The following is a 72,089-nucleotide window of genomic DNA, read 5'->3' on the forward strand; positions in this document are numbered from 1 at the left end:
GCTCTTGTCATAGGTCCAATCCTAACTTCATTGGACTTGAGCTTCACAGCAGCATCGTCTTCATCTTGCAATGACGGAGGTAGTAGTGTAGCAGGAATGTCCTCATCATCCCCCCACTTCAAAAGGCGTCGACCTCGACGCTCAAAGGTCTTCTCCGTCATATGGTGTGAAATCAGCCACATTGAAAGAATTGCTGACACCAAACTCATCAATTGGAAGATCTATAGAGTATGCATTATCATTGATCTTGGCAAGCACTTTGTAAGGACCAGCGCCACGAGGAAGCAACTTGGACTTCCGTAGCTTCGGGAACCTATCCTGGCGAAAATGTACCCAGACCATATCACCAGGTTTGAACAACATCTCCTTGCGCTTCTTGTTGACCCTTGCAGCATTGCTCTTGCCATTCTTCTCTATCAACTCTTTAGTCTTCACATGAATCTTTCGCACAAAATCTGCCCTTTTTGATGCCTCCATATTGACTCTCTCATGTATGGGTAGAGGCAACAAGTCAAGTGGAGTAATGGGTTTAAAACCATACACCACCTCAAAGGGACATAGCTCTGTGGAAGAATGTACCGCCCTGTTGTAAGCAAACTCCACATGCGGCAAACAATCTTCCCACTCCTTCAGGTTCCTCTTGATCATGGATCTCAACAGTTGTGACAATATTCTATTCACCACCTCAGTTTGACCATCAGTTTGAGGATGACAAGTAGTACTGAAAAGTAGCTTTGTCCCCAGCTTTCCCCAAAGTGTCTTCCAGAAGTAGCTTATAAACTTCACGTCACGATCAGAAACAATAGTCTTCGGGACTCCATGTAGACGTACAATCTCCCTGAAAAACAGGTTAGCAATATGCGATGCATCATCGCTCTTGTGGCAGGTAATAAAGTGTGACATCTTAGAGAATCTATCCACTACCACAAATATAGAACCATGGCCTCTTTTAGTACGCGGCAAACCCAACACAAAATCCATACTAATGTCTTCCCATGGTGTAGTAGGTGCCGGTAAAGGAGTATACAAACCGTGAGGCTTCTTGTTGCAAGTAATGCATCTCTTCACATACATGTCCACATCCCGCCTCATCTTTGGCCAATAAAATTGGTCATCTAGCAAGAGTAGCGTCTTCTCACGCCCAAAGTGACCCATCAAACCTCCAGCATGTGATTCCTGCAATAAGAGCAAACGCACAGACGATTCTGGAACACATAGTTTGTTAGCTCGAAACAAGAACCCATCATGTATGTGATATTTTTCCCATGCTTTACCAATAGCACACAAGCGATATGGTTCAGCAAAATCATGATGAGTAGCATACAAATCACATAGTACTTCTAATCCAGGAATTTTAACATCAAGTTGAGTTAATAGAATATTCTTCCTAGATAGAGCATCAGCAACAATATTATCTTTTCCCTTCTTATGCTTAATACTGTATGGAAAAGATTCAATGAACTCAACCCACTTAGCAAGACGCTTATGCAAAGTAGACTGAGCTTTCAGGTATTTTAAAGCTTCATGATCAGGATGTATGATAAATTCTTTTGGCCACAAGTAATGTTGCCAAACCTCAAGAACTCTAATTAAAGCATACAATTCTTTATCATATATAGGATAGTTCAACTTAGCACCAGACAGTTTCTCAGAAAAATATGCAATTGGACGACCCTCTTGCATCAACACACCACCAATTCCAATACCACTAGCATCACATTCAATCTCAAATTGCTTATTGAAATCAGGAAGTGCAAGCAACGGTGCAGAAGTTAACAATCTCTTAAGTTCATCAAAAGCATGATCTTGGGCTGCGCCCCACTCAAAAACAACACCTTTTTTAGTCAATTCATTCAAAGGTGCAGCAATAGTACTAAAGTTGGGCACAAATCTTCTATAAAACCCAGCTAGACCATGAAAACTTCTAACTTGACTCACATTCATGGGAGTAGGCCAATTTTGAATTGCTTCAATTTTAGACACATCTACTTCTCCTCCATGCTTAGAGAAAACATAACCCAGAAATATGACCTTATCTTTGCAAAATGTGCACTTCTCAAGTTTACCATAGAGTTTATTATCACGCAACACTTGCAAAACATGTCGAATATGTATAGTATGATCAGATTCATTGCGGCTGTAGATTAATATACCATCAAAGTACACAACCACAAACTTGCCAATAAATTCACGCAAAACATGGTTCATCAGTCTCATGAAAGTGCTAGGTGCATTAGTCAAACCAAAAGGCATTACTAACCACTCATATAAACCAAATTTTGTTTTAAAGGCTATTTTCCATTCATCCCCTTCTTTCATCCTAATTTGATGATAACCACTGCGCAAATCAATTTTAGAGAAAACAGCAGCACCACTCAATTCATCTAGCATATCCTCTAAACGGGGAATAGGATGACGATATCGAATAGTAATGTTGTTTATCGCTCTACAATCTACGCACATACGCCATGTACCATCTTTCTTAGGAACTAGAATCATAGGAACAGCACAAGGACTAAGGCTTATGCGGATATAACCTTTGTCGAGTAGCGCTTGTACTTGCTTCTGTATCTCCTTTTTTTCTTCGGGGTTCGTTCTATATGGTGCCCTATTGGGCATCGAAGCTCCGGGAATCAAGTCGATTTGATGCTCAATACCTCGCAATGGTGGTAGTCCTGCGGGTACCTCCTCCGGAAACACGTCGCCGAATTCCTACAAAACATTAGAAACACCAGGAGGAAGAGGGGTCATGTCGTTAGAAACCAAAACCGTACCCCTGTACAAGAGCACAAGAGGCATGGATGTAGGATCCTCACTAAATTTTCTCATGTCCTCTTTGGTGGCTAATGAGACTAAGGAATGCACTCTCTCACTTTTCGTTATATCACTCAAGACATTACAATTCTCTCGCCTATCTAAAGGAGCATCTTCCAAGTTTACTTCAACTTTCTGACGAGATTCATTGATAATTTGTTGTGGTGACATAGGCTATAAGTTGATTTTCTTGCCCTTGAACTCCAAGTGATATGTATTGGCACGGCCATTGTGTTGCACAGAACGTTCAAAGAGCCAAGGCCGACCCAATAGTAGGTCACACACCGTCATAGGAACCACATCGAAATCAATGGAATCCTTATACAGTCCAATCGCAAATTCAACACGCACCATGTGGTTTACCTTCATCTCACCATTGTCGCTCAACCACTGAATATAGTATGGATGCGGGTGCGGTAGATACTCTAACTTCAGCTTGGTACACAACTCCTTGCTTGCTAAATTGCAGTAACTTCCGCCATCAATAATGACCTTGCAAGCCTTGTCAGGACCAACTAAAGCCTTTGTTTGGAACAAATTGCAGCGCTGAGTAGATGCACTAGGCAACACATTAAGAGCACGCTGAGACACAACAATAGTGCGAGCTTCAGACGAGTAAGCATCTACACCATCACTGTCATAGCCATCATCTTTTGGAGCATTAGGATCAACATCATCTCCAGTCTCATACTCATTGTCCTCATTAATAATCATGACCTTGCGGTTAGGACAATCCCTCTTGAAGTGACCCTTGCCACCACATGTATGGCAATTCATATCACGGTTGCGCGCAGTAGACATGCTAGAACCACTCGTACTTGCAGCAGATTCAGACTTCTTTGTGTTAGACACATTGGAGACTGGCTTGCTAGGCGGAGTAGAATAAGGTGCGGAGCGCGTCGATGGCGTCGGCGCCGTTGATGGGGGCGCCCGAGGCGTGAAGCGCCCAGCTCCCGTAGCACGACCTTTGACCTTTGCTTCGTCAGCCAACTGTGATTCAGCTTCTCTTGCATGATGTAGCAACTCATTCATATTGGTGTAACTGTAATGACGAACAATGTCTTTGATATCATACTTCAAACCATTGAGAAAACGATTCATTGTCATCTCAAGTGACTCACGGACACGACCACGCTGCATGAGCATCTCCATCTTCATGTAGTATTCATCAACAGTCTTCACACCTTGTCTCAATAGGGTCAACTTATCAAATATATTGCGCAAATAATTAGTGGGCACAAAACGATCGTTCATCGCCGCCTTCATAGCACGCCATGTTATAATAGGTGGGTTCACCATCTTCTTCGCGAGCACGAACCAAACCATCCCCCCAACGCAATGCATAGCCATCAAATTCGGAAGAAGCAAGCTTGATCTTCCTATCTTCGGTGTAATTATGTAGGCGCCATAACTTCTCAATCTTCCGCTCCCAAGTGAGGTATTCTTCAACATCAACACCTCCTTCAAACTTGGGTATGGAGAACTTAGCCTTACCCAATCCATCTTCTTCCTCAAACCCACAACCTGGACGTCGGAGTTCAGCAAACCCACGACCGCGGTTACCACGTCCAGCACCCCGATTAGCATTAGGTGCTTCATCTTCTGCCTTGTCTTCTTCTTCTTGCTGCTGTTGTTGAGTGAGATTACCAACAGCGAGTTGCAAATCTTGAAGACTGCGCTGGATATCCGTCATTTGATCTCTCATTGTGGTGACGGTCGCAGAAGTAGCATCCAGTTTCCGGGAGATCCGTTGGACCGTTCCCCTAAGCTCATCATCTGAGTGTGGAATTCACGTTGCATCTCATTACGAAGAGCCTCATACTCCCTCCATGTCATCAAATCCGCGGAGTTCTTGTTCTCCTGGTTAACAATTTTTTCATCACTAGCAGACATGGTTAGTAGGTTAGTGCACTAAATCAAAAATATATGGTGGTACTCTCACAACTCACTCAAAACTGATAAGAAAAGGAAATCTTACCGCTCCAAAGTGAATTAGTATTGCTTACCACTTGTAGTAACAACTAGTGCACGGGATGTAGCGAAGCGAATATCAAGGGTATAAGAACAAATCACACGACAAAGTAGGATATATGTAGGGCTATAGGTGGGCTGCCTATTCGCACCAATAACAAGCTCTAGCGCTGACCGTAGACAACCAATGATACTCACACAAGGCGATAAATGTGGCAATGCAACTATATGTAGGAAAGGTTGCAATGCACTAGAGAGACGCTAACAAAGCTCAACGAGACAGGCACAAGATTGCTCAACTACGGGTGCAGTAAAGTAAACTTAGACCTTCACTTGATTCTTCTAGCACTTCACTTTTCTTTTTGGATTTTCTTTTTCTATAACACGCATCTATGTAGCTCTTTTTGCTTCTTTTCTACTTTTTTTTATATTTGACACAACTCCTTGATAACACGGCCAACAGAAATTGCAAAGCACCGATAACCTAACGAGCAGCCTGTCGAGCGGTAAAACTAGTCTCTTTTGGGAAAGTTCCTAGTCACTTATATCGAAAGGCTGTGTCTATGGTTGGGAACAAGCACACTGTACGCTATGTGGACTCGGAGTAACAAAAACTGAAACTAGATGATAATAGAGACTCAAACCCTAACAATACTAGATGCAAGAAAAAGATACGCAAAAACAACTACGAAAAGCAACTAAAACTTGAAATTAGTGCAATCTAAGACTATGGCAAACCCTAACCCTAATTTTTTTTTGGATTTTTCTGGATAGGAAACACTCACAACTCAACTATGGGGTGGATTGTGGATGGCTTACCGAGGAAACCCGAGAATCTGATACCAAGATGATAAGGGGAGGCCCGATCTTCTCAGTAAGCAATGGTGGTGATGATGATCACGGGGTGATTGCAGCGAAGGTAACTTGATGAAGTGGATGATAACTTGTATGACGCAACGAGATCTCTCGATTGGTCCATGTCGCCAATGCAACAACTCTCAACCCTGCAAGATATTCGCAACTCCACACACTTGCGCACGTAGCCGCCGACCACGAAGCGGTAAGTTGCAACCTTCTAATTCCCAATGGAACAGCAGATTACACAAGACTTTCAGATCCACACCAAATCAATCAATATGGTGTAGGGGATTCAATAGTTTTGTAGAGCAAACAACTAAGAACTGGAATTTATCTTAAACATGGTCTAAAGCAATTTTGGGGGCGTCCTGGGCACTTATATAGGGGTTCAGGACGACCTCAGGTCGAAAAAGTACGAAAATAACCGACTCAGAACAGATCTGGTCGAGACAGACTCGGACACGGCCGGTCTGGGGGCCGGTCGACTGGGCCTGGGACCGGGCTGGCCGGTTCAAACCGGGCCAGAGACCGGGTGCTGACCGGGAGCGGGATGTGTCGCGCAGTAACCCGCCCTATTGGCATCAGCTGGGCGCCCGGTTGGCGTCGGGGTGGATCCGGCGGACCGCCCGGTTGGACCGGGCCAGGGACCGGGCGCGCCGGTGTGGTGGTCGGTCTGACCGGGTGCTGGGCCGGCCTGGACTTTGGCTTCTCCTCTCGCGCATGCCTCCCGCTCCTCCCTCGCGCGTCCATGAGATATCTTCATGTCCAGCTCCATGTCCAGCTCCACGTCCATCTTCACGTCCAGCTGCTCCTCTCCTCCTCGTGCGATGCTTGTCTCCTCTTCATACCTGATGATACATAAGTAACAGGACTTAGACAGTATAAAGTTCTCACCAATCAAAGTATCGTTTAGGAACAAGTTCACCTGTTATTTAAGTAGCTTCGCACGAGCCCTTGTAATAAGTCCAATCCAAACTTCATTGGACTTGAGCTTCACAGCAGCTTCATCTTCATTTGGCAGCAGCTTCATCTTCATTTGGTAATGACGGAGGTAGTAGTGTGATAGGAATGTCCTCATTAGGCCTGGTCAATTTAGGCGCCCGTTTTGCATTGGCCCGCCGGTTACACCAGATAAATTGCGAAGAAAAAAAAGGAAATGAAAACTTACGACTGCACATCTACAGTATCAGAGACAGACGTCTCAACCGCCGGGCAAAGAAAAATTTCACGTCTACAGTGCTCAAACGTTTAAGATTGCGCTAAATGGTAGTATAACTTTTATATACTGTAGTATATATATAATTAGTTTTTTTTTGCTTTCTCGCTTACCACACTATTTGACCAACACCTACAATAACGTGGCAAGAAACTATGTCTTTCTGAGACTAATCAGGCAATGGCATGTCTAAAGATAAATCTTAGAGAAAAGACTGACAAAAAATACCAGAAAAGAGTGTGCAAAATGTCAATGCACTAGAGAAATAGAACAGTATTAATGGTTACTCGCAGTTTGCACAACCCAACAATCCCAAGTGATGTCAACAGATACCGGACACACTCACCCACACACCAAACTGCATCATCGGTAGAACGCACGGAATATTTTACCTAATACAGAATCCGCTAAGGTCAGTACCATAAAGAAGTATGGGACACTGATGATAAACACAACATTTAAGATCTGTCAATTTTCAGAACTACCAAACCATGCGATCCAATAGCTTGTCAGTAAGCTCCTTATATTCCCCAATTGTTATGTGACTACCTGCTTTGAACTCTTCCAACAAACTGGCAACACCCTGCAACATTAGTAAATCAAATTACCATCTAACTTAAGTGTTCTGAACTGCATCTGTAAAAATGCAAAATAATTACATAATGTGTGCCAGAATGAATTGGAACCGAAATTTTTGGTCCGCACCTCCTTAAGATCCTCAAAGTCTGGCCCCATTACTTCCTTGACGGAAACAAGGGACGAGCAGACAGTTCGCCTAAACTGCAACACCTCAGGTTGCTGTTTTGTAACACAAATATCAAGTCAAATTCTTCTCTCAATACATAAAATCACAAGTAATAAACAAACAAACCTGATTAAGATGTTTCAATACTTCAAAGACTGTGTAGAAAATTATCTTCAATACATCATGATCACAATCAGTTGATTTTACTCTATAGAATTGCAAAAAAAACATATGTCAGGAAAAAAACACTGGACATAGCAACTTTATTTTTAAACTATATATCATTTACCTTGAACAGATTGCAGACATGTAACCAATGCCAGCAGGGAAAAGGCCTTCCAAACCTAGCAGTATCTTGCAGCTGCAAAAAGGCAAACAAAACATGTTAGGGTGAACACCATCAAGTTTGGGTACTTAAAAGTACAAATGTCACAGAAGGAAGCAATGAGTAGTTTGCAACCTCCGACTTTAGATTCATAAGTTTCGAATGAAGAATGAAGAGTGGGCATTAAGCAATGATTTTAGAGGGGCAGAACAGAGGGGCACGCGAGAGGGAGGAGCAGAGGGGCGCCCCTCTGCTTCGCCCCTCTGTTCTGTGACACACCTCAGCCCCTTCTGCTCTGCTTGCTGTGTTATGATGTTGTTTGCTGATTGCTCTGTTTGCTGGTGTGTCTTATGCCCTCTGCTTGCTTGCTCCGTTTATCATTTGACAGATCAGGATGGTTTTGGACCCCGAGGGTTTATAATCCAAAGAAGGATCCAAAGAGGATGGCCAAGTCAAAGGATCTGGATGGAAATACACGTACTAGACAACTGAAGACAAAGGTATGTCGAGTGGATCCCATCTTGCAGCGACGGGAGCTCCAATCAGCGGTAGGAGGTCAATGGCCAGTACAGCGGAACGAGCGGAGCTGATGTGGACTGTAGAAGTAAATCAAAGCCCCTAGGCTTAAATCTGCCGTTGGTCATACCCACGGGTTGGGTATGGACATCAGTTTTTTTACCCAAAACAAGCGGGTAGGGTACCAGGGAATATCCATAAGCTGGGAGGGTAAGATGGGGAATACCCATGTCATCCATTCCCCTGCCCCTCTATCCCCAAAATCGACAGCGATGAGGGCTTCCTTGGCTCGTAGTGGCGACCAGACAGCAGGAGCGACGGCGCGAAGGTGACAGTCCACGGATTCTTCTTCCTCCAGCTCCGCTGCCTACCTCGAGTCTTCCTCTGGTGGCGATGCCTCCCTCAAGCCTTCCTCTGGTGGCGCCTCCCTATGCCTTCCTTCGGGGCGCCCTTCACCTGCCAGCTCCACCTTCTGCCTCACGCCGCCTTGTTAGAGCTTAATTGCTCCAATGCAGCAGCTAATGTTTAATGGATTCACATATATTCAGTACTGTAGTCATCGTCTGACTGAGGTATAATTGCTTCAAAGGTGCGTGTATATTTTCTTTGCAAACTGTGTTAATATTTTGCCAATTTATATGGTACAGGCAAATGCAAGTTGATGATTCAATGAATGAATAATGTACAAGTTGTTGTCCTCATTCTAGTATTGCTAATGATATACAATGTTTTTCATAGCAGATATGCATAGAAAGGCAAAATGACCCAATTGATGTTGAGAAAGAACACTATCATGCACTACTGGCTGTTATCATTATTAAAATTTAGTTAAGAGACCCAATTGATGTTGAGTAAGAACACTCCATATTATTGAACATTGATCTGTATTACTTCATAATGTTATTTTTATTCCATGCTAATTTACGTTTTTTCACCTTGATAGTGCTACAGAATCAACTGATTTAGAAGATGACGTTAGTTCAGAAAGTCTCCTTGGTATTAGGAATCATAGATCGAAAGTTTGGAAGGATTTTACTGTAATGCCACATATTCAATTAATCTGTGGTTTGCAGGATTTCTGTGGTGCATTCCCCTGAATAGTCATTGATTCAGGCAGATAAGCAGCCCTCGTCATTAGCAGCTCTAGTGGTTGATTAGTTTTTGTTGCTGCTACTCCATCTCGTTTTAAATTTGGGATAGCCCTCTAGTTTAAGTACTGTGGGTATGGATGAATCCCACTGGATTGAGGTTGAGTTCATTAGAGTCTGATACATAAATTTAAGTACTGTGGGTATGGATGAATCCCACTGGATTGAGGTTGAGTTCATTAGAGTCTGATACATAAATTTCAGAATGCTCAGGTTGGCTCGAGGAAATTTTCTAACCACCAGGACTAGGGGAGCCTGATACAATTTAAGTACTGTGATGGACATAATTTTCTAACCACCATGACTAGCTTGGCTCACAGGAATGCTCAGTTTTAGTTGAACTAGTTTGGCTTTACTTCTCACTGAAGCCTGATACATAAATTTCAGAATTGTTGTTTGATGACAATATTTTAAATAATGATCTTATTCACTCCATTCATTTACTTGGGAGATGGGATAGTTGAGTCTAAAAAGACAAGAGATGGACTATATAATGAAGCGTCCTCACCAACTGTAAATCAAGAAGAGTTATCTATGCACTCTCAGTAGGTGCAATCAAATTTGTTCTAATGCTAGACTAATTTGTTAAATGGATTTGTTTAGTAGTATTTAGTCTTTCATTTGTTCAATTCTGTAGGTTAATGGCTGCACTGTTAAAACAGGGGCATCTGTTGCCGAAGCAGCTACTTCTAGGGGCCTTCACCTAGTTCCTCTTTCATTCAGTAGTAGAGAGAACCTTGATCAAATAGATAAATCGGTGGTACAGACATTGAAATATATGGTCCTTCTGCAAGAGAAGATGTTATTTCATGTGTGATTGATGAATTCCCAGATGTCGTGGTGGTGGACTACACGGCTCCCAATTCTGTGAACTGTAAAAATTTCAACTTTTTATTGTTATTTATTTATTTTGCTTTATGACGCTATATAACTTGCTTATGATGATTTATCATTACATTAGCTTCTGCAATCGTGAAATTACTGTTTTAATAATTCCTTTTCCAAGTTGTTATGCAAGTTCGTACAAAACATGCTTCTGAATATCTGCAGAAATTGCAGCTGCTTGGTTCTCTTAAAAATTATTTGCAAGAGAATTATTTCTAACTGAATTTGTATGGAAGAGAATTCTGAAACCATGGTCATGCGATTTTTCCCGAGGATCGATCAATCCAAATGGGGCAGGGCAGAAGGGGTAGCACGACGAAACGCATGTGATGCGATTTTAAATGGGCAAACGATAAAGCGGAGGGTAAAAATGGGTGGGATGCCTCATGGGCATGGGAATGGATGTGGGCAACATACTGGTATATCCATCCCTCCCCAAGGGAAGGTTTACCTAGGCTTCGGGAGCACCGAGCAGGGGTGGGGGCGAGATGGAATTTACCGCGCTTCGGGAGCACCCACTTTGGACCTGGCGTTGCTCTCCGAAACGTAATAGTTGTGAGCGTTATATGGAATTCTCCTTTCTAACTATATAACTACTTCCTTCAGTCCAACTCATGTCAATTCATGTGGCTATGATACATTTGAGTTAAGACAGGTTGGTTGTTCTTCCTTGCACTGTTCATATCATTAGAAAAATCCGATTCTTTTTTATCTCTGTGTGTGGTACTTGTGTTGCGAAAATATAAGAACGAAAATATATTGGATAGGTTCATCTAAATTAATTTCTTGTGCCGTGAAAATATAAGAACGAAAATATATTAGATAGCTGCTTCTAAATTAATGTTAAGATGCTGCAAAAAAGAATTTACAGTTTTCTCCATTCACAATTTTCAGTTGGTGACTAGTGACAAATAGTTTTGGGGAGTTTCAGATGGCACACCATCATGCCTTTAGTAATGTCTAACAACCACTGTGCAGAACCAACTATTATTATGAAATATGGACACATATTTCTAAAAGTCTACCAAAAATCAGCCAAGCTTTGGAGAGCGATTATTCATGGTGTGGGCTGGGTGGTAAGGGATGATACTCGTTTGCCTTTCAGTTAACCTAAATGATACCAATTATTCATCCACTGACAGGGTTTGCATCTGGAGAGTTCCTCCTGGCAATGGCTAATGCTAAATTGCTTTAAATAGATTTATGAAGCTTGCAGGAGAATGACTTGGAAGAGTAATTCCAATCTGTTCATGCAAGAGGCTATCAAGGTATATGATCTTCTATTTAGTATTTACTAGCACAAAGCCCGTGTGCTGCTACGGCGTCACATTAGAAAAACAAGAACCTCATATTCTATTTTTATCCCATAGCATACATGCCCATGCATTGCTACGGTTTAATTTTTACTAAATTGATTTTTCTGAATTTGTTTATGCCACAGAGAATTTTAGTGAAGTTTTCGCTGATGGATCAGAGTTATTGAGCTATAACCACAAAATCTAACATAGTTACTCCATTTGATTTGGAATCTTGTATATGCCATCAATACAACCACCGGTGCAACCAGTGCATAACAATAGTCAATGCATCATTATCATTAAGAAAAAAAATCATAATATGAAGTAATAAATATCTAATGCATAGCATATTATGTCGGTTTTGCCCAAGTAGAAGAGATACATTGGATTATGTGATATGTTCAGATCAGTTCAGTTCCACCACCAACATTGCTTCTTGCTTTTCAGTTGTATCTTCCGAGTTCAGACACCAACCAAATGAACTGATATATAGCTACCTATGTTGCCGTGGCTTCACCTACTACTTCATTCAAGTAGCTCTATGCAAGAATCAAGATAGATGTGTAGTGTTTTCCCTCTCATGTGATGATGCTCTAAGGCCTGGTGTGCCTATGAATATATAGTATTATACTATACAATCTTTCATTTAAGAATATGTTGATACCATCAAATCATTAATCACTTGGCAATGGATTTAACTGAATAAAAATGGTCCTTTTACTTCTGAAAATGAAACTATATACCACGTCTCTGCATAGTTGTTATCAACAATATCAAATATCCAGGTCGTTGATCCCTTCGTGCGATATGTATATCCAGCCTTTTTAACAAAATCTGGGAACCAAAATAAGAGATGGACGCTGCTCGTGCTCTGCTACACCCAACTCCACCTCCTCCTGCTCTATACTCTCCCAAGACCAAGGAAGCAAAAGAGCCCAGAAGAAGCACTACCACGAGAACGGAATAGATATTAGACGCGCATGCGAGAAAAGAAAAAAAAAAAGCTGCGGCTCTCCGCGGACACAGCTCTGGAGTAAGCACCACCGCGATGAGCAGCGTCCTGCATCCCCATCCCCATCCCCATCCTGCCAATCCAGCACGGGCAAGCGAAGGAAACAGCAACACGGGACCGGCGCATCCCGTCGCGGGATTCAGATAGCACAAAGTGGCTGAACCGAGGCACGAAAGGCATCCGCGCATACCATGAGCCGGTCAGCGCGCACCGCGCGGTGGAAGCCGCCGAGGCCCCAAGGCTAGGTCGGGGTAGTCCCCGTCCTGGGGGGGATGGGATTTAGGTGGCCGTCCTCCCGCATGGTTCAAGCCGGCCTGACTCCTCGGAGCGCTGCCCGTCCACTCGCTCACGCCCGCAACAGCCGCTCCATGCTCGTAGCGTCGTTCCTGTCCCCCCGTCCCAGCAAGCCTCCAGCCATCTCGCCACCATCCCCATCCATACCTTGCGGATCTCCGCGTCATCCCCCACCGTCCAATGCGCGGCTCCCGCATGAGGTGCTTCTATCGCTGAACAGACCTCCGTCGACCCAGGCGAATTTTACCGGCAATCCATCTCCCCCTCGCCAGATCCGGCCGTGAGAACTTCTGCTGGGGGATCCTTCTCCCCCGCTGCTGGAGCCAGTTACCTGAACCCGCCTGTAGGTGCAGCGCTCCTATTAGGGCGGCAGCTAAGAAACAAACCAAATGGTATTTAACTTACCAGTGGCAATGAGCGTAATTTTCATCAACTTTTGGGGCATTAAGAAACAAACCAAACGAACAAGAAGTCTTTTATTATTATTATTATTATTATTAGCTATAGATTATATATATTGCGCACTACAACCACCATCCTAATGATATCCTAGATTTGGGTGCTCTATGTAAAACCTGAAGGGTGGCCAAGGGGTTTAAATTATGGTGTTCCACCTATGGTCATTGTGGAAATAACGATATATTCCTTACCCAACAAGATCCCTTCAGGTGCTCTTGCGAGGCTCTTCACCCGATTCCTTGGGGACCAGGTCACTACAGCATTGGACAATAGGTAAGGCACTTTATTTCGTTTGGAAGGCTTTCACTGATAAACATGCATGATTAGATATCTGTTGATCCAACTGTTATGTGGGGCTGCCCAAGGGGAAGGCCACGCCTGCTGCTGCCCAAGGCTGAGATACGGCTTATCTCTAGATTAGTTGTTTCCATTTAAATAGATATCAGTTTCAAAGTTAGTTTTAACCAGGAAGGCAAGATTAGATTGGTTTGTAATCTAAGGCTATTTAATGCCTTGCCATCGTATGGAATAAAGCAAGAAGGAATAAACCTAATTACCTAAATAATCTAAGTCCCTGTCTCCCTGCTGTCCTCTTCCTTCCATTGCTCTGGGGCAAACTCCCATCTAGCACCCCTACAATCTTAGATCAGGGGCTACCCTATCCCCAAGTTCTACCAGTTCAGCATCAGATTCGGCGATCTCCGCTGTTCCGCTCACCATGAATCCTGACGGTAAGCTTGGCGACGCCACGGTGGCTGAGGTGCAAGAACTCATCCGAGAGCAGGTTGGCTAGCAGATCAACACGGAAGTCAAGGCTTCATTCGATAATCTCATGAAACATCCTACGCCTGGAGAAACAGGTCAGGGGAGATGGGGACCTGGACGATCAGACAGGTCTTATGTCCCGTCCTCCAGCTCCATCTTTTTCCAAGCTGAGCGATACTTTCTTGCCATCGGCATCCATGGCGGTCGGCAACACGGCCAGGGCGGGCTCCTACCCTCAGGAGAACAACGCCAAGGACTGAGAAAACAATGGTGGACACTTCCGATTCCCCAAAATTGACCTCTCTACCTATGATGGAAAGGAGGACCGCTGCCCTGGCTGACTGGCTGCGAGGAGTACTTCTCTGGCCGTGCAACTCCAGAAGTGGACAGGGCATGGATGGCAGCATTTCACTTTACAGGGGTGGCTAGCCTGTGGTATCGCCGTCTGACGAACAAGCATGGACGACCCTCATGGCCTGCTTTTGGTTCTGGCATCAATGCCCGTTTTGGTCCTCCATCAAGAAGCAACCAGTTTGGCGAGCTCATCTCGCTCTGCCGCACAAGCACAGTGGAGGACTACCAAGAGAAATTCCTCACCGTCCTGTCACGCTGCGGGACACTACCAGATGCACAGGAATGTGACGTCTTCACCACCGGCCTCCTCGACCCACTGAAGACTCAGGTGGAGCTCTCCAAACCAGCAACACTAGATGAGGCCATGGACCTAGCCCGCTCCTACGAGCACCTGGCTACAGCTTCAGTCCCAGGGCATCCAGCACGTTCCAGGAAAACAACTGGTACAGTACCAGCAGCACCAGCAGAGAACTTGGCATCAGCAGCGTCCATAGGGTCAAAGCCATTCAAACGGCTGACTACAACAGAGATGAGAATGCGCCGAAGCCAAGGTCTTTGTTTCAACTGTGGTGAGAAGTTCTCTTCGGGGCATCGCTGCAAGCAGCTCTTTGCTCTCTACATCGCTCCTGACTCTGACTATGAACAGGTTGACAAGCCAGACTAGGCTTTGTCACAGCTACCCTGTGTTCCAGCTTGGGGACAAGCTGTTTGATGAGGGGGGGAGAGATGTTATGTGGGGCCACCCAAGGGGAAGGCCAGGCCTGCTGCTGCACAAGGCTGAGATACGGCTTATCTCTAGATTAGTTTTTCCATTTAAATAGATATCAGTTTCCAAGTTAGTTTTAACCAGGAAGGCAAGATTAGATTGGTTTGTAATCGCAGGCTATTTAATGCCTTGCCATCGTATGGAATAAAGCAAGAAGGAATAAACCTAAATAATCTAAGTCCCCGGCTCCCTTATGTCCTCTTCCTTCCGTCGCTCTGGGGGCACCCCTACAACCTTAGATCAGGATCAGGGGCTACCCTTTCCCCAAGTTCTACCATCCAACATAAATCATTTTGCCTATTGTGCTGCCGCAATCGTTGCTAACTTGCTATGACCTAGTATTTCTTTAATTACAGCTTCAATAATTTAATTTAAAGAACCCATTAGCCTTCCACTATGACATTTTTCCCTGAGCATTACACTATGATTGTATTGATGTGTCACTTGTTGCATGTTTCGGTAGACAAAGGATGTAAATCCTTTGAGAATTTTGAAGATTGTATCTGTAGATTCCAACTACAGAGGGATTAGAAAAATGTAACAAGTTATGGAATATGTGGTTGTTAAGTAACTATCTGGGAATTGGGAAAAGGGATCATTACTACAAGTTTCACGTTCATCTGATGTTATAGAAAAGCAATATAGAAAAATTCAGTGGATCCTAGACAGTCCGTAGAACTTATTTTCTGGTCCAACGATATTACCATGAGGGTACATATTTCTCTCTTTTCATTATGATGACAAACTGGGTGTGTTTGGATTGCTACCAAAGTATACTCAACCAATTTTTTGGTCATGGCCAAAAGATTGGATCTTGTTTGGATAGTTGCCGACTTTTTGGCTTGCCAATGTTCCACTACCAACTCTAGTTCATTTTTTTTAGCCAATGTTGGCCAACTTGTGGGCAAGAAATGGCTCAACCAAAATATTGGCTAGCCAAAATTTTGGTGGGGCAATCTTGGACACAAACCAAACACACCCAGAGCTTCAACGTGCCAGGCATATAATTCCAATTAGCTTAGAATAGTTACGTTAGTGCGCTCAGAATATAATAGCTAACACTTGTGTCCACTTTTGTGCATCTCACTTAATGTATCATGTATCATTATTGATAATCCATAAAAAAAATATTTGATATATCTTGTTCTCGAATCCTGGCCGTTTCTTTGACATAATTGAAAAGGATAGTGAGAACTAACGACGACAAACCTTATGATCAAATCCATCCCACCAACACCTTTCACAAGGTTCTTCACTTCACCCCACTGAGCATATGCTGATACCGTATTTGCAGCAAACAGTACCAAATCATAATGCGGCTGGAATTCTGCCACTTGGGATGGATTATATTTTCCAAGATGTTTCAGGATCAGCTACAAAAGATAGAGTACAGCAGTGTTAGCATATATTGCCTAATTAGTGACCCACCTTTTATTTGACAAAATCAAAGCAAACTTACAGAAAACATAGCTTCTGAAAGACTGTCCCAGTTTTCAATCTTCAAGTCTTTTAACCTCTTATCTGTTGTGTGTAATGATCAATGCAATTCATTAGTTCAGTGATAAACAGTTAAGGTACTTCACACGAACAGTTAGACCGACCTTTGGACTCGTCATTGGGAATGGTAATGCCTTCCGAAATGCATGTTATGATTGTCCTCTCGGCCTAAAAGTTACAGGAAGTTGTTTAGACATTTTCATTTTGCAGAAGTAAAGAGTTATAGATACTTCCATTTTTGTGAAATTAAATATTTATTATACCATAATCTCATCACATGATAGCGCGTCAACTAGCTTTGCCCAATTCCCGGCAACATCTTGTCCAATTAGTTGTGATACTATAATAGCCATTGTATTCTTAATAGACCATGCACTCGCCATACCAGCAAAAGCTATAAGCTTAGGTACGGCTGAAAAAACAGACTGCTTTTGCTCATCAGATAAATCTGACCACCTCTTCCTCACTAAGAACTGTGAAATCAAAATCAAATATATTAAAGTCCTCATTAGATAGACTAACTTCACATAGCGTTGAAAATGAAAAAAAAAAAATTACCAAGAGCAGATTGAATCCACACTCTTGCAAAGTGGGATTGCTGTTATTTAGGAGTTGCTCACACCTTTCCAACACCACCTCAGGAGCTCGTGCGGTAGCAAACTACAAACAAAAAGTTAATCATGCTATCCGTGTGGATTCAGCCAAATGCCATCTAATGTGGCATACCTTATGGATTCCGCCAATGGCCTCCGCCAGTTCGGCAGGAGAGGGGGAGGACGCCCAACCCATTGCGGTCACATTATATTGATCTTCAATGGGGCTTGAAGTTACCATGGGGCTTGAAGTTGCCATGGGGCTTGAAAGTACATGAAAGAGCAGTGTGTTAACATTTTTATTTTTATTTTGGAAATCGAACTCGCCCTAGGTCTGGTTCTCCGACGGTTGGGTGCGGGCAGCTAGCCGGCCGGCGCGCCACGCGTCCACGCCCGGGAGCAAGAATAGATTCCACCGGAGAGCAGAGATAGAGAGAGAAAATGGGAGAGCGCGGCGGGGCGGGAGGGCATCGGCGACGTACCTGCTCCGGCGGCTCAGTGGAAGCAGCCTCTCTCCTGCTACTCTCGGCCGCGCGTGCTGCAGGGAGAGACACAGTGAGAGTGAGAGGCGGCGTGAGCCAGAGGAAGAGGAGGGCGGGAGAGGGGCCGACCTGCTCGCCCGCCGCCCGGTAGAGGTAGCCTGAGCCCTGAGGGGAACCGGGGAGGGACGACCTCAGATGTCGAGCCGGGAGAGGTGAGGGATTCGGTTCGGGAGGAACGCAGAACCGGCCCTTTCCCCTTTCTCGCTCGATCTGTGGACTGTGTGTGGTCTATGGATTGATTACCTTGACGGAAAACGCTCCATCTGTGGTCTATGGATTACCTTGACGGAAAATAAATCAGATACTCCGTTCTATCAATATGAATTTTCACGCCAAAAGAAAAATACGAATTTTACACGCAAATGAGATGATTATAATGAGTAAAATACAACAGTCCTCGTCTCAAAACGGTCATTGTACTTCCTCCGTCCCTTAATTTTGTTAAAATTTAGATGTATATCTACCTACTACTACTAGATAGTGTCTAGATACATCTAAGTTTTGATAAATTTGTAACACTTTCGGTGAAATACAAATTTGTCTGAGTTGCTATAGATTAGAGCTAATCTCTTGCTCTCCATATAAAGGTCATAAGTAACCACTTCGATTAAGATCATGCACGTATCAATTAAGTGCATCATATTTTTAGAATCATTGTATTATACTTTTTTATTTGGGGAGTAGGCAAGTGAATAAAACATCTACCTACTTATGCTTAGAGCATTTTTAGTGGAAGGTGTATATTTGGAGGTCTATATCTCCATAAATAGAATCAACTTGTGGTTGGATGGTTGGGAGGGTATCACGCTAGCCTATCAGAGTTTCAATCACAAATTTAATACTTTGGTGTCTCATTAAAAAGATGGAATATTCCTTAGTGAGAGGAGATGTTTCCGTGAGGCGTTCGTGGTGACTTCGTCAATTTCAAGACCTGCCGAATCAATTTCTTAGACCCGGTCTCTCAAAGATGCTCATAGGGGTAGGGTCTGCGTGTGTGATGCATGTAAAATGCATACATTAACTTTTCTATTGCAACATATTACCACATATTTGCATGTTATATAGTGTTATTCCCATGTTTTATGATGTTTTAGGGGCTTTCTAAACAATCTCCTCTCCTCCGGTTCTAATTCTGTTCGGCAGAAAACGGATCTTGTTAGTGTTTTTTACATTACAAGAGGTACGTGACTCCAAAAAGGGCAAGGTCATGGGGCACGCTTCGGAAATTTTGAGACGAATAAAATGAGTTAAAATGAGTCACCAAAAGGTCAACAGGCTAGGAAAGAGGGCCAGTAGCGTGCGCACCCCCTTTAGGCGCGCCACCAGGCCTCTTTCTCGCCTTGAGCATCTGTTTGGATTCAATCCAATGTCAACCGACTTGTTTTTACCTAAAAAATCACTATATATACGACCCCTAGGGGTTTCGTCGAGGCTACGGTGACGAAGATCAAAAACACATAAACAGAGAGTCACTAGGCCGCCGCCGGTGAAGATCGGAGGGGGAAACGCTGCCATAATCGATTCCCGGTTGACATGGGTATACCCTTCGGATACCCATTATTAGTATACCTGGCTCGGCTCGGCCCAATATGGAGAAGACCCAACAAGGCAACCCGAAGAAGTAGTCGACTAGGACTCTTGTAAAACCCTAGACTGGTTGTATATATAAAGCCAGCCAGGGCACCCAATAGGAGGGGTACAATAGATAGACAACATAGCTCCGCTACTGTCGTTGCCTATTCGACAATACCTCGGAGGAGGGATCCTCACGAGGGGGAGAAGAAGTAGGGGCCATAGGGCGGAGAGCACTCGGGACGGTGGTACGCGATTTACCCAGCTTCGGAACACCTGCACGAGGACAGGGTCTACTGCTGCTTGTCTGGAATTATCTGGGCGCTTTCGCGTTGTTACAATGAGTTGTGGTTGTGCCTCTAGGGCTCCCGGGATCCGGCTTATAAAGACGCCCGGATCTAGGGTTTACACGGAGAGTCCTAGCCGAAATACAAGTTGCCTAACTACGGTACAATATCTTGCCGTGTATGTCAAGGATCCGCCTTCCTCTAAGTACGTGTTGGATCCGGATACTTCATGGGCCTTCACGGATCCGGCCTCCTCTGTAGGTCGGTTGGGATCCGGCTTCCTGCTCCTGGGCTGGACTTCATCCTTCAGGATCTACAGCAACTGGGCCGCCCGATGGGACACATGCCTCATCATCAACTTTTTCAGTCTCTATAACATCTGATACCTGGAGTGGTAGGGCTAAGCAAGATTATATTTTTGTGGTTGCGCATTATGTTAACCGTAATTGGGAACTGCAAAAAAGAGTTATAGGATATGAATTAATTGACATAGCACATACTGGTGAGAACATTGCTGAAGCTATATGTAAAGTTGTTGATCAATTTGATCTTACGGAAAAGATATTTGAGGTAACTTTGGATGATGCTTCATGAAATACTAGTGCAATGCAAATTCTCACTCCTTTATTTGAGGTGTATGCATCAAATTTTTTACTCCACCAGCGTTGTGCTTGTCATATAATTAATCTTATTGCTAAAACTGCTTTGAAGAATCTAGAACCACACATTGATAAATTGCGCACAACAATGGGATGGTTGAATGCTTCTAATCCACGTCTTGCTAATTACGGTAGGTATTGCGCGCTTATAAATGAACCTTGCCATAGTTTTCATCAAGATATGCCTGTTAGATGGAACTCAACATATTTGATGCTTAACTCACTAATCAGGGACAAAGTTCCATTCGCTGCATTTATTAATCAACACTGCCCATACAAAGACCAGTCCGGTGGGGATTATCTCTCTGCCGATACATGGCACATTGCTGAATCAATGGTTCAATTTTTAGAGACTTTTTATGATTCAACTGTTGCTTTGTCCGGGGTTTATTATCCCACATCTCTTATGATTGTGCACAATATTCTTGAAATTGCCCAACACCTCAAAGAATATGAAAATGATCCTGTTTTACTTGAAGCTGTTGGAAAAATCAAACTTAAATATTTGAAATATTGAAGAAATATTCCCTTCTTGTATGCATTTGCATTTATATTGGATCACTTTAGCTACTGTTCTCTCCCAATTAAGTTATGATGTTAATGTGTCATATGATCAATATTTCCTTGAAGTAAAAGATAAATTTGTTGAGGTTTATGGTAAGTATGAGCAAAAGTATGGCAACCTACCGCAGCACCAACGGCCTCCCCCAGTACCAACTACAGGCAGAAGGATTAAGAAAGTGTGGGAAAAGTTATTTGTTGATCCGCCCGCCTCGAGCTCCGATGGATCATTTTTATGTACCGGGGAGTTAGCAAGGTACATCAACAGCGAATTAGTCACGCACTCTGATGAAGAGGAGCTTAACATACTACACTGGTGGTATGCGAAAAGGAAAAATTATCCGGTGCTATCCATATTAGCACGGGATGTGCTATCAGTGCCCGTCTCAACTGTGTCATCCGAGTCTGCTTTCAGTATGTGTGGAAGAATAATTGATGATAGAAGACAGAGTCTCACCCCGGATATGGTGAAATCTCTAATGACCGTGAAAGATGCTCAACTAGACAAACGGAGAGCCCAACACTCTACCAACAATGATGAACTGATAGCCGCGTTCGAATCTGTGAGCTGGAGCGAAGAACCAGAAGATTAGTTGTAGTGGTGTATTTTATTTTTCTTTTGTAATTTTCTTCTATCCCTTTGTAATTTTCTTTTTTAGTTTTAGCGCCAGCTGTACTCTTTTACTTCCCAGGGATGGAAGGTTTTGATGAGGTAGCTAGTAATAAAGGCCATTTTTTATCCCATACAAACTTTGTCCCCATATTACCCCTGAGCTCTATTATTGTCCTATAAATAGGGCATCCCACTCTTCTTATTTCTCACACTCAACTCAAGCCACTCCACTCCTCTCACTCCTCACCTTTGCTCCTCACACACAAACTGAAACATGTTCGGATTTAGGAGAAGAATTATTGTTTCCACTCAGGAACACTTCACGTATGAAGAGCAGAAGGTGGATGGTGTTACAAGGCGTGTAGCGGTGTGCAAACGATGCCATGCCATCTTGCCTTATGGAGATAGTGGCGGCCACTTGGTGAGGCACCATGCTCGCCATATCCAGAGGGATGACGAAGCTGCTTAAAGAGAAGCTAAAGAAGCTCAAGTTATGGGAAGAAGAAGAGTATCCCGCGTATGGGAGTTCTTCACCAAACATGATTATGTGGAGGATGGTGTAAACAAAAGTAGAGTTGTGTGTAATACATGCAACCAACATTTCAGTGTGCTTAGATGCCGATGGGATTGGCCACTTGATCAGGCACCTGAACAAGCATGAACGGTAAGCGCCAATGTAGTTAGATTTTTAGAGCGGCAGTACTCTTTTTCCGAGGATGTAAGGTTTTTTAACGAGGCAACATATAGTAAAGCTTTTTTTATCCAATATGAAATATTATCATATATTACTTTTTTCTGAATTTTTTCGATTTTTTCGGACAGTTTCACGTTAGAATCAGGCAAACAGCAAAACAGGAGAAAAAACAGAAAAACGGGCTGTTTTTCGGTCCCGCGAGCCAAACGGGCCAACGTGCCGGGGCCGGGGGTCGGGGCACGTGGGCCGGCACGGCACGGCCCGCCATCTTACGGGCCACAGGCGTGCCGGGCCATGCCTGGCACGTGAAACGGGGGCCGGGCTGGTGCCGTGCCGTGCGGGCCCGTTGGCCAGGTATGCCTATCAAACGCGACCAACCAGTCACGCCCTTGGTCGTCGCTGGCTCCTTTTGTTCACAGGAAGATTGGGGAAAGATAAGGGTGAGTGAGAGTGCGGTGCGATAGCTGCCCTAAATCGAAATCTTGAGAGAGGGAGAGTGCGGGATCCGACAATGGAAATCGATTCTCCCTCGATGACTGATGAAGAAAGGGAAAGGCGATACATTAGGTTTTTCGGCGAGGGGATGGCAAAGCTGTGGGCTATCCTGGACTCGCCAGGGGGGGCGCAGTTCTGGGGCAAACGCCTAGAGGGATACGGCCTCGGCGTATTACAACAAGCCATGGAGGAAGCCAGCCGCCGGAAGGGAAAGGAACCGACCAAGGAGCCGCCGCCGCCGCGGGAGACGGAGAGGCACAAGATCCAGCGGGAGGAGGAGCAGGGGAATTCGCAGCCACCGCCGGAGCCGGAGCCGGGAAAGATGGAGGAGGAAGCCAGCCGCCGGAAGGACCGGCGGGAGGAGGAGGAGCCGGAGCAGGTGCCGCCCAAGTGGGACATGATGGAGGATGAGCCAGGGAGTTCGCTGCCGCATCCACCGCCGGAGTGGGAGAAGATACAGGGGGAGGAGGATCAAGGGAATTCGCAGCCCCCGCTGCTCCCGGATCCGGAGCCGATCCAGGGGGAGCAGGAGCCAGGGAGTTTGTCGCCGCATCGACCGCCGGAGTGGGAGATGATCCAGTGGCAGCAGCAGGAGCCGATCCGCTGGTTCGAGGAGGAGCCAAATCAAGAGGATTTGGATTTGTACATGCGGGTTATGGAGGAGGACAACCCTGCGACCTCGATCTACGGCACGTGGATGCCTCGCCCTGCCTCCCCTTCCGTGACTCGCTCTACCTTCGATCTCCCGCCGTACTACCAGGATCCAGATCCCGAGGCGCCGCACTACTTCGACGACATGGCCGAGTTCTACCTGGAGGCGGCCCGCCGCCTCCCCATCGCCCAGATGCCGAAGCTCGCCCGCTACCTCTCCTTGGGCGGCCTCCTCCTCGGCTTGAACGATCCGGTCACCAACATCATCGTCAACGCCATCTACCTCATGGGAAGTTCCAGAGCCTCTGACGTCCTGCCGGCCGGCGTAGACCCGGTGCGGCACGCCGCGGACAGGGCCTCGTATGTCGACATCGCGCGCAAGTCCCGCGCCGCACTCGTCACCTTCATGACCTTCTACTTCCGCCACCTCACCCAGGACCAGGCCAAGCGCTATCTAAGCGCTGCCAACCACGACCTCGTTCTTGCTATCAGCCTCGTCGAGCAGCACCGCAAAGGCTCCTTAAGTATTCAGTTTGAGGTACGGGAGGCGTGGCCGCACTGCAGCAGGACCAAGATCGCTCTCAGGTATGCCGCCCGTGCAGCCATGCTGCTGCACGACCCCGATGATCTCGTGCGGGTTCTCACGTCCAGTTTCCCCTATCACCTGCTCAACCCTGTCCTGAACAACCTCCGCCGAGAGGAAAAGGAACAGCTAAGCGTCGGATGGGTCAACGACACCCTCAACTTGCTTCAACACCCATGGTCACCACCGCAACCACCGCCGGCCCCTACTCCTGGCACCTTCCGAGACGCCGACGGGAATGTGACCATAATCGTCAACATCGGACAGGACCTCTTCTCCACGACCACCATTACCAGAGACCATGTCGCAACTCTCAATAACGAAGGGAATGGAAACGGCAACCTTGTCACCACATCCACCATCTCGAGGCATCCAAGCAGCCATGGCGACCATGATGATGATCACAATGATTTGGCGGGCTACATCCATCTGTTCACTGGATCTATAGAACCAGAGTTCGACTGCTTACTGTGCACCACCGATGAGCAATTGAGATCAGATATGAACTTGGTCATGATGTGCCTCCTCGACGACATACATTCCTTCTACATCGAGGCTCTCTCCATGCTGCCGAGTGACCATCGGCCCCGCCTCCTACACGCTCTCCTGGCAGCCGGGTACTGCTACGGCGTCATGGACAACCCTGTGCACAACATCATCATCAACTCCATCTGGTACAGCTTACACTATCCACTCCCAAAGGATGAAACCGTCCAGATCCAGTACACTTCCTCCATGAGCCGTATCGCGTCATGTTCCTTACACGCCCTTATTGCAATCATCCAAGATGACGCTGCAACCATCTCCAAGAAGAACGATGCAGTGTCAGTGCTCGCACGTGGGGGTTGCTGTGTCGATATAAAAGGATCCCGCCAAATAGTTAATGCTGCCCATGCAACCAGGCACCCCCAGCCTTCTGTCCTCGTGGAATTCATGGAGTTGCTACTCCCTCTCAGAGGTCGTCTTTCAAGCTTGCTGACTCATGAATATGGTGTCTCCAATGCTGATTTTGAAACGATATGCAACTTGATTGAGACCTGCAAAGCACCAGTGCCAACGATTTCGAATCTGTGCCAACCATCCTCGATGGATCCTGACTGCTGGGTGCAGGCTTATGTTCATAAAAAGCTGGAAGAACTGCTGCTCAACCATGGCCGCAAATATCCGTTGGTAAAAATAATAATTCTCTTGACCTCTGAATCACTATCTTGAATTGGCTTTTGCAGACTGTTACTGCTTAACTTCCCATTACTGCTTAACTTTCCACCTTCCTGTTTGTTTCAGGAACCACAGTACAAGCTTGGTATCATCTGTGGAGTGGCGTCAAAAATATGCTCCTCGTACCACAGAGGCACAACATGCTACCATGCAAACTTTTTTGCAAGCACTGGTGATGCCCCTGCATCGTCACCTGGTTGGAGCTTCTTCTTTGCCGAGTTCTGGAACAAAGTAGATGATGATTTTGAACAATCAACAATGCCGCCGGTCTGCTGTCCAGTGCCACATCTGGCTCGAGAAATTACGTACTGTAAGCCCTCGCCACTACCAGGCATAAACTTCTTTCCACAACAACAATAATTACTTGATTAGGAATAAATTATATTGGCTACATGAAATATTTTCTTGTGATAAACGAGATTTTCCCTCCGATTTCATAACCAAGTTACTACATCCGTTCTGGAAACTGAAAGAAAACTGTAGTCGGACCAAAAGGGGAAGATGCATCTTCTATCCTCGAAAACCTAGCTACCCATGCCTCAGAAAACAAGTCTCAGGGTTTTGCCACCACTAGACGACAGATTACCAAAAAGATGAAGTACATAAAGCACACATATTCCCTTCAGTGAAATCTTTATCTTCAGGCTGTCAGCCTCCGGCAAGTGGAGGCCCTTCCTTCACGTGACTAAACAGGCTAGTGGCCACCACCTTTAGTCTTGGATCCTAGCAGTAGTTTCTCTCGCACATCTGCTTTGTGCAAATTTGCCCAGGTCTTAATCCGCTGACAAATATAGAAGAGGACATTCATCAGATTGTCATGTGTTCTGTTTCTGAAGCACACACCATGGTTTGCAACCCTAGCTGAGGGAACTGTATCCTAGAAGCTGGATTACAACTAGATGATTGTGCTATTTGGTTCATTGGTTGACATAAACAACAACCTTTTTTTTTATCCTGTAACAACTACCTATTCACACCTTAGTAAAGCAGAACTTTCGTTTTTTATGGCATGACAGCACACCAAAGAGAGCAATAACCAATATAAGAGATAAGGGACAAATGACGAATTTCCAAAAACACCTGATGCTTGGTTCTATCAAAAGCAACTTGTGTTGAAAAAATCCATCGTCTCTCTGATCAATTCCTTACAGTTTGCAATAGCATCCATCTCTTTGTTGGTTCTGTAATTTAGTTGTCATGGTGTGAAGGTTAAGCTCAGATTAGGACATGCTTCTTGATAGTCCAAGATGTTGGATGAAAGACATGTTCTTAAAAAAAAGTACTGCTCCATAGTGTGATTGTTTTTTAGGTCTTTCAAGTATAATTGGACAAAAAGCATACCTCAGTATATGCATAGAACAGGATCCCTATATCGAGAATTGGAAAAAACCAATGAGACTTTTAAAAGATAACAAAGTTGATCAGTATTAAGTTTAAAAGGTATACATACATGGACTTAAAGTCAACAATGCGAACAAGAAGCAAGTATGTGAACACCATTCAATAAACTGGAAGTTATTGTCGAGTGAGAGAAAGCACATCTTTGAGAAAAGCTTAGGCGTGAGCTGTGAAGCCAGGAAAATTAGTTAGTAGGGATCAATCTCTTAGTTATTATATATAGAGTTTCACAATAACAAAGATGTAATGTAATTACAGCCTGGTCTTTTTTTACATGTACACTTGTTTGATTTTGCAAACAGGTCGCTGCTTCATTTGCGAGAGTGCTGCTGTTAGGATTGTGCATCCGTTTGATGTCAACTATTTCATGGGCCATGAAGTCTCCACTGATTCACTCTGTGCTATTGCGGAGCATGAGGCTGCTCTTGATGGATTCAAAATGGAATTTGTCACTAATCCTTCTGCATGAGGAGATCTGGGTAAGTAGTTTTATTGAATTGTACCAAACCTTCTATATTAATTTGGTCTTCCTCGCCTCTTTTTGTTGATGCTAGAGTAATGACTGTTGTGGTGTAAGACATCTGAAAAAATGTCATGTGGAATAGTGCTAAGTTACAACATCATGTTTGTACTTGAACTAGCAAGTAGCCCGTGCCTTTGCTACGGAGCTACACATAGATTAGTTGAGATACAACTTGAGAATTTTTTTTTTCAAGTACCATGCAAATTCACACACGTAATGAATCTTACATGTACACCCACCAAACAGAACCTAAGAAAATAAACATGGAAGGTGAGTTCTTATATTCAGTTAAGCTGATGTGTAATGTGTACAAACTATTCTCAAGAAAATGGAAGTCAGAAGATGTGTATAGGAGACAACCCATTTTGCTGTCTTGAGAATCCAAACTTTTCATTTTCTAGATTACATTAAGCATTACTTACGCTCTCAGGTTCAACATAGTCCAATCTCATACAATTTGTTCACTTAAGAAAGTGGAAGTTAGCAGATGTTCTTCGAGTGCCTAGGACACAACCCCATTAGCTGTCTTGAGCGCTTCCTTTGAATTTTGAATCTAGTTAAAATACACTACCAACTAAAATTTTTAGAAGTAGGAAAGATTGTTGAATGGTGGCTTATAACAGCCAATGATTCAGGAATAGTGAGAAATGAAGTATTCGTGTTGAGCATCAGTATAAGAGTGCAAAATAGATCATATGCTGCCTCGTAAAGTACTGTTGTGACTGTATGCTGATGTCCCTGTGCTGCATGTCTTCTCATACTTCATTTTGTTCTTTATAGTGCAGACGGATCTATACATTGGCATTGAGTGTGTGACCTGAAGTTTGAAGCCAAGGATTGTGATGCTGTTCCTGCTTTGTTTCTTGACATGCTATGGTGTAAGTGGCGGATTGTGTTAGTGTTATTTATCTGCGAAATGTATGGACACTGTCTTACGTGGTCACGTTTAGTGTTAACTATTGTATTATTGCCGTGGACTTGTGGTATGTACTCAGTGTATCATGTATGAGAGGCCGCAGTCAGTCATATCAACATTTCTTACGTAATGGCTGAGCTCATGTTATATACTAGTTGATACCCCGCGCGTTGCTGTGGACATAAGAGATGATTGTCGTGTATACAAAAAATAGCAAGAACAATATATCAAAATGCGGAGAAAAAAATTGCAGGGAGTGAAAGTGTAGAATACTGAAAATTTAATATCAAGTGTAACATATTGTGTTTTTTAGATGGAACGACCCAATCTCCTTTCCATTATGGCAGACTTCCCAGCATAATCCGTGTCAACAATTACATTTTTTTTGTGGGATCTGGCTTAGCCAAGCCAATGTTCAATGCTATCTCTGCTGAAAGATCAGCACGATATACATGTCCTCGGGGAACAATTACAGAAAAAGAACAAAAAGAAGCTTGTGGCTGTGTGGTTCAAAACCTGGCTGTCAGTCTCGAGTATGAGTTTTCAGCAACCTAATCAGGTCGCCCTGTCAAGTGTGTGTGGAAAAGAATGGGGGCCTCAACTTTAAGCGTTTCATTTGTTGGTTTTATTTTTCTGCAGCTCCCAGACAGCCGTTTTTGTTCCTGGTCATGTAGGTCGATCTTCAGAAAACCAATAGGAGGTGGAGAAGACCTCTGATCTTGCAGGCTGGCTTCTCCCATTTTCTTATTTCTCAGACTTTCAATATAATCTTGGCTGTCGATTTTCACAAATTTTTCTACTGCTCCAGTGCTCCTAATCTTATCCCTGGTATGTGCTTTGATCGACCATGTGACTATTGTGCGGATGGTTGAATCTGCAATCTGAACGCAAAAGTTTTGGGGAATAAAAGGCATCATCATGTAATCCGACTGTACTATAGCGTGGGTGGTAAATTACCGACAAAATAAGTAATATAATGCGACAGGCTCCATCATTATATTATAGCAATGTGGCAGCGTACTATTTGTTGGAAAAATACATAAAACAGAAACTCCAGCAAAATAAACTCAAACAATACAAACAGAGCTTGACAGAGTACATGATAAACTGAAAGAGATGAAGTCCTTCTTGTACCCTGACGATGAACGTTGAATATAAGCCAATAAGCACTTATAACCTGGAAAGCTCTGGAAACAAAGTGCAATTTAATTGATAGATAAGCCCTCACCTAGAGTCCTGTAAACGTAGAGCCGATAATGAAATCAAAAGGACGGCTAAAGAGTAAAGACAGAGATGAAGACCTATGAAGATTCAAGATGTGAGACGGATGTGAACATTTTATCACATCCGACATCATTGGGAGGCAGGCAACAACAATTCTAGGCTGTCTATTCAGGGAAAAGAGGTTACCCAGGGGGCTAAAACACATAGAGAACTGTAACTGGCATCCGAGGAAGCTATTAAAATCATTAGAGCTCTCTCTGGGAGAATGCTGCAAGGGAAATTCAGATAAACATTAGATATAGAGCTTCACGAAATACATATAGCACATAACGAAATCAACGGCAAGATAGCCAGCACATATGAGATGAAAAACTTGGGGAGCTGCACGAATTTGTAGATCGAGTGTGCTCTCGTCCAAAACACCAGCAGACGCACGCAACAGACACAGCGTGTAGGTGCATTTGAGGGGCTTAAATAGGAGGCAACCTTGAGGATTAAATACACGATCAATCTCAGCAGTCAGCGAATGGAAACCATTAAATCGATAGAACTGAACAGATTGTGGCCTCGTGGAAGATACAAGAACAGGGAGCATTACCATCCAATAGCGGAAGGAGTGAATACAAAAGATAAATGGAAAATCGGGAGGTATCCAGCAGTTTTCGGTGGGAGGCATCCAACAGTTTCCAGTGGGAGATCAGCCGAAACGGCCGGCCATTGATGCGACGACATGGAGCATGTCCTGCTGTAGTTGGAGAAGAAGAACCGAAGGTGGGCTAGCTATTAATTAAACCGGACGCGGGCTGGCTAGAGAGAAGACATATATTTTAGTGTGGGTTGGGCCGGTCCAGCGTAATGAGCAGTTAGGCTCTAACTGGGTAGAGGGATGATGTGGGAACAAATGATATTGGTACTTGGATAGTATAATCAGGACCGCACTTGTGAAATCCAACGGACAAGGTTAATTGGGTGACGTGGCTGCACCTGCTTTGAGCTTGCAAACATTAATTGCATCTTAGTGGGGATGAACTTTATAGATACTAGATGATTCCCCGCGCGTTGCTGCGGGAGTTGTTTTTAAGATATGTGGATGATATTTGGTTTTAAAATTAACCTTGGAATTCCGTATACAAATGAATAAAGAGATGCCAAAAAGGATATACTTGGTGTTCATTTTACTTTTTAATTATATCTTCACGATTTTTTGATTGAATATAAATAGTATGATACGCAGTAAACTTTATTTAGATTCGCGCTAAAGTATTTAGTGAAGTTGTAAACATGGTTTATGCGTGTATGATTCATTCTTTAAAAATAACAATGGGAATAATAAGGAGGACACTTCAGCATCGCGAAGACATGCTTGTCTGGTTGTAAGACATATGAAATCATAAGAACAAAAATGTAAGCCACATCAATATGTACATAATTGACCAGCGGAAACTTGAAAGTGTTGAAAGCAAAACTAAAAGCTGGGTTCGTTAATAATATCCATGCAGGTACGATAGACGGAGTTGAGGATATAGATATAGTTTACAAAACTTTTCTTCAGATGAGGATGTTTCTCAGTCACATTTCTCTGTCACAACATAAGCTGATCACTGCGGGTATTGGTATTATCAACCCAGGAAATATTATGTCGTCATAGGATGGAAATCTTCTTATTTGTTGGTCACATACTTGTATATGTTCTGCATGAATTGTAAGTATCATGGTAAGAAACGTAATTAACACAAGTAAGAAACCATTGACAAACCACAGAATCTTGGAGTGAAATATTAAATATGTGAAAAGTTCACAAACAGCACCTATGATATGCCTTATGCAGATTGGCTTTACTCTTACTGCTCGGAGTTGTTTGCCGCATCATTATTGTCAGCATTGCTTCTTAAGAGAAGATGTAGAACTATAAATATTTGAGAGAGAAGCATATAACTGATGATAATATGTAATATAGTTTGTGTGAAATGATACATACTCTTCCTTCTGCCTTTTCATAGTAGTAGTATTTTCTTCAGAGAGCCGATACGGTGGCAGGGCTGGCCAGTAATTTTGAAAACATATGGGCATCCACCAACATTTATGGACTCATTACCTTTAGCTCCCATTGAAGTCATAACATGGTATTGTATTGGCGAATAAGATCAAAAAGGGCTTTGATAGTGCTTTATCTTTTGAAGTCAATAAATCCATGAGGGGCTGAGGAGGAGGATCAGATGGCTCCAGGAACACTTTTCCTCCTTTACAACACGAATTATAGATTGGATTTGGAGTAGTTCTATCTCTGCATAAACGCTCTTCGTACCAAAACAGGGCGCCGCAATGTTTGCATGAATGTTTGGGTCCTCCAAGGTTTAAGGGTTGAAATATAGTCCCTAAAAGATTATCCGGGAAGGGATGCTTTTATTTAAACGTGAATTGCACAGACACTCTTAAGGTACAAATATTAAAGAAAATAGAAGCTTACGGCTATGTGTAAAGATTGGATGTTGAGTGTGTGATGTTGATTCAGATGATTCTTGATTTAACGGTTCGTACGATGTCCCTCGACGAAGGCTGTTTCTTTATCCATAAAAAGTATGATATGGTTAAATGAACCAAGAGAAATGGTATCTAAAGCTTACATAGTTGAAGGAATAGAATATGCCTAACAAACCTCTGTTTATATTTTTAGGCATGAGATGTATACGCCTACGACGGTTTTCCACAGCAACATATGGGTTTGGGTTGGGGAGTAGGATTAGGTGATGACCGACGTCGTCGGCGTCCACGGACACGTGACATTCCTCCTTGACGTTCATGACCAAGGGGAATGGAATTCAAACCTGTATTACATGAAGAAAGTTCTGCTCTATCCACGTTTGCAAATCTAACAAATACCAGTGGATCTAAAGGGGTGAAAGGTGGTACTCATCTAACAAAAATGTTTTTTAGATGAAGAAAACCGAAATGTAAGCAACCAACTGACAGAATGCAAGAATTTCGTTTGAGGAAAAAAAAAATGATTTTAGGAGGCACTAATAACATACCTATACTTGGGTGTATGTACTTTTCGAGCTCATGGATATGGACCTCCACCAGGTCATCAAGGCTAATGATGACTTGACAAAGGAGCACTATCAGTTCTTTATCTACCAGATGCTTCGTGCGCTGAAATATATCCATACTGGTAAGGATCTATGGAGATTCCCCTTTTCCCTGAATGGTCTTGAACTTCTGTGAGGAAGGTGTAAAACGGATTGTTCGGCAGCCAAGACGTCCCACACCTGAGGAAGTAAAGAATGAACAATAGTTACGCCCTATGAAACTAAAACTAAGAAAATACCTGAGGAAGAAGTCAAGTTATTTAGGTGGCTGTTTAACATGGAACGATTTGGATGAAACCTGCAGATGGCTGCATAGTTTTTTCACTTAACGCAGGATATTACCAGTAGTATTGTTGAGAGGAAACAGGGGAGGGGGTTGCTCACCAGAAGCACTGACGGTATGAGCGATTTGGAAGAACCCCTGTCTGTACTGGAGGTTCATGATAGCGAGGGCGGGGGAGGTGGAGCAGAGATTTTAAAGGGGGCGAACTATGCGGAAACTGGTCGGATTCCTCCATCTGTTTCCGATTCGAGCGGAGATCGTGGGAAGAGGAAGTGTGAGTGCTGTGGGTGGGGGGGGGGGGGGGGGGGTTGATTGGGAAGAGGAAACGGAAATTTTCAATGGGGAATCGCTGCGGACGCAGAAGGTACTGGTTCTCCCGAGAAGATGAACAGTGTTCACGTTTTTTTATGAAAAGAAAATACAAAGACGAAGAGAGGGCTGTTTGTGGGCTTATAGGAATGAGCTGCTTTCGGGTTTGTGTAAAGATGAAAGACTGGGTTTTATCCAGCCTATGTGAATGGTCTTCGTGCGTTCTCTTTCTGTTACGACGAAACAAACAAACTGACGGTGGCTGTAACGGGCGGAGGAAACTCAAGATAGTTGTGACGTGTATTGAAACGGACGGAAAAAGTGGGAGTATGTGACGTGGACTATCTGCATGTTCAGAGAAATCAATTAAGTGGGTTGCTCCTATTTAGGTATTATAGATTATAGATTCGTACTACCTGTACCATTAATCGATTCTAGTCTCCGTCGGAATCCTCATCTGTGGCGAGTTCTTTTGGGCTCACACTGCGCGGGCTGATAAAGGGAGTGGTTGGCCTGCGGCATTGGCAGGTTTGAGAGGTAGGGTCTCCCGATCTTGGTCACCTTCACAAAAAAAAGAATCTGTACGATCAATGCCACAAAGATAGCAAACTCCCGAAAGAGTATGTTTTTATTCGAAGCATGAGCAACTTCAAGCTCCTTCTTTGAATCATCGAGCTCTTGGGCCAATAATTGAGCCATTTCAATAGTTTTAAGGTCCTTAACTTTATCTAGTTCAAAAGTTTCAATTTGTTGCTTAAGGCCTTGAGATATGCATCTTTCAGTTTTTAGTTCATGTCTTAGAAGATTGAATTTCCGTTCTTTATCATTCAAATGATATTCTAACTCCTCAATGGACTCATCATTTTTCTTCGAGGGAGTCCATCAAGAAATCAAACTTCACAAGAGCATCACCACGAAGAGTGCATCTTACTTTGTAAAGTTCCTTAAGCATAGCTAACTCTTCTTGATTTTCAGTTTCATCATCAAGAACACTAGATAGAGAAGGTAGGGATTCCATTACCTTTGTTTCTGTTGCCATTAGACAAGAGCCAACGATCGTAGAGGGGGGAGAGTCATCGGAGTCATCATCATGAGTTGTTCTTGCCATGAAGGAAGAACCAACATCATTCTCCGTGGATTAATCCTTGGAGTAATCATATGTGAAGAGTGATCTGGGTTTGGAGAAAGCCGAACCAGCCACTCCGGCCTCCTACTCATCATCTTCTTCTTCTTCATCGGAAGTGTACTCAGCCCCAACAAAGGCTCTTCCCTTGTTCTTTTTGTATCGATCGTTGATTGGGTTTGGCTTCAATCTTGGCTTGACTCCTTTGAAAAACTTTGGCTTGTCTACCCTTTTCTCATAAGGGCACTCATTTGCGAAGTGACCATCTTCATCACAGTTGCAGCACGTTCTCTTCTTCTTCTTCTCATTGAGGAACGTTGGAAACTTCACCTTGTACTTCTTGGCAAAGAAGGCAAAGTCTGTCGCGATGTCACTAGTTGATGTCATCTCTTCATCTTCTTCAATTTCATAGACTTCTTCTCTCTCATGGTCAGCTCTAGCCTTCAAGGCAAGGTTGTGTGAGGATTCATCAACAGGGTTCATCGCCATGAGCCTTTCTCCTGTGTTGGCCATATTTTCATTCGCCGCCACATAGGAGACTAAATCATCTGCGTTCAGATCAGCTTGCTTGGCAAGGATTTGCAAGTTGAGTGCGAGGTTTGTGTCCTTTTGCTTGACTACAATCATGGCAATGACCTTGGACTTTATGAATTCTTCATTCATCTCAAAACCATGATTGTATTTTTCACATCCAAGGCCCTTGACCTTCACTCTAAGAGCACCAAGCCTTCCATAGGCATTGGCCAAGGATTCTCCTTGTCTAATCATGAACATAGTTGCCTCTGTCTTTGCGGACTCATAGAGAGCTGATTGGATCAGATTGGTTCCCTCTTGAAGTACCACAATCCGATCCCACAACTTTTTAGCGGAGTCAATGTCATTGACTTGATCAAGGAGTTTGCAGTTGATGCCACTCCTAATCTTGTCACATGTAGATGTAGGATAACGTTGCATAGAAAACAAAAAATTTCCTACCGCGAACACGCAATCCAAGCCAAGATGCAATCTAGAAGACGGTAGCAACGAGGGGTTTATCGAGTCTCACCCTTGGAGAGATTCCAAAGCCTACAAGAGGAGGCTCTTGTTGCTGCGGTAGACGTTCACTTGCCGCTTGCAAAAGCGCGTAGAAGATCTTGATCACGATCGGTTCCGGCGCCACGAACGGGCAGCACCTCCGTACTCGGTCACACGTTCGGTTGTTGATGAAGACGACGTCCACCTCCCGTTCCAGCGGGCAGCGGAAGTAGTAGCTCCTCTTGAATCCGACAGCACGACGGCGTGGTGTCGGTGGCGGTGGAGAACTCCGGCGGAGCTTCGCTAAATCTACGCGGGAGATATGGAGGAGAGGGGGCGGCTAGGGTTTGGGAGGGGGTGGCCGGCCACTTCAAGGGGGGCGGCCAGCTTGTGGTCTTGGGGTGGCCGGCCCCCTCCCTTGGCCCCTCATTATATAGGTGGATCCCCAAGAGTTGGTCTCCAAGTCTTCGAATAAGACCCGAACCAAAAACCTTCCATATGGAGGGGAAACCTAGCCAAGCTAGGACTCCCACTAGAGGTGGGAGTTCCACCTCCCATATGGGGGGGTGGCCGGCCCCCTAAGGGGGAGTCCACTTGGGACTCCTCCCCCACTAGGGTTGGCCGGCCATGGAGGTGGAGTCCCATGTGGACTCCACCTTCCTTGGTGGTTTCTTCCGGACTTTTCTAGAACCTTCTAGAACCTTCCATAGAACCTTCCGCGACATTTTAATTCACATAAAATGACATCCTATATATGAATCTTATTCTCCGGACCATTCCGGAACTCCTCGTGATGTCCGGGATCTCATCCGGGACTCCGAAAAAATATTCGAACTCCATTCTATATTCAAGTATTACCATTTCAACATCCAACTTTAAGTGTGTCACCCTACGGTTCGTGAACTATGCGGACATGGTTGAGTACTCACTCCGACCAATAACCAATAGCGGGATCTGGAGATCCATAATGGCTCCCACATATTCAACGATGACTTTAGTGATTGAATGAACCATTCACATACAATACCAATTCCCTTTATCACGCGATATTTTACTTGTCCGAGGTTTGATCTTCGGTATCACTCTATACCTTGTTCAACCTCATCTCGTGACAAGTACTCTTTACTCGTACCGTGGTATGTGGTCTCTTATGAACTTATTCATATGCTTGCAAGACATTAGACGACATTCCACCGAGAGGGCCCAGAGTATATCTATCCGTCATCGTGATGGACAAATCCCACTGTTGATCCATATGCATCAACTCATACTTTCCGGATACTTAATCCCACCTTTATAACCACCCATTTACGCAGTGGTGTTTGGTGTAATCAAAGTACCTTTCCGGTATAAGTGATTTACATGATCTCATGGTCATAAGGACTAGGTAACTATGTATCGAAAGCTTATAGCAAATAACTTAATGACGAGATCTTATGCTACGCTTAATTGGGTGTGTCCATTACATCATTCATACAATGACATAACCTTGTTATTAATAACATCCAATGTTCATGATTATGAAACTAATCATCCATTAATCAACAAGCTAGTTTAAGAGGCATACTAGGGACTTCTTGTTGTCTACATATCACACATGTACTAATGTTTCGGTTATTACAATTTTAGCATGATATATAAACATTTATCATAAACATAAAGATATAAATAATAACCACTTTATTATTGCCTCTAGGGCATATCTCCTTCAGTCTCCCACTTGCACTAGAGTCAATAATCTAGATTACATTGTAATATACCTAACACCCATGGCATTCTGGTGTTGGTCATGCTTTGCTCTAGGGAGAGCTTTAGTCAACAGATCTGCTACATTCAGATCAGTGTGTACTTTGCAAATCTTTACTTCTCCATCTTCGATGTACTCGCGAATCGAGTGGTAACGCAGCTTGATATGCTTCAGCCTCTTGTGTGACCTTGGCTCTTGTGCATTGGCGATGGCACCCATGTTATCACAGTAAATGATTAATGGGTCCAATGCACTAGGAACCACACCGAGCTCTACAATGAACCTCTTCATCCATACCGCTTCTGATGAAGCCTCTGAAGCTGCTATGTACTCTGATTCTGTTGAAGACTTCGCCACCGTGCACTGCTTCGAGCTTGCCCAGCTTACTGCAGCACCATTCAATATAAACACGTACCCAGATTGTGACTTAGAGTCATCAGGATCAGTGTTCCAACTTGCATCGGTGTAACCACTTACAACGAGCTCTTGGTCACCTCCATAACAAAGAAACATATCCTTAGTTCTTTTTAAATACTTCAGGATATTCTTGACCGCTGTCCAGTGTTCCATTCCTGGATCACTTTGATATCTGCTAGTCAAACTAACAGCATGTGCTATATCCGGTCTAGTACATAGCATGGCATACATGATAGATCCTACTGCCGAGGCATAGGGGATTTTACTCATCCTTTCTCTTTCTTCTGCCTTAGCCGGTCCTTGAGTCTTACTCAAGACCTTGCACAATAACATAGGTAAGAACCCTTTCTTACTTTCGTCCATTCTAAACTTCTTTAGAATCTTGTCCAGATATGTACTCTGTGATAGCCCTATTAGGCGTCTTGATCTATCTCTATAAATCTTGATGCCTAATATATACGATGCTTCACCAAGGTCTTTCATTGAAAAACTATTATTCAAATAACCTTTTAACACTCTTAATAGTTCTATATCATTCCCGATCAACAATATGTCATCTACATATAATATCAGGAATGCTACAGAGCTCCCACTCACTTTCTTGTAAATACAGGCCTCTCCATGACACTGTATAAACCCGAAGTCTTTGATCACCTTATCAAAGCGTCGGTTCCAACTTCTCGATGCTTGCTTCAGTCCATAGATTGAACGCTGAAGTTTGCATACTTTGTCAGCATTTTTAGGATCAACAAAACCTTTGGGTTGTACCATATACAACTCTTCCTCAATGTCTCCATTAAGGAACGCCGTTTTGACATCCATCTGCCAAATCTCATAATCGAAAAATGCAGCTATCGCTAACAAAATCCTCACAGATTTTAGCTTCGCTATAGGTGAGAAAGTCTCATCGTAGTCAACTCCTTGAATTTGTCGGAAACCCTTTGCGACAAGTCGAGCTTTATAGACAGTAATATTACCATCAGCATCTGTTTTTCTCTTGAAGATCCATTTATTCTCGACAGCCTTTCGGCTATCAGGTAAGTCTACCAAAGTCCATACTTTGTTATCATACATGGATCCCATTTCGGATTTCATGGCTTCTTGCCATTTGTTGGAATCTGGGCTCATCATCGCTTCTTCATACGTTGCAGGGTCCTCATCATTGTTATCCACAATCATGACATTTAGACAAGGATCATACCAATCAGGAGTGGCACGTTCCCTTGTCGATCTGCGAGGTTCAGTAGTTTCCTCGTTCGAAGTTTCATGATCATTATCATTAGCTTCCTCTGTTGCATTGTAGGCGGTACAGGTACAATTTCCGATCTTTGCGCTACTCTGATTAACGAGTATAGATTCATCAATCTCATCGAGTTCTACTTTTCTTCCAGTCACTTCTTTAGTGAGAAATTCTTTCTCAAGAAAGGTTCCGTTCTTAGCAACAAAGATTTTGCCTTCGGATCTGTGATAGAAAGTGTACCCTATAGTTTCCTTAGGGTATCCTATGAAAACGCATTTCTCCGCTTTGGGTTCTAGCTTGTCCGGTTGTAACTTCTTTACATAGGCTTCGCAACCCCAAACTTTCAGGAACGACAGCTTAGGTTTCTTATTAAACCATAGTTCATACGGTGTCGTTTCTACAGATTTTGATGGTGCTCTATTTAAAGTGAATGCGGCTGTCTCTAATGCATAACTCCAAAAAGATAACGGCAAATCAGTAAGAGACATCATAGAACGAACCATATCTAAGAGAGTTCGATTACGACGTTCGGACACACCGTTACGTTGAGGTGTTCCCGGCGGTGTCAATTGTGAAAGTATTCCGCATTTCTTTAAATGCATGCCAAACTCATAACTCAGATATTCACCTCCACGATCAGATCGTAGAAATTTAATCTTCTTGTTACGTTGATTTTCTACTTCACTTTGAAATTCCTTAAACTTCTCGAAAGTTTCGGATTTATGTTTCATGAAATAGATATACCCATATCTACTCAGATCATCTGTGAAGGTTAGAACATAACGATAACCACCGCGTGATGCTACGCTCATCGGTCCGCTTACATCGGTATGTATGATTTCCAATAAGTCAGTAGCTCGCTCCATCATACCAGAAAATGGAGTCTTAGTCATTTTTCCCATTAGACATGCTTCGCATCTATCAAGTGACTCAAAGTCAAGTGATTCAAGTAATCCATCAGTATGGAGTTTCTTCATGCGTTTCACTCCAATATGACCAAGACGACAGTGCCACATATAAGTAGAATTATCATTCAATTTAATTTGTTTAGCATTAACGTTATGTATATGCGTATCACTACTATCGAGATCTAACATAAATAAGCCATTCTTTTGTGGTGCTCGACCATAAAAGATATTATTCATAAAAATAGAACAACCATTATTCTCAGACTTGAATGAATAACCGTCTTGCATTAAACAAGATCCAGATATAATGTTCATGCTTAACGCAGGTACATAATAACAATTATTTAGGCTTAAAACTAATCCCGAAGGTAGATGTAGAGGAAGTGTGCCGACTGCGATCACATTGACCTTGGATCCGTTTCCAACGCGCATCGTCACTTCATCTTTCAGCAGTTGTCGTTTATTCTTTAGTTCCTGTTTCGAGTTACAAATATGAGCAACCGAACCAGTATCAAATACCCAGGTACTAGAACGAGAACCAGTGAAATGAACATCTATAACATGTATATCAGATATACCTTCTTTCTTCTTCTTGACAAGGCCGCTCTTCAAATCAGGCAGATACTTGGAGCAATTACGCTTCCAGTGTCCCTTTTCCTTGCAGTAATAGCACTCAGCATCAGGCTTAGGGCCGTTCTTAGGTTTCACAGGAGGCGTGGCAGCTTTCTTGCCACCCTTCTTGAATTTTCCCTTAGACTTGCCCTGTTTCTTGAAACTGGTGGTCTTGTTGACCATCAACACTTGGTGCTCTTTCTTGATCTCAATCTCAGTAGCTTTTAGCATGCCAAAGAGTTCAGGTAACTCCTTGTTCATGTTCTGCATATTGTAGTTCATCACGAAGTTCTTGTAACTTGGTGGCAGTGATTGAAGGACACGATTAATCCCCAGTCTGTTAGGAATCACTATTCCCAAGTCACTGAGTTTCTTCGCATGCCCGGTCATGGCGAGCATGTGCTCACTAATGGAGCTGCCTTCTTCCATCATGCAGCTGAAGAATTGTTTCGATGCTTCATAGCATTCCACGGCCGCATGAGTCTCAAAAATAGCTTTCAGCTCTTTCATCAACTCATGAGGATCGTGGTGCTCAAAACGTTTTTGAAGATCGGATTCCGCATCGCATAGGATGGCACACTGAACTTGAGAGTACCGTATTTTCCGAGTCTCGTAAACAGCTTTTACTTCATCGGTTTCAGTTTCTGCAGGAGGGTCACCTAGCGGTGCATCAAGCACATATTGCAGATTTCCGCCAGAGAGGAAGATCCTCACATGACGGAACCAGTCGGTGAAGTTGCTACTGTTGCTCTTAAGTTTCTCTTTCTCTAGGAACTGATTAAAATTGATTGGGGACGCCATCTCTACAACATATATTTGCAAAAGTTTAGACTAAGTTTATGACAAATTGAGTTCAAATTTTAATTCAACATAATTAAAAACCTAGGTGAACTCCCACTCAAAACAATATCCCTCGCATTGTCTTAGTGATCACACGAACCAAATCTACCGCACCTAAACCCGATCATCACGAGAAAAGGTGTGATTTCAATGGCGAACACTCAAAGTGTTCATCATATCAACCATATGATTCATGCTCTACCTTTCTGTATCACGTGTTCCGAGACCATGTCTGTACATGCTAGGCTCGTCAAGGCCACCTTAGTATCCGCATGTGCAAAACTGTCTTGCACCCGTTGTATGTACTTATTGAATCTATCACACCCGATCATCACGAGATGCTTCGAAACGACAAGACTTGATAACGGTGCTACTAAGTATGAACACTTTATTATCTTGAGATTTTAGTGAGGGACCATCTTATAATGCTACCGTCGCGATCTAAGCAAAATAAGATGCATAAAAGGATTAACATCACATGCAGTTCATATGTGATATGATATGGCCCTTTTGTCTTTGCGCCTTTGATCTTCATCTCCAAAGCATGGACATGATCTCCATCATCTTCGGGCATGATCTCCATCATCGTCGGCGTAGCGTCAAGGTCAATGGCGCCGTCTTCATGATTGTCCTCCATGTAGCAACTATTACAACTACTTTGAAATACTACTCAACATGAAATTTAAAGACAACCATAAGGCTCCTGCCGGTTGCCACAATACAATAATGATCATCTTATACATATTCATCATCACATTATGGCCATATCACATCACCAAACCCTGCAAAAACAAGTTAGACGTCTCTAATTTGGTTTGCATATTTTACGTGGTTTAGGGTTTTCGAGAGAGATCTAATCTACCTACGAACATGAACCACAACGTTGATACTAATGTTTTCAATAGAAGAGTAAATTGAATCTTCACTATAGTAGGAGAGACAGACACCCGCAAAGCCTCTTATGCAATACAAGTTGCATGTCGAACGAGGAACAAGTCTTATGAACGCGGTCATGTAAAGTTAGTCCGAGCCGCTTCATCCCACTATGCCACTGATGACCCACAAGTATAGGGGATCGCGACAGTCTTCGAGGGAAGTAAAACCCAATTTATTGATTCGACACAAGGGGAGACAAAGAACACTTGGAAGCCTTAACAGCGGAGTTGTCAATTCAGCTGCACCTGGAAACAGACTTGCTCGCAAGAGTTTATCAGTAGTAACAGTTTTATAGCGATGGCAGCGGTGAAATAACAAAGCAGTTAGAGTAACAAAGACAGCAGTAGTGATTTTAGTAAACAGCAGGATTAAAATACTGTAGGCACGGGGACGGATGACGGGCGTTGCATGGATGAGAGAAACTCATGTAACAATCATAGCAGGGCATTTGCAGATAATAATAAAACGGTGTCCAAGTACAAAGCAATCAATAGGCATGTGTTCCATATATAGTCGTGCGTGCTCGCAATGAGAAACTTGCACAACATCTTTTGTCCTACCAGCCGGTGGCAGCCGGGCCTCAAGGGAAACTACCGGATATTAAGGTACTCCTTTTAATAGAGTACCGGAGCAAAGCATTAACACTCCGTGAACACATGTGATCCTCACATCGCTACCATCCCCTCCGGTTGTCCCAATTCTTGTCACTTCGGGGCCATTGGTTCCGGACAGCGACATGTGTATACAACTTATAGGTAAGACCATAAACAATGAATATCTTGATGAAGCAATAACATGTTCAGATCTGAGATCATGGCACTCGGGCCCTAGTGACAAGCATTAAGCATAACAAGTTGCAACAATATCATCAAAGTACCAATTACGGACACTAGGCACTATGCCCTAACAATCTTATGCTATTACATGACCAATCTCATCCAATCCCTACCATCCCCTTCGGCCTACAGCGGGGGAATTACTCACACATGGATGGGGGAAACATGGCTGGTTGATGTAGAGGCGTTGGCGGTGATGATGGCGATGATCTCCTCCAATTCCCCGTCCCGGCGGAGTGCCAAAACGGAGACTTCTGGCTCCCGCGACGGAGTTTCGCGACGTGGCGGCGTTCTGGAGGGTTTCTGACGACTTCGACTTCTTTCTGTGCATTTTTAGGTCGAGGCCGATAAATAGTCCGAAGGAGGGCGTCGGAGGCCGGCCGAGGGGGCCACACCACATGGCCGCGCGGGCCCCCCCTGGGCCACGCCGCCCTATGGTGTGGGGCCCTCGGGCCTCCACCTTAATTGTCCTTCTGGCTCCGTCAGTATTCTGGGAAAATAGGGCCTTCTGCATAAATTCCGAGGATTTTCCCGAAAGTTGGATTTCTGCACAAAAACGAGACACCAGCGCAGTTCTGCTGAAAACAGCATTAGTCCGTGTTAGTTGCATCCAAAATACACAAATTAGAGGCAAAACAATAGCAAAAGTGTTCGGGAAAGTAGATACGTTTTGGACGTATCAACTCCCCCCAAGCTTAGCTTATTGCTTGTCCTCAAGCAATTCAGTTAACAACTGAGCGATAAAAGAACTTTCACGAACACATTTGCTCATATGATGTATATATTCTCATGTTATGGCTAATACTTAAATAGTTCATAATGAGATACATGCAAATAAGATCATCTAACAGCTATGTCAATCATGGAGAGGTACCAACAATTAATAATAAGCATCATGAATCATGTATATAAGCAGGATTGCAATGTTGATAAGAGAGTATGATAAAGTGGTATCTCGCTTGCCTGTATTTGATTGGCAAAACATAAATGCCCGGGCACCTCTGGAGTTCATAGAAAGACTAGAAGTAGTGATTGTCAAAGATAAAAGCATCAAAGTTATACCACAATCAATCATATTTTGAGACAAGCATATTATACTAAGAATGACAGTTGTGCTCTCAAGATAGTGCTCAAAGAAATAATGGAGACACAACATAAAAGTAAAAGATTGACCCTTCGCAGAGGGAAGCAGGGATTAACATGCGCTAGAGCTTTTCATTTTTGAAATCAGGAGTAAAATTATTTTGAGAGGTGTTTGTTGTTGTCAACGAATGGTAATGGGTACACCAACTACCTCGCCAACCGGACTCCCAAGAGCGGCTCCCATGAATTATTGCATATTTATTTGGCACTCCTTCCAACCTTTCTTACACAAACCATGGCTAACCGAATCCTCGGGTGCCTGCCAACAATCTCATATCATGAAGGAGTGCCTTTTTATTTTAGTTTTATTATGATGATGACACTCCCCCCAACCTTTGCTTACACAAGCCATGGCTAACCGAATCCTTCTGGTGCCGTCCAACAATCACAAACCATGGAGGAGTGTCTATTTAGGTTAATTAATTTGGGACTGGGAATCCCGTTGCCAGCTCTTTTTGCAAAATTATTGGATAAGCGGATGTGCCACTAGTCCATATGAGAGTCCGTCAAAAGTAAATGACAAGATTGAAAGCTAAACACCACATACTTCCTCATGAGCTATGAAACATAAACACAAACTGAGAAGCATTTTGAAGGTTTTAAAGGTAGCGCATGAGAATTTACTTGGAATGGTTTGAAATGCCATGCATAGGTATTTATGGTGGACACTCTGGAATAACTTGGTTTTCATGTGTTTGGAAGCACGAGCAGCGTTCCCGCTCAGTACAAGTGAAGGCTAGCAATAGACTAGGGAGCGACAAATCAAGAGAGCAAAGAATCGTCATAATCATGCTTGCGGCAAAATAAATTAACGGAGGCATAAAAATGATACAAGAACTCTGAAGCAATATAGATCATCAAGGCTTAATTGACTTTTTGTTCAGTCATATGCATGCGTGAGCATGTGCCAAGTCGATATAAATGAATTATTCAGAGGAGGATACCACAATGCCATACTTACTTATGAATAAAACAATGCAAGCAAACATCCATGATATGCTACTCATATTAATAAATTGGAGCTAAACATGAGAGATCATGAACTACTAGACTTTCTCAAATAACATATACCTCACATGAACCAACTAAGCATGCTCACATGGATGAGTATATGTACAAAAATGAAAACAAATAGAGTTCATACCAGCCTCTCACCACAATCCAATTGTCGTAGATCGTCATTATTGCCTTTTCACTTGTGTAGCTTGGATAATATGAAATGAAAACCACGCTCAAGCCACCGAAGACCATTGGACTCAAGATGAACTTTACAAAATCAAAGAATAACGGCAAATATTTTTGGTGTTTTCGAATTTGAGAACAAGAACAAGAGGAAACAAACAAACAAAGCAAAATCTTTTTGGGTTTTCTTATAGCAAACTGGCAATAGCAAATAAAGCGAAACAAATGCAAGAAACCAAAGCAAACAAATGGTGAAGAGAAACAACAGAAATATTTTTGGTCTTTTTGTGTTTTGGAAAGGAAACAAAGCAAGAACAAGAAATAGCAAACTAGAAGAAACACTGAAAAGCGAGATGGCAGAAATCTGCCAAAACCTGATAGCAGTACAGAAATCGATTTTTACAAAAATCTTACGTTGCTCAGCTCGAAAAGTGTTCAACTAATGAAAGTTAGATAACAACCTGGGGAACCTGCACAAAAATTGGCAGCTCAAAATAACGCTCTGACTGTGCGCACGAATTTTTCTAGTAACAGTCCAGAATCTGTTTTCAGGCAGCACTTCCGCAAATATCATCTTCCTCTCATTAGAAAACCACTCAAAGAGACTAAACAAGTATATACAAGTATCCAGCAATCATAATATGCAAAGAATGAGTGATGCCGGTATACCTCCCCCCAAGCTTAGGCTTTTGGCCTAAGTGGAGTTCAATCCCATCGATCCCATGAGGTAGTATCTCCGTAGTACGACGAAGATGGATCATCTTCCGGGTATGTGCTAGAAGAAGCACCCGGATACGTGACGGTGTAGTCATAGGAAGCCTCGGCGTCCTCGGAGTCATGCCGCTGGTGGAAGTCTTGTATCTTCATATGTTCATCCACCTCCTCCTTAGTGCACGACCATGATTGCCTGTCAATACTGAACAAACCTGGTTGGGGGAGAGGGATTTCCTTCTCCTCCCCGTCAGCAAACAACATTCTATAGACCATATTATCTAAAGTAGAATCAGTGGTAACAAAATGATGACTCTTCATAGCAGCAATATCGAGTCTCCTAGGGATCAATGGCACATCATTAGGATCAAGAGGAAGTCTTAAATATGTTAAAACGCGCGGTGCAATAGTTCCTCCAAAAATAGGCCCCCTGTTAGTCAGGCGGCGAGCAATAAGAGAACCAAGATGATAAGATGTCTGACCAGTAAGTGCAATATTCAAGAAAGCAAGATGGTAACTAGAAATATTGCTAGTGTTCTCCCTACCAAGAATGCTAGTAGCAATATAGTATGCAAAATACTTAATGGCGGGGAGTTGAATGTTCCTTATCTTGCCACGCTGAATGGTGCGACAATCATCATCGGTGATCCCTCGATAGAGCTCCAACAAGTCCCGAGGGTTGTCATCAATCCTACTTGCTGTACCTACAGGGGCAATATCCAATGCACGACAAAAATCTTCCAATTTCATAGTAACAGGATTACCATAGATCTTGAATGCAACTGTCGGCTCGTATTGCGTGTTGTTGAACCTGAAGCTCTCGACGAAAATTTTGGTGAGCATGTAGTATTGCTCCCTTTCGTCTCCCACATAGGTGGTTAAGCCCGCCTTGTTGACAAGGGTGAAGAAATCATCCAATATCCCTGCATTTGTCAGAAAATCATAACATGGGAAGGATGAAGCATTAGGAGCCCCGTTGTCCTCTTCGGGCGCGAAGCTAGGCGCGATGATATCCTCATTGTACGATCGCCTAATCCGGGTGGCGGCCCTAGAAGGCCTCCCGGTGCTGGTTGTTCCTTTCTTGAACAACTCTCCAAAGTTGAACTTCTTCATCCCTTCTCTGAAATTTTCAACAAACAATATAAAATTTATTTGGTGACATATAATCATGGGGAACTACTATAGGAACTTGCTAGAGTACTAATCATGCATCAAAACTAGTTTATACAACTTAGAACAAGCATGCAAGCTCACTAAACATGTTACCTACTGCAGCAAAATATTCAAGATATACTCAACCAAACAAAATTCTACTTGGATGGGTGGAGGAGTCACATACCGAAGAGCAAATGTGCCAAATTTCAGACAGAAATCTGGGCTGAGCAAAGAGATCGAGAAATCTGAAGTTCTTGAGCAAAAACGCGAGTGAGAGGAACCTGGTGCGAGTTTTTTCGGGAGAGAGAAGATGCTGGGAGGAAGAGATGGCAAAGTGGGGCAAGGAGGAGCCCACACCACAGGGTGGCGCGCCCCCCTCCTTGGCCGCGCCGACCTGTGGTTTGGCACCCTGGGGTGCCCCACAGGTCATCCTCTGGTACTTCCAGGTGCCTCGTCGAAAAATAGGACCAACGGTATAATTTTTGTGAATTTTTGAAAACTTTGAAAAATGCACATTTCTGGGTATTAAGTTTATTATTACTGGCCAGGAAATTTTTTGAAATCTTTAAATAACTAAGGAGCTTTGCAAATTAAAAGTGCTACAGCAACTAGAGCAAGTGGAGGAAGAAAGAGATGTTGTTTACCTCCTCTATGCATATAAAAAGTATTTGTTAACAAGGCTGATCAAGTCTTGTCACCAAATAAATTTTACATAGCATAAGAAGAAATAGACCTCAAATCAATCATGTTACCTTGAATTGTATTGATATGGATCCAATCACGAGAGTTTGATATTCTTCCTTAGGCTCATATATAGGACAATCAATAGTTCCCACTTTGATAGTTCTCACATTAAAAATAGTATTAACTCCACATACTTTATCAATCTTCTTGGGGAAATAGACGGTATGATCCTTATCATCAACATTGAAGGTAACCTTTCCTTTATTGCAATCAATAACAGCCCCTGCGGTGTTAAGAAAAGGTCTCCCAAGAATAATAGACATATTATCATCTTCAGGCATTTCCAACACAACAAAATCAGTTAATATCAAGCAGTTAGTAGTAACTTGAACAGGAACATCCTCACATATACCAACAGGAATAGCAGTAGATTTATCAGCCATTTGCAAAGATATATCAGAAGGTATCAACTTATCTAGATAAAGTCTCTTATAAAGAGAAAAAGGCATAACACTAACACCGGCTCCCAAGTCACATAGAGCAGTTTTAACATAATTATTCTTAATTGAACAAGGAATAGTAGGTATACCTGGGGCGCCCAACTTCTTTGGCACTTTGCCATTGAAAGAGTAATTAGCAAGCATAGTGGAAATTTCCTCATTGGGGATTTTCCTTTTGTTAGTAACAATATCTTTCATATACTTTGAATAAGGAGGCAATTTAATAGCATCAGTCAAAGGGATTTGCAAGAATAAAGGTTTCATCCAATCACAAAATTTATTATAGTGTTCTTCTTCCTTTGATTTTAGTTTCTTAGCAGGAAAAGGCATTTGCTTTTGAACCCAAGGTTCTCTTTCATTACCATGTTTCTCAGCAATAAAATCTTCTTTAGTGTACTTTTTATTTTTAGCATGCTTTTCAGGTTCTTCTTCAACCTCTTCTTTATCAGGAGTATCATTCTTATCATTATCTTTATCATGTTCATTACCACTTTCGGTTTCGGCATCGAAATAGAAATACTATTAGGATCATTAACAGGTTCAGAGGATTCTACAACATTCTTATGTTTCTTTTTCTTTTTCTTCTTAGAATGAGCACTAGGTTCAATGCGTTGAGAATCTTGTTCAATTCTTTTGGGATGCCCTTCAGGATATAGAGGATCCTGGGTAGAGACACCACCTCTAGTTGTTACTTCATAAGCATATTTCTCTTTAGAATTATTTCCCAATAAGTCATTTTGCACTTTAGTGAGTTGATCAATTTGAGTTTGAACCATATGAAAATGTTTAACAAGCATCTTAACATCATTGGAGGTTCTCTCCACAATACCATGCAGTTCACTAATAGCTCGAGAATTTTCCATTAAATGATTCTCTACTCTCATATTAAAATTTTCTTGCTTAACAATATAATTATCAAACTCATCTAAGCATTGTGCAGGAGGTTTCGAATACGGAATATCTTCCCTAGTAAAGCGCTGAAGGGAGTTTACCTCAATCATGGATGAAGGGGGAATTATCTCACATATATCTTCTATGGGAGGAAGATTCTTCACATCTTCAGATTTAATACCTTTCTCCTTGAGAGACTTCTTGGCTTCCCTCATATCTTCATCATTCAATTTAATTAAACCCCTCTTCTTTAATATTGGCGTTGGAGTTGGTTCAGGAGTAGTCCAATCATCATGATTCCGGCCAATTTTAGCCAATAATTCTTCAAATGTCTGGAGTTCTTTTCCTGAAAACACAACCAGCACAACTATCCAGGTATGCCCTAGACTCAATGGTTAGTCCACTATAAAATATATCAAGCAAATCATGCTTTTCCAAATCATGATCAGGCCGAGCTCTAATAAGAGAGCAGAATCTCGCCCAAGCCGCAGGCAATTTCTCTTCATCTCCCTGGTCAAAATTATAGATTCTCTGCAAAGCAATATGTTGAGCACTAGCAGGAAAGTATTTACGGAAGAAAACATCAAGCAATTCTTTTGGACTTTTAATAGAATTAGGTGGCAAACTATTGTACCAAGTTTTAGCGTCATCCTTTAATGAGAATGGAAAGATTTTAGCAACAAAGTAAGTACGCATCTTGACATCATCAGAAAACAAGCTACTTAGAGTAGATAACTCAGTCATGTGTTCAACAGCACTTTCTTTTTCAGTACCACAAAAGGGTGTCTTCTCAACAATAGCTATATGAGATAGATCAAGAGAAAAATCATAATCTTTATCCTTAATGTTTATAGGAGATGTGGCAAATTTAGGATCAGGAGACAGTTTATATCTAACATCATGTTCTGCAAGCAACTTTTTAATTTTTCTTGCATCAGTAGTAGCATTGCATTTTTCAATAAAATCATCATTAAGCTCCACATAATCTTCATCAGGATCATCACTAAAATAATCAAGTTCAGGTGAATTAACAGGTGTAGTAGCATTAGGAGTTTCAGTATTTTCAATTTGTCTAGACCTAGCAATCGTAGCATCTAGAAAGGATCCCAATGAACCACTATCATCAAGCACAGCAGAAATATTATCAATATTATGAGAGTTTTCAGATTCAGCAGAAGTACCCGCATGTGAAGCATGCGGCGGTGAAACAAGTTTATCAATCACAGATGGTGAATCAAGTGTAGCGGAGGTACTCAGAATTGTACCTTTTCTTGTAGTGGATGGCAATATGGTGATCTTAGTATCGCGAGGTTTACCCATGATGGAGAATTTGCAGCAAACAATATCAATCCAAGTGAACTTCCAAATAAAGCTATGCTCCCCGGCAACGGCGCCAGAAAATAGTCTTGATGACCCACAAGTATAGGGGATCGCGACAGTCTTCGAGGGAAGTAAAACCCAATTTATTGATTCGACACAAGGGGAGACAAAGAACACTTGGAAGCCTTAACAGCGGAGTTGTCAATTCAGCTGCACCTGGAAACAGACTTGCTCGCAAGAGTTTATCAGTAGTAACAGTCTTATAGCAGTAGCAGTAGTGAAATAACAGCAGCAGAGTAACAAAGACAGCAGTAGTGATTTTAGTAAACAGCAGGATTAAAATACTGTAGGCACGGGGACGGATGACGGGCGTTGCATGGATGAGAGAAACTCATGTAACAATCATAGCAGGGCATTTGCAGATAATAATAAAACGGTGTCCAAGTACAAAGCAATCAATAGGCATGTGTTCCATATATAGTCGTGCGTGCTCGCAATGAGAAACTTGCACAACATCTTTTGTCCTACCAGCCGGTGGCAGCCGGGCCTCAAGGGAAACTACTGGATATTAAGGTACTCCTTTTAATAGAGTACCGGAGCAAAGCATTAACACTCCGTGAACACATGTGATCCTCACATCGCTACCATCCCCTCCGGTTGTCCCAATTCTTGTCACTTCGGGGCCATTGGTTCCGGACAGCGACATGTGTATACAACTTATAGGTAAGACCATAAACAATGAATATCTTGATGAAGCAATAACATGTTCAGATCTGAGATCATGGCACTCGGGCCCTAGTGACAAGCATTAAGCATAACAAGTTGCAACAATATCATCAAAGTACCAATTACGGACACTAGGCACTATGCCCTAACAATCTTATGCTATTACATGACCAATCTCATCCAATCCCTACCATCCCCTTCGGCCTACAGCGGGGGAATTACTCACACATGGATGGGGGAAACATGGCTGGTTGATGTAGAGGCGTTGGCGGTGATGATGGCGATGATCTCCTCCAATTCCCCATCCCGGCGGAGTGCCAGAACGGAGACTTCTGGCTCCCGCGACGGAGTTTCGCGATGTGGCGGCGTTCTGGAGGGTTTCTGGCGACTTCGACTTCTTTCTGTGCGTTTTTAGGTCGAGGCCGATAAATAGTCCGAAGGAGGGCGTCGGAGGCCGGCCGAGGGGGCCACACCACATGGCCGCGCGGGCCCCCCCTGGGCCGCGCCGCCCTATGGCGTGGGGCCCTCGGGCCTCCACCTTAATTGTCCTTCTGGCTCCGTCAGTATTCTGGGAAAATAGGGCCTTCTGCATAAATTCCGAGGATTTTCCCGAAAGTTGGATTTCTGCACAAAAACGAGACACCAGCGCAGTTCTACTGAAAACAGCGTTAGTCCGTGTTAGTTGCATCCAAAATACACAAATTAGAGGCAAAACAATAACAAAAGTGTTCGGGAAAGTAGATACGTTTTGGACGTATCAGCCACAAAGATGCAAAGTACTCAAACTAAAGATAACAAGAGCATCAACGCCCACAAAACCATTGTGTTCTACTCGTGCAACCATCTATGCATAGACACGGCTCTGATACCACTGTAGGATAACGTTGCATAGAAAACAAAAAATTTCCTACCGCGAACACGCAATCCAAGCCAAGATGCAATCTAGAAGACGGTAGCAACGAGGGGTTTATCGAGTCTCACCCTTGAAGAGATTCCAAAGCCTACAAGAGGAAGCTCTTGTTGCTGCGGTAGACGTTCACTTGCCGCTTGCAAAAGCGCGTAGAAGATCTTGATCACGATCGGTTCCGGTGCCACGAACGGGCAGCACCTCCGTACTCGGTCACACGTTCGGTTGTTGATGAAGATGATGTCCACCTCCCGTTCCAGCGGGCAGCGGAAGTAGTATCTCCTCTTGAATCCGACAGCACGACGGCGTGGTGTCGGTGGCGGTGGAGAACTCCGGCGGAGCTTCGCTAAAGCTACGCGGGAGATATGGAGGAGAGGGGGGTGGCTAGGGTTTGGGAGGGGGTGGCCGGCCACTTCAAGGGGGGCGGCCAGCTTGTGGTCTTGGGGTGGCCGGACCCCTCCCTTGGCCCCTCATTATATAGGTGGATCCCCAAGAGTTGGTCTCCAAGTCTTCGAATAAGACCCGAACCAAAAACCTTCCATATGGAGGGGAAACCTAGCCAAGCTAGGACTCCCACTAGAGGTGGGAGTTCCACCTCCCATATGGGGGGGTGGCCGGCCCCCTAAGGGGGAGTCCACTTGGGACTCCTCCCCCACTAGGGTTGGCCGGCCATGGAGGTGGAGTCCCATGTGGACTCCACCTTCCTTGGTGGTTTCTTCCGGACTTTTCTAGAACCTTCTAGAACCTTCCATAGAACCTTTCGCGACATTTTAATTCACATAAAATGACATCCTATATATGAATCTTATTCTCCGGACCATTCTGGAACTCCTCGTGATGTCCGGGATCTCATCCGGGACTCCGAAAAAATATTCGAACTCCATTCTATATACAAGTACTACCATTTCAACATCCAACTTTAAGTGTGTCACCCTACGGTTCGTGAACTATGCGGACATGGTTGAGTACTCACTCCGACCAATAACCAATAGCGGGATCTGGAGATCCATAATGGCTCCCACATATTCAACGATGACTTTAGTGATCGAATGAACCATTCACATACAATACCAATTCCCTTTGTCACGCGATATTTTACTTGTCCGAGGTTTGATCTTCGGTATCACTCTATACCTTGTTCAACCTCATCTCCTGACAAGTACTCTTTACTCGTACCGTGGTATGTGGTCTCTTATGAACTTATTCATATGCTTGCAAGACATTAGACGACATTCCACCGAGAGGGCCCAGAGTATATCTATCCGTCATCGTGATGGACAAATCCCACTGTTGATCCATATGCCTCAACTCATACTTTCCGGATACTTAATCCCACCTTTATAACCACCCATTTACGCAGTGGTGTTTGGTGTAATCAAAGTACCTTTCCGGTATAAGTGATTTACATGATCTCATGGTCATAAGGACTAGGTAACTATGTATCGAAAGCTTATAGCAAATAACTTAATGACGAGATCTTATGCTACACTTAATTGGGTGTGTCCATTACATCATTCATACAATGACGTAACCTTGTTATTAATAACATCCAATGTTCATGATTATGAAACTAATCATCCATTAATCAACAAGCTAGTTTAAGAGGCATACTAGGGACTTCTTGTTGTCTACATATCACACATGTACTAATGTTTCGGTTAATACAATTTTAGCATGATATATAAACATTTATCATAAACATAAAGATATAAATAATAACCACTTTATTATTGCCTCTAGGGCATATCTCCTTCAGTAGAAGCATTGAGTTGACGGTTGTAGAATTCGGTGGAGGTCAACCGAATGGGATCGTGTGGCTTCCGGTATCCATCAACAATGAGCTCCCATAACTCCACACTGCAGCTGCGAATATGAGACTCCATAGAAGATTTCCCAAAAGGAAAGTGAGTTCCATCAAAATGGGGAACATTCCCACTATGGTTTATATGAGGCATGGGTGAAGTGTTTTGGGATAGTCATGATTAACTTCATGGAAACCTTCCGGAGGGACCGAAGACCCACTAGAAGTCCCACTAGTCAGGTTCTTAAGCATGGCATTCATTTGTGCCATTTGGTTTTGGAGTTCATCTTCCTTCAACTTTTTCTCAGCATCATATACCAAGAATCTGGATTTCATCTGCTTAACCAAAAGGTTAGAATTTTCATCTAGACCTTCGAATAGTTTATTCATCTCACTCTTAAGGCTGTGAAGCCCTTAAAAAGAGTCCAGGCTCTGATACCAATTGAAAGTTCAGAGATGGTAAACCTAGAGGGGGTGAATAGGTTTCTACAAATTTAATTCTTTCTTTGCAATATTAGGCTTTGCGGAATATAAAGGTGAGCCTAATGCAAACTAGGTGAGGTAACCTATATGATGATACAAGTAACTCAGGCATGAAGGCTCTCACAGGCCATTATATCACAAGTAAGGAGTTCGGTTAGAAATTACCGATAGCACGCGGAGATGAGGGTTTATTCCCGTGTTCCCTTCCTTTGCAAGAAGGTACCGTCACGTTTGGAGGGGTGGAGGTCCCACGAAGGATTCCCCAACGCCACGAAGGCTCACCCTATTCTCCGGAGCCTATCCCATGAAGGAATAGCTCAGTCACTTGTGGTAGACTTTGAGGTAGCCTCGAAACCTTCACAATCTTATCAGGAGCTAATCCACAGCCCAGATGCTTCCGGACCTCTTTTGCCCACCTAGGGTTTCCAATGAACCCTAGGGAGCAAGTATCTTGATGAATACAAGGGGGAACAAGATTTGGCTTGGTAGAACGGTAGATCGGGACCTCCTCTATCTTTTTCCCCAGGAGGGATTTGAGTTTGGGTGGAGGAGGAGGGAAATCTGAGGCTTTTGGTGTTTCTAACAATGGAGTATGTGAGAGAGAGCTCAAGAACAGCTTTTAGTGTAGTGCCTAACTGTTCAGAGGTAGGAGAAGGGGTTTTTTATACTGTCACTTGAAATCTGGCCGTTGCAACTTGACACCTCAGCATTTTCTTCGAGGAACCCGGTCAACCGGGCCTGGGACCAGGCAGTACGGCACAGAGGCCAGTCAGACCGGGCCAGGGACCAGACCGTCCGGTCCAAACCGGAGCTGAGACCGGGCCTTGACCGGGGTGGGATTTGTCGCGCAGTACATGCCTCCAGATGTCACCAGAGCAGGACCCGGTTGGCGCCGGGGCGCCCTGTCCACAACCCGGTCCGACCGGACGCATGACCGGACCAGGCCGGTCCAGACCGGGCCTAAGACCGGGCAGGTGCTGAAGAAACCTTTGAAAGATCGAGATGTCGCCTAGAGGGGGGGGGGTGAATAGGCAATTACAAACTCTTGCGGATTTGTCTTGTAAGAATGCGGAATTAAACTATCGTTTAGTTTACAAGCACAAACCCTAAATATGCTAAGCTCAACTAGGTGTAACAATAGCAACTAGAGCTAAGCAAGATATGCACAAGATATATGTAGCACAAGTGATAGCAAGATATATGTACTTCAAGCACGATGGCTATCACAAGGAAAGAGAGCTCGGGTATAGAAATAACCGAGGCACGCGGAGACGAGGATGTATTCCCGTGTTCCCTCGCTTTGCAACAAGGTACGTCACGTTTGGAGGAGTGGAGGTCCCACGAAGGATTCCCCGCGCCACGAAGGCTCACCCTATTCTCCGAACCACACCCACGAAGGATTATGGCCCTTTCCTTATGGTTAGCTTTTCCTCCGCTCCGGAGATGGCAAGCTCCACAACCACTTCACAAGCTCCACGAAGGAGAAGCCCGGGCCCCTTCACAATCTTCCACGAAGAGATCACCGGGACACCCACCAAGCCAACTAGGAGGTCACCCTCCAAGAGTAACAAGCTCACGGTCTCTCACTCGAACAAATCGTGGTGGAGAGCTCAACACTATGCAATGATGCAAAGCAAGAACACCGGAGGTGTTCAAGTCCTTCACACTCAAATCCCACCAAAGCAACGAATGCTAGGATGAGATTGGAGAGGAAGAACAAGGGGGAAAGTCAACCAAAGACTCCAAGATCTAGATCCCAAGAGATTCCCTCACTTAGAGAAGAAACGGTTTGGTGGAAGTGTAGATCTAGATCTCCTCTCTCAAATCCTCAAATATGAGCAAGAACGGTTGGAGGAATCAAGGGAGAGAGCAACTTCTTCAAATGCAACAATGGAGGTGAGAGAAAGGGGAAGAAGTAGTTGCTCAAGGTGGAAGAAGAGCTATTTATAGCATGGGAGCAAATAAAACTGTTGGGGAGAAAAAGACAAGAAAAACGGGCAAAAAACAGCTCTAAAGAGTGGCCCAGCCGGCTGCCAGGCCGGCCGGCCGGATTTGGCGCTGAGGCGGCCGGTTGATACGTCTCCGACGTATCGATAATTTCTTATGTTCCATGCCACATTATTGATGTTATCTACATGTTTTATGCACACTTTATGTCATATTCGTGCATTTTCTGGAACTAACCTATTAACAAGATGCCGAAGTGCCGATTCTTTGTTTTCTGCTGTTTTTGGTTTCAGAAATCCTAGTAAGGAAATATTCTCGGAATTGGACGAAATCAAAGCCCAGGGGCCTATTTTTCCACGAAGCTTCCAGAAGTCCGAAGGAGAGACGAAGAGGGGCCACGAGGGAGCCAAACCCTAGGGCGGCGCGGCCCCCCCCTTGGCCGCGCGGCCCTGTGGTGTGGGGCCCCCGTGCCGCCTCTTGACCTGCCCTTCCGCCTACAAATAGCCTCCGTGACGAAACCCCCAGTACCGAGAGCCACGATACGGAAAACCTTCCAGAGACGCCGCCAACGCCGATCCCATCTCGGGGGATCCAGGAGATCGCCTCCGGCACCCTGCCGGAGAGGGGAATCATCTCCCGGAGGACTCTACGCCGCCATGGTCGCCTCCGGTGTGATGTGTGAGTAGTCTACCCCTGGACTATGGGTCCATAGCAGTAGCTAGATGGTTGTCTTCTCCCCATTGTGCTATCATTGTCGGATCTTGTGAGCTGCATAACATGATCAAGATCATCTATCTGTAATTCTATATGTTGCGTTTGTTGGGATCCGATGAATAGAGAATACTTGTTATGTTGATTATCAAAGTTATATCTATGTGTTGTTTATGATCTTGCATGCTCTCCGTTACTAGTAGATGCTCTGGCCAAGTAGATGCTTGTAACTCCAAGAGGGAGTATTTATGCTCGATAGTGGGTTCATGCCTGCATTGACACAGGACGGTGACAGAAAGTTCTAAGGTTGTGTTGTGCTGTTGCCACTAGGGATAAAACATTGATGCTATGTCTAAGGATGTAGTTGTTGATTACATTACGCACCATACTTAATGCAATTGTCTGTTGCTTTGCAACTTAATACTGGAGGGGGTTCGGATGATAACCTGAAGGAGGACTTTTTAGGCATAGATGCAGTTGGATGGCGGTCTATGTACTTTGCCGTAATGCCCAATTAAATCTCACTATACTCATCATGATATGTATGTGCATGGTCATGCTCTCTTTATTTGTCAATTGCCCAACTGTAATTTGTTCACCCAACATGCTGTTTGTCTTATGGGAGAGACACCTCTAGTGAACTGTGGACCCCGGTCCAATTCTCTTTATTGAAATACAATCTACTTTGCAATACTTGTTCTCTTGTTTTCTGCAAACAATCATCTTCCACACAATACGGTTAATCCTTTGTTACAGCAAGCCGGTGAGATTGACAACCTCACTGTTTCGTTGGGGCAAAGTACTTTGGTTGTGTTGTGCAGGTTCCACGTTGGCGCCGGAATCCCTGGTGTTGCGCCGCACTACATCCCGCCGCCATCAACCTTCAACGTGCTTCTTGACTCCTACTGGTCCGATTAAACCTTGGTTTCTTGCGAGGAAACTTGCCGCTGTGCGCATCACACCTTCCTCTTGGGGTTCCCAACGGACGTGCCAACCACACGCATCAAGCAAATTTCTGGCGCCGTTGCCGGGGAGATCAAGACACGCTGCAAGGGGAGTCTCCACTTCTCAATCTCTTTACTTTGTTTTTGTCTTGCTTAGTTTTATTTACTACTTTGTTTGCTGCACTCTATATCAAAAACACACAAAAAATTAGTTACTTGCATTTACTTTACTTAATATCATGCATGTTTTTATTTCACTAGTTAAGCATAATGGAAAACAACAAAAATATGAGAGATCTTTATGAACTTTATCTCGAATTAGGACATGATGTGTTTGAAGAGAGAATTAAAAAACCCATGGAACTTTATATGCATGCTAATGGGAATGTTATTACTATGAATGCTTTGAACACCATTGTTGCTAATGCTATGGAAAATTCTAAGCTTGGGGAAGCTGGCTTTGATGAGCATGATCTTTTTAGTCCCCCAAGCATTGAGGAGAAAATTTTCTTTTATGATTACAATATGCCTCCTATATATGATGATAGCCACTTTGTTGAATTTGCTCCCACTACAACTAATAAAATTGATTATGCTTATGTGGAGAGTAATAATTTTATGCATGAGACTCATGATAAGAATGCTTTATGTGATAGTTATATTGTTGAGTTTGCTCATGATGCTACTGAAAGTTATTATGAGAGAGGAAAATATGGTTGTAGAAATTTTCATGTTACTAAAACACCTCTCTATGTGCTGAAATTTTTGAAGCTACACTCGTTTTATCTTTCTACGCTTGTTCCATTATGCTTCTTGAACTTGTTTATTTACAAGATTCCTCTTCATAGGAAGCATGTTAGACTTAAATGTGTTTTGAATTTGCCTCTTGAAGCTCTCTTTTGCTTCAAATACTATTTCTTGCGAGTGCATCATCAAAACTGCTGAGCCCATCTAAATGGCTATAAAGAAAGAACTTCTTGGGAGATAACCCATGTGTTATTTTACTACAGTACTTTGTTTTTATTTTGAGTCTTGGAAGTTGTTTACTACTGTAGCAACCTCTCCTTATCTTAGTTTTGTGTTTTGTTGTGCCAAGTAAAGCCGTTGATAGAAAAGTAAGTACTAGATTTGGATTACTGCACAGTTCCAGATTTCTTTGCTGTCACGAATCTGGGTCCACCTCCCTGTAGGTACCTCAGAAAATTAAGCCAATTTACGTGCATGATCCTCAGATATGTACGCAACTTTCATTCAATTTGAGCATTTTCATTTGAGCAAGTCTGGTGCCATTTTAAAATTCGTCAATACGAACTGTTCTGTTTTGACAGATTCTGCCTTTTATTTCGCATTGCCTCTTTTGCTATGTTGGATGAATTTCTTTGATCTACTAATGTCCAGTAGCATTATGCAATGTCCAGAAGTGTTAAGAATGATTGTGTCACCTCTGAATATGTCAATTTATATTGTGCACTAACCCTCTAATGAGTTGTTTCGAGTTTGGTGTGGAGGAAGTTTTCAAGGATCAAGAGAGGAGTATGATGCAACATGATCAAGGAGAGTGAAAGCTCTAAGCTTGGGGATGCCCCGGTGGTTCACCCCTGCATATATCAAGAAGACTCAAGTGTCTAAGCTTGGGGATGCCCAAGGCATCCCCTTCTTCATCGACAACATTATCAGGTTCCTCCCCTGAAACTATATTTTTATTCCATCACATCTTATGTGCTTTTTCTTGGAGCGTCGGTTTGTTTTTGTTTTTTTTGTTTTGTTTGAATAAAATGGATCCTAGCATTCACTTTATGGGAGAGAGACACGCTCCGCTGTAGCATATGGACAAGTATGTCCTTGGTTTCTACTCATAGTATTCATGGCGAAGTTTCTCCTTCGTTAAATTGTTATATGGTTGGAATTGGAAAATGATACATGTAGTAATTGCTATAAATGTTTTGGGTAATGTGATACTTGGCAATTGTTGTGCTCATGATTAAGCTCTTGCATCATATGCTTTGCACCCATTAATTAAGAAATACATAGAGCATGCTAAAATTTGGTTTGCATATTTGGTTTCTCTAAGGTCTAGATAATTTCTAGTATTGAGTTTGAACAACAAGGAAGACGGTGTAGAGTCTTATAATGTTTTCAATATGTCTTTTATGTGAGTTTTGCTGCACCGGTTCATCCTTGTGTTTGTTTCAAATAAGCCTTGCTAGCCTAAACCTTGTATCGAGAGGGAATACTTCTCATGCATCCAAAATACTTGAGCCAACCACTATGCCATCTGTGTCCACCATACCTACCTACTACATGGTATTTTCCGCCATTCCAAAGTAAATTGCTTGAGTGCTACCTTTAAAATTCCATCATTCACCTTTGCAATATATAGCTCATGGGACAAATAGCTTAAAAACTATTGTGGTATTGAATATGTAATTATGCACTTTATCTCTTATTAAGTTGCTTGTTGTGCGATAACCATGTTCACTGGGGACGCCATCGACTATTCATTGTTGAATTTCATGTGAGTTGCTATGCATGTCCGTCTTGTCTGAAGTAAGAGAGATCTACCACCATATGGTTAAGCATGCATATGTTAGAGAAGAACATTGGGCCGCTAACTAAAGCCATGATCCATGGTGGAAGTTTCAGTTTTGGACAATAATCCTCAAATCTCAAATGAGAAAATTATTAATTGTTGCTATATGCTTATGCATAAAAGAGGAGTCCGTTATCTGTTGTCTATGTTGTCCCGGTATGGATGTCTAAGTTGAAGAATAATCAATAGCGAGAAATCCAATGCGAGCTTTCTCCTTAGACCTTTGTACAGGCGGCATAGAGGTACCCCTTTGTGACACTTGGTTAAAACAATGCATTGTGATGATCCGGTAGTCCAAGCTAATTAGGACAAGGTGCGGGCACTATTAGTACACTATGCATGAGGCTTGCAACTTATAAGATATAATTTACATGATGCATATGCTTTATTACTACCGTTGACAAAATTGTTTCATGTTTTCAAAATCAAAGCTCTAGCACAAATATAGCAATCGATGCTTTTCCTCTATGGAGGACCATTCTTTTACTTTCAATGTTGAGTCAGTTCACCTATTTCTCTCCACCTCAAGAAGCAAACACTTGTGTGAACTGTGCATTGATTCCTACATACTTGCTTATTGCACTTATTATATTACTCTATGTTGACAATATCCATGAGATATACATGTTACAAGTTGAAAGCAACCGCTGAAACTTAATCTTCTTTTGTGTTGCTTCAATACCTTTACTTTGAATTATTGCTTTATGAGTTAACTCTTATGCAAGACTTATTGATGCTTGTCTTGAAGTGCTGTTCATGAAAAGTCTTTGCTTTATGGTTCACTTGTTTACTCATATCATATACATTGTTTCGATCGCTGCATTCACTACATATGCTTTACAAATAGTATGATCAAGGTTATGATGGCATGTCACTCCAGAAATTATCTGTGTTATCGTTTTACCTGCTCGGGACGAGCAGAACTAAGCTTGGGGATGCTGATACGTCTCCGACGTATCGATAATTTCTTATGTTCCATGCCACATTATTGATGTTATCTACATGTTTTATGCACACTTTATGTCATATTCGTGCATTTTCTGGAACTAACCTATTAACAAGATGCCGAAGTGCCAGTTGCTGTTTTCTGCTGTTTTTGGTTTCAGAAATCCTAGTAAGGAAATATTCTCGGAATTGGACGAAATCAAAGCCCAGGGGCCTATTTTTCCACGAAGCTTCCAGAAGTCCGAAGGAGAGACGAAGAGGGGCCACGAGGGAGCCAAACCCTAGGGCGGCGCGGCCCCCCCTTGGCCGCGCGGCCCTGTGGTGTGGGGCCCCCGTGCCGCCTCTTGACCTGCCCTTCCGCCTACAAATAGCCTCCGTGACGAAACCCCCGGTCTGAGAGCCACGATACGGAAAACCTTCCAGAGACGCCGCCAACGCCGATCCCATCTCGGGGGATCCAGGAGATCGCCTCCGGCACCCTGCCGGAGAGGGGAATCATCTCCCGGAGGACTCTACGCCGCCATGGTCGCCTCCGGTGTGATGTGTGAGTAGTCTACCCCTGGACTATGGGTCCATAGCAGTAGCTAGATGGTTGTCTTCTCCCCATTGTGATATCTGTTATCACCAGAATTTGACCGAGTCGGAGGTGGGCCACGATTGAGATAGACTTGAAGATATACATGGAAGGAAGAACAAGAATTGGCCTTATACACGAAGTTGGGCTGAATTGCCCATGTATCTGTAATATAGTAGATCGCATCTTAGATTAAAAGTTAGAGTTTTACCCGTGCACGGTTAGGTGCACGCCTGAATTAGAAAGTCCCTTGGACTATAAATATGTATCTAGGGTTTATGGAATAAACAACAACTCACGTTCAACCCAAAACAAACCAATCTCGGCGCATCGCCAACTCCTTCGTCTCGAGGGTTTCTATCAGGTAAGCGACATGCTGCCTAGATCGCATCTTGCGATCTAGGCAGCACAAGCTCCACGTTGTTCATGCGTTGCTCGTACTGAAGCGTCTTTGATGGCGAGCAACGTAGTTATCATAGATGTGTTAGGGTTAGCATAGCTCTTCGTATAACATGCTTACGTAGTGCAACCCTTGCATATCTAGCCGCCCTCACACCTATCTCAGGTGTGGGGGCGGCACCCCGCTTGGTCATTATTTAGTAGATCTGATCCGTTACGATTGCTCCTTGTTCTACAAGGATTAGTTTAATATCTGCAATAGTTAGGCCTTACAAAGGGGGGGAGGATCCAGCGGCACGTAGGGTGGCGTTCGCAAGTCCTAAACAGGATGTTCCGAGGATCAACTTCATGTTGGTTTTTAGGCCTTGTTTAGGATCGGCTTACGAGCACCGTGCGTGGCCGCGAGGCCCAACCTGGAGTAGGATGATCCGATTATGCGGTGAAAACCCTAAATCGTCGTAGATCTCATTAACTTTATCTTGATCAAGCAGGATCACCATATATTCGTGCACCCCGTACGAATCATGGGTGGATCGGCTCTTTGAGCCGATTCACGGGATAACTCGAGAGCCGATCGAGGCTCGTATTTAATGTTTACGTGTATGCCATGCAGGAAACTAAGCGAGGCATCCCCATCACCTTCCCGACCAGGTATAGGTCAGGTGGCACGCCCTTGCACTTCGCATCGGACGTGTGACCGGAAGAGCATTGCGGGCCGTCGCTCGGAGGGGTCTCGGCCAGCCGCAGCTCTAGGCTCTTCCCGGCTCTACCGTGTTGACCGTCGCTGCCCGCCGGTGGGTTTTGGCAGTCAACACATTCGGCACGCTCGGTGGGACAATCGTCTACATCAACCACATCGCCATCTACATACGAGATGGCGGACGGCACGCCGATCACCTACGAGGAGCTGCTCGACGAGCTCAAGAAGAGATATGACGAGATCACGGGCACCCACGACGCCGACCTCATCGGCTCATTACCGAGAACCCGTTCCCATGGCATCAGATGGAAGGGATTCTCACCGCAAGGTGCACTCGATGGGATAGACCTCTCTGCCCCATCGGAGGAACGCACCAGGGGCCTGCGGCAGGAGATCAACTACTTGGTGGCTCACTCGCTACACCGCCACTCGAAAACTTGGTCAACGTGTTGGAGCGTGTCGCTGCGCGTGATCCAGGAGATCATGAGCCACCGGTACTCGTCGTCGGGACCAGCTCTCGGGACGCATCAAGGAGAGTTGCCACTCCGGTCCCGTCCACCGCTGCCATATGCGTTGGCAGCACCAGCTGAAAGTGCCGGCTACACCGGCATTCGTCGTCTACAAGATCGGTGGTGACCCTAGTGACTACCGGTTCTTGGTGAGGCGCCTAAGGAGATCCCTCAAGGATACGCGTGCACGTATGTGCCGGATTGTGGCAATGGGCACTCTCAAACCAGGCCACGACATCGGGACTCCGGCGAAAACAGGAGGAACGTCGGCGACGAGCTTGAGAAGCGAGACGTGGCTAACTAAGTACGCCACCCCGACGAAACTCCGAGCCCAGCTCCTGCAGTTGGCTCGAGCTGGAAAAGCAAACATGGCTGGCTAAGTACACCACCCCGGCGAATTTCAGAGTGCAACTCCTGCCCCAGCCCAAAGACACGACGGATCGAGATCGGTACCATGCTTGAGAGACCGATTCGGCATGGTTCCGAAGAGAAGGGCAATCGGCTATTCCAAGCCGTACCCGGCGAGTACGAGATGATCCCGCTGCCACCTAAATATCGGCTCCCTGACTTCTCCAAATTCAGTGGATCAGATGGCTCCAGCTCCATCGAGCACGTCGGCCGATATTTGGCGCAACTAGGACCGGCTTCAGTGTCGGATCAGCTACGCGTGAGGCTCTTTTCACAGTCCCTCACGGGATCGGCTTTTGGATGGTACACCTCTTTGCCAGCAAACTCCATCCGGTCTTGGAAGCAATTGGAAGAACAGTTCCATATGCAATACCATTCAGAAGCTTCCGAGTCCAGCATTGCCGATCTAGCACAACTACGTCAGAAGCGCGGAGAAACGGTGACAGAGTACATCCAGCGCTTCAGGAATCTTAGGAACCGATGTTATTCGGTTCGTATAACTGAAAAGGAAGCAGTCGAGTTGGCAGTAGCTGGCCTTGCAACACAGCTCAAGGACATGGCCTCCCAAGCAGATTATCCCTCGGCGGCGCACATGGTTCGAAACTATCGGCATATGAACAGCGCCACCCGGACTGTATCAAGACAAGTTCAAGCGTGCGATAGTCCTGGTCGATGCGAGAGGAAGACGAAGTTCCTGCGGGAGACCAAGAAGTAGCGATGGGTGAGTGGACTCGGGGAGGAACCCCCGTGTCCTGCAAATGGGTAAAGCCACCAGGGCCGCCCAGGGGATTTGATTTTGACGTGACCAAGACTGAACAAATCTTCGACCTCCTGCTCAAGGAGAAACAGTTGACGATTCCTGAAGGTCTCAAGTTCCCCACGGCGCAAGAGCTGAACGGAAAGCCGTACTGCAAATACCACAACTCGCTCTCCCATGCCACCAACGACTGCAGGGTGTGGCGTCAGCACATCCAAGGGGCGATAGAGAAGGGGCGTCTAATTTTCAACCAGTACGCCATGAAGGTCGACACCCAACCCTTCCCCGCCGTTAACATGGTGGAAGTCACCTACCCTGAGGGTTGCCAGCCAGGTCCCTCGTTCAGCATCAACATGGTAGGACCTGGGAACCACTCTGGCAAAGATGGAGATGAGGTAGAGGTCGTCCAGGCCGATGACTCAGCCGAAATTTCAACGGCTGGCATGAACGCATGGGAAGCAGCAGGCCAAGAACCCCTCTCAGGCATCAACTTGGACGACTGCGAGCGCATCGATGTGACAAAGGGAAGGGTTAAGCTGGTTTTATCCACTGGCCTGACCATGTAGTTGAAGCAAAGCGATGTGCAACTTGGCGAGGCTGATCCTTGTGATCGGCCCCAAAGGTCTATGAAGGGACATTACAGAACCTTCAGTTAGCGCTCCAATCATTATGGAGGCCGGTCCCAGCAATCGGCCAAAATTATCCTCACCACATGTTCTGCTTGTGTTCGCCCTTGACCCTATCAGGAGCCGACGTGCGAATTACAGAGCCGATATCTGCCATTCTTTGACAGCTTCGGCTCGGGGGGCACCTAAACATGGGAACAGATGCAGGGGTACATGTGTGCAATGAAATACTGGGGGCCGATAGGAGAAAATCGGCCAGTAAAAAATTTTTTACAGCCGATGCAAGGGCATCGACTTTAGAATTGAGAAACAGCCGATGCGCAGCCATCGACTCTAGTGGAATTATGCGATGTTTATCGAGTCTCCACCAAATCCAGGCCAGCGGTGGTGCCTTCTGTTGCTTCGAGGGAATAAAACAATGGAATTTCTTCAGCTGCTTCGAGCCGATCCGGGTTCCTGAACCTTTTTGTCGGGGATTTCCAATCTTTGGGGCTAGTTCAGCTGAAACGGAAGATTATCGGCTGACTGAGGAAGAAAGAGGATCGGCTTTGGCGCATTCTCTCTGACATTCTCGCCTCGAGTAAGGCTCGGGGGGCAGCAGGCTCGAGTAAGGCTCGGGGGGCAGCAGGCCTGGTGGATGCTCTGTTTTACTCTGTTTAAAGAGCCGATGGGGATACCATCGGCTGCTCCTTCATTGCAACCTTCTTCACAATGATGAGTACTGAAGAGGATTATTGGATTTGGTTGGAAAAGTTCAAAGGTTTTCCTGAAGATCCTGCATTTTCCACCAGATTTAGAAAATCATCAGTTGAAGAAGGGAAGGGTGAATTTTGAAGAACCGATGCGGTGCTATCGGCTCAATACGCATTGGCAAAGGGGACGAATCGGCAAGGTCAGTAGAAGAGGGAATCGGCTCAATTAAACTCAGAAGAAATCGGCAAGATCAAATTGGGGGAAAGTTCTTCATTGATAGGCGAGATTTCTTACATCAAGAGCTAATTGCTCTCAAAAGGAAATACTAGGGGATACATTGCCCCATCTACTACTGCTGGCCCTATTCTAGAGGTCCTATCTACGGGCCATCACTGCCCTCGTCGTCGCCGTCGTCGCCGCTGTCGGCGCTGCTCCCGGTGGGCTCGTCGTCGCTCTAATGGCCGCCGACCGGGCCCTCGTTGTCTTCATCTTCTTCGTCAGCATCGTCCTCGTCGCTGTCGAAGTCGCTAAGGTTGCCCGGCCAAGGGCAGAACCGCTTGGCCGGCGGCTCGTCGGAGGAGCTGTCGTCGTCGTCCTCCTCCTCCTCTTCCTCCTCCTCCACCCCCCTCGGAGGAGGTGAAGTCATCCCAGGAGAAGCGATCGTCATCGCTCTCCTCCTCCGATTCCCCGTTGGCGAGGAAGCGGAGGTCGCTCTCCCCGTCCGTCGAGGACTGGTCGTCCTCGGACCAGATGGAGAAGTCATGGTCTGACTCCTCCCCGGCCGCAATGGCGCGGCGGATGTTCGCCGCGTGTACCTCTGCCGGGTTGTACTCCGGTGTCGGCTCACGGGATGTGGAGGACTGGCTGGAAGGATCCGATGGAGCAGAGGAGGAAGAAGACATGGTGGCAGGAGGGCTTTTGGAGTGCTAATGCGAAGGAGATGCAGAGGAGAACTGTAGCGGTTAAATAAAAGGGGATATAGTGGAAATTCAATGCCACAGCAGTTTCCGAGGAAGTGGTGCCTAAAGAAAAAAAAAACTGCCAGATCACGCGGAGAAGTTGAGAAGGCAGGGCATCATGATGAAGGATACTGCAACGGTTCTGCCACGACATGACCCGACAAAGGAAAACAGAGTGATTTTGGAATTACCAATTCCAAAACCAGGGGGGCATGTGTTATCACCAGAATTTGACCGAGTCGGAGGTGGGCCACGATTGAGATAGACTTGAAGATATACATGGAAGGAAGAACAAGAATTGGCCTTATACACGAAGTTGGGCTGAATTGCCCATGTATCTGTAATATAGTAGATCGCATCTTAGATTAAAAGTTAGAGTTTTACCCGTGCACGGTTAGGTGCACGCCTGAATTAGAAAGTCCCTTGGACTATAAATATGTATCTAGGGTTTATGGAATAAACAACAACTCACGTTCAACCCAAAACAAACCAATCTCGGCGCATCGCCAACTCCTTCGTCTCGAGGGTTTCTATCAGGTAAGCGACATGCTGCCTAGATCGCATCTTGCGATCTAGGCAGCACAAGCTCCACGTTGTTCATGCGTTGCTCGTACTGAAGCGTCTTTGATGGCGAGCAACGTAGTTATCATAGATGTGTTAGGGTTAGCATAGCTCTTCGTATAACATGCTTACGTAGTGCAACCCTTGCATATCTAGCCGCCCTCACACCTATCTCAGGTGTGGGGGCGGCACCCCGCTTGGTCATTATTTAGTAGATCTGATCCGTTACGATTGCTCCTTGTTCTACAAGGATTAGTTTAATATCTGCAATAGTTAGGCCTTACAAAGGGGGGGAGGATCCAGCGGCACGTAGGGTGGCGTTCGCAAGTCCTAAACAGGATGTTCCGAGGATCAACTTCATGTTGGTTTTTAGGCCTTGTTTAGGATCGGCTTACGAGCACCGTGCATGGCCGCGAGGCCCAACCTGGAGTAGGATGATCCGATTATGCGGTGAAAACCCTAAATCGTCGTAGATCTCATTAACTTTATCTTGATCAAGCAGGATCACCATATATTCGTGCACCCCGTATGAATCATGGGTGGATCGGCTCTTTGAGCCGATTCACAGGATAACCTGAGAGCCGATCGAGGCTCGTATTTAATGTTTACGTGTATGCCATGCAGGAAACTAAGCGAGGCATCCCCATCACCTTCCTGACCAGGTATAGGTCAGGTGGCACGCCCTTGCACTTCGCATCGGACGTGTGACCAGAAGAGCATTGCGGGCCGTCGCTCGGAGGGGTCTCAGCCAGCCGCAGCTCTAGGCTCTTCCCGGCTCTACCGTGTTGACCGTCGCTGCCCGCCGGTGGGTTTTGGCAGTCAACACTATCATTGTCGGATCTTGTGAGCTGCCTAACATGATCAAGATCATCTATCTGTAATTCTATATGTTGCGTTTGTTGGGATCCGATGAATAGAGAATACTTGTTATGTTGATTATCAAAGTTATATCTATGTGTTGTTTATGATCTTGCATGCTCTCCGTTACTAGTAGATGCTCTGGCCAAGTAGATGCTTGTAACTCCAAGAGGGAGTATTTATGCTCGATAGTGGGTTCATGCCTGCATTGACACAGGACGATGTGAGAAAGTTCTAAGGTTGTGTTGTGCTGTTGCCACTAGGGATAAAACATTGATGCTATGTCTAAGGATGTAGTTGTTGATTACATTACGCACCATACTTAATGCAATTGTCTGTTGCTTTGCAACTTAATACTGGAGGGGGTTCGGATGATAACCTGAAGGTGGACTTTTTAGGCATAGATGCAGTTGGATGGCGGTCTATGTACTTTGTCGTAATGCCCAATTAAATCTCACTATACTCATCATGATATGTATGTGCATGGTCATGCTCTCTTTATTTGTCAATTGCCCAACTGTAATTTGTTCACCCAACATGCTGTTTGTCTTATGGGAGAGACACCTCTAGTGAACTGTGGACCCCGGTCCAATTCTCTTTACTGAAATACAATCTCTTTGCAATACTTGTTCTCTTGTTTTTCTGCAAACAATCATCTTCCACACAATACGGTTAATCCTTTGTTACAGCAAGCCGGTGATATTGACAACCTCACTGTTTCGTTGGGGCAAAGTACTTTGGTTGTGTTGTGCAGGTTCCACGTTGGCGCCGGAATCCCTGGTGTTGCGCCACACTACATCCCGCTGCCATCAACCTTCAACGTGCTTCTTGACTCGTACTGGTCCGATTAAACCTTGGTTTCTTACTGAGGGAAACTTGCCGCTGTGCGCATCACACCTTCCTCTTGGGGTTCCCAACGGACGTGCCAACCACACGCATCACCGGTGGCCCGTCCGGCCGGACCGGCCCAGTGATGACCCACAAGTATAGGGGGTGTATCGTAGTATCTTCGATAAGTAAGAATGTCGATCCCAACGAGGAGCAGAAGGTGTTGACAAGCAGTTTCGATGAAGGATTCACTGTAAATGCTCACAGACAAGTATTCAGAGGGTTTTGATGTAACAGTTGAATAAAGTACGAGTAAGTAAAGTGCGAGAATAATAATTGCAGCGAGTGGCCCAATCCTTTTTAGCACAAAGGACAAGCCGGTTTGTTTACTTATAATGACCAAACGTTCTCGAGGACACACGGAATTTTAGTCTAGTGCTTTCGCTACATACGGCTAAATAATCTTCATTGTTGTGATAAGTGTTGTGTGGGTGAACCTATGCTAATGTACCGCCCTTCCTAGGACTAATACATACTTGTGATTATACCCCCTTGCAAGCATCCGCAACTACAAGAAAGTAATTAAGAATTAAATCTAACCACAGCCTTAAACTCTGAGATCCTGCGATCCCTCCTGCATCGATATACCAACGGGGGTTTAGGTTTCTGTCACTCCGGCAACCCCGCAATTAGCAAACGAATACAAGATGCATTCCCCTAGGCCCATAAATGGTGAAGTGTCATGTAGTCGACGTTCACATGACACCACTAGAAGAATAACACCACAACTTAAATATCACACCATTGAATATTACTCAACCATAGTTCACTACTAACATTTAGACTTCACCCATGTCCTCAAGAACTAAACAAACTACTCACGAGACATCATATGGAACATGATCAGAGGTGATATGATGATGAATAACAATCTGAACATAAACTCGGTTCAATGGTTTCACTCAATAGCATCAACAACAAGTAGAAATCGATACCGGGAGAGTTTCCCCTATCAAACAATCAAGATCAAACCCAAATTGCTACGGCGGTGACGGTGTCCAGCGGTGATGACGGCGGTGATGATGGTGAAGATGATGGTGATGGTGATGGCGATGATGTCCAGCTCGATGACGGTGACGATGGCGTCGATTTCCCCCTCCCGGAGGGAATTTCCCCGGTGGATTCCTGCCCGCCGGAGAGCTCTTTTCTCTCTGGTGTTCTCCGCCCCGCAGAGGCGGCTGTAACTCTTCGCGAGGTACCCCTTCTGGCTTAGGTCTTCGGGACGAAGGGTTTGGCGAAGAAAAGGAGGCGAAAGGGGCCGTGGGCCCTCCACACCACATGGCGGCGCGGCCAGGGCCTAGGCCGCGCCGCCCTAGGGTGTGGGCCCACCCTGGCTCCTCCTGGCTCCTCCTTCTGGATTCTTTCGTCATCTTGAAAAATAGGATTTTTGGTATAATTTCCTCCCACAGTTGATCTTCCGAAATATTGCGTTCTGATGGTGCTTTTTCCAGCAGAATCCTGGCTCCGCTGCTTGATCCTCCAAAAATGATGAAACATGCAAAATAGATGAAATAACATAAGTATTGTGTCCCAATATGAAATATATCAATGAATAACAGCAAATTATGATATAAAATAGTGATGCAAATTGGACGTATCAACTCCCCCCAAGCTTAGACTTCGCTTGTCCCCAAGCGAAACTGAGCTCGATAGACATGACCACATGTTTATGGAGTGAAGAGTCGATAAATAAAATACGGACAGGAAGCATCATATTCATTCACACAGGACATTATAGTAAACAACCTCTTATAACTCATATTGAAACAAGTATAGGGTAATCACAAGTAAAGGTGCATAAGAAATCATAATTGGTGATGGCAAACTTCGTTCTTGGTCAGAGAACAATTAACAGATTATATTTATCTCATTGAGCAGCGCTCTCATGTTAAAGTTTATAAGGCACAACTTGCATACTCAATCATAATGGTCTTCTCATGATCATTGATAACTTGCAAAGCTATATTCATTCAGATAAAACTTGTACTAAACAAAGAAGAATAAAAGACATGATGTAGCAAATCACAATATAATGGTTTGATCACAACTACTCAAATGCTTGCTTGAGATGGAGGGAAATAGGCTTACTGACTCAACATAAAGTAAAAGATAGGCCCTTCGCAGAGGGAAGCAGGGATTAAATCATGTGCTAGAGCTTTTTCAGTTTTGCAATCATATAAAGAGAATAAAAGTAACATTTTGAGGGGTGTTTGTTGTTGTCAACGACTGGTAGCGGGTACTCTAACCCCCTTGCCAGACAACCTCCTAAGAGCGGCTCCCATATTATTTTCATTTTGCGTGGCACTCCTTCCAACCTTTCTTTCACAAACCATGGCTAACCGAATCCTCGGGTGCCTGCCAACAATCTCATACCATGAAGGAGTGCCTTTTTATTTTAGCTTTATTATGATGATGACACTCCCCCCAACCTTTGCTTACACAAGCCATGGCTAACCGAATCCTTCGGGTGCCATCCATCAATCACATACCATGGAGGAGTGTCTATTTAGTTTAATTAATTTGGGACTGGGAATCCCATTGCCAGCTCTTTTTGCAAAATTATTGGATAAGCGGATGAAGCCACTAGTCCATTGGTGGAAGTTGCCCAACAAGATTGAAAGATAAAACACCACATACTTCCTCATGAGCTATGAAACATTTACACAAATTAGGGATACTAAGTTTTGAATTTTTTAAAGGTAGCACATGAAGTA

General features: G+C 44.2%; 2 protein-coding genes and 1 long non-coding RNA gene across 10 annotated transcripts; 1 reads left to right on the forward strand and 2 right to left on the reverse strand.

Moving 5' to 3' along the window:
• Positions 1–7,112: 7,112 nt before the first annotated feature.
• LOC127291997 (protein HASTY 1) lies at positions 7,113–18,288 on the reverse strand. Of its 2 annotated transcripts, XM_051321340.2 has the most exons (12): positions 18,128–18,288; positions 17,999–18,054; positions 17,650–17,779; positions 17,482–17,583; positions 17,187–17,396; positions 17,028–17,091; positions 16,886–16,947; positions 16,636–16,799; positions 7,894–7,965; positions 7,731–7,812; positions 7,565–7,657; positions 7,113–7,442 (listed from the first exon to the last, which is right to left on the reverse strand). In XM_051321340.2, the coding sequence occupies exons 3-12, from the start codon at positions 17,773–17,775 to the stop codon at positions 7,341–7,343; spliced, it is 1,077 nt and encodes a 358-aa protein (XP_051177300.1). In that variant the 5' UTR covers positions 17,776–17,779; positions 17,999–18,054; positions 18,128–18,288; the 3' UTR covers positions 7,113–7,340. The 2 variants fall into 2 exon arrangements, with proteins under 2 accessions (XP_051177300.1, XP_051177301.1); XM_051321341.2 differs by lacking the exons at positions 7,113–7,442; positions 7,565–7,657; positions 7,731–7,812; positions 7,894–7,965 and adding an exon at positions 12,978–13,423.
• Positions 18,289–22,837: 4,549 nt separating this feature from the next.
• Positions 22,838–28,382, forward strand: LOC127291998 (uncharacterized). 2 transcript variants are annotated; one of them, XM_051321343.2, is made up of 4 exons: positions 22,838–25,343; positions 25,458–25,701; positions 27,092–27,268; positions 28,093–28,382. In XM_051321343.2, the coding sequence occupies exons 1-3, from the start codon at positions 22,956–22,958 to the stop codon at positions 27,256–27,258; spliced, it is 2,799 nt and encodes a 932-aa protein (XP_051177303.1). In that variant the 5' UTR covers positions 22,838–22,955; the 3' UTR covers positions 27,259–27,268; positions 28,093–28,382. The 2 variants fall into 2 exon arrangements, with proteins under 2 accessions (XP_051177303.1, XP_051177302.1); XM_051321342.2 differs by having other exon boundaries at positions 28,098–28,382.
• Positions 28,383–30,815: 2,433 nt separating this feature from the next.
• LOC127291999 (uncharacterized) lies at positions 30,816–33,275 on the reverse strand. 6 transcript variants are annotated; one of them, XR_007844900.2, is made up of 4 exons: positions 32,923–33,275; positions 32,482–32,718; positions 31,261–32,277; positions 30,816–31,143 (listed from the first exon to the last, which is right to left on the reverse strand). It is a non-coding gene; the product is annotated as an uncharacterized lncRNA (long non-coding RNA). The 6 variants fall into 6 exon arrangements; XR_007844901.2 differs by having other exon boundaries at positions 31,261–32,014; positions 32,109–32,718; XR_007844899.2 differs by having other exon boundaries at positions 31,261–31,827; positions 31,920–32,718.
• Positions 33,276–72,089: the final 38,814 nt, after the last annotated feature.

This window comes from Lolium perenne, chromosome 4 (genome assembly GCF_019359855.2).
Source record: "Lolium perenne isolate Kyuss_39 chromosome 4, Kyuss_2.0, whole genome shotgun sequence".
NCBI lineage: Eukaryota > Viridiplantae > Streptophyta > Magnoliopsida > Poales > Poaceae > Lolium > Lolium perenne.

Bases quoted from the DNA above. Each gene is read 5' to 3' on its own strand.
- LOC127291997 (XM_051321340.2), bottom strand. From the start codon at position 17,775: ATGGCAACTTCAAGCCCCATGGTAACTTCAAGCCCCATTGAAGATCAA. The intron at 7,813-7,893 runs GTAAATGATATA...GCAATTCTATAG, and splicing joins ATGTCTGCAATCTGTTCAAG to AGTAAAATCAACTGATTGTG. The intron at 7,658-7,730 runs GTTTGTTTGTTT...GTTACAAAACAG, and splicing joins TATTGAAACATCTTAATCAG to CAACCTGAGGTGTTGCAGTT.
- LOC127291998 (XM_051321343.2), top strand. From the start codon at position 22,956: ATGGAAATCGATTCTCCCTCGATGACTGATGAAGAAAGGGAAAGGCGA. The intron at 25,344-25,457 runs GTAAAAATAATA...TGTTTGTTTCAG, and splicing joins ATGGCCGCAAATATCCGTTG to GAACCACAGTACAAGCTTGG. The intron at 25,702-27,091 runs GTAAGCCCTCGC...TTTTGCAAACAG, and splicing joins GGCTCGAGAAATTACGTACT to GTCGCTGCTTCATTTGCGAG.